The sequence below is a fragment of the Porites lutea genome, chromosome 9, assembly GCF_958299795.1.
Source record: "Porites lutea chromosome 9, jaPorLute2.1, whole genome shotgun sequence".
In the NCBI taxonomy this organism is placed as follows: Eukaryota; Metazoa; Cnidaria; class Anthozoa; order Scleractinia; family Poritidae; genus Porites; species Porites lutea.
This window is the reverse complement of record NC_133209.1, coordinates 27,084,477-27,156,565: the sequence shown is the minus strand read 5'-3', so window position 1 is coordinate 27,156,565 and position 72,089 is coordinate 27,084,477. Positions and strand designations below refer to the sequence as shown.

Below are 72,089 nucleotides of genomic sequence, written 5' to 3'. Positions count from 1 at the left end.
TAAAAATCGCTTTATACCAGGCCAACTTAGTGGCCACAAAGCGAAGCGAGGGGAACTAATGAAAACTTAACGTTATAGTGAATCATGTAACCTGCGAAGTCAAGTGTGGAAAGCAAGCATTTTAAATGTGTTGACCGTGAAACAACCGGGTTAATGATGTCAGCCGTCATACACATACGTTTGCGTTATTCATTCGCAAGCGTGCTAGCCTACACGCCCACCAAGCTGAAAAGTTGTTAGGGGGATTACTAAAACGGTGAATTCATCTTATACCCATGCCAAGTTCTGACAAAAAGGATTGATCCAAAATCGCCCCATAATATTTCGTGCCCTGTGAATGTTTTCGATTCGCCATGATGGATGAAACTTTCAAGGACTCCTTAAGCCAGGCTGTCTGTATACACAATTAACTTTGTCTGTCGACTCTAACTGTTTTACAATTATTCGGAAGGGACGGGCGCTAAGACGGAAAGCGGGAAAATTGCCTGCTTTTTGTTGAGAGTATATTCACGGTATGAAATTGATAAAATGAATAGCCATCTCCCAAAACCGACTACAAATGATAAAATCTGAAGCGAAACTCTGTAACAGTGCGCGTACAGCAAAGCACCGTTGATTTGTGCATAGTAATGATCTCTTTAGAAGATTACTATTACTGGAGGGCCGCGGTCTAACCTGGAAGCAAAGGTTAAGGAGGCGGAATTGGCAGTTTAGAAAGTCGCTCTTGTGTCATATGACCCACTGTTGCTTGCAGGGGGCCGAAAAAGCCAGTGGTGGTAAATAAAAAATGTAAATCTGTTTTTAGAATGCGAGGAATGTAAGGTCTCTGAGGTCCAAGAACTAACTATAGGGACCTTACGATCCGACAACGGCGACGTCCATTAACAGGTCGCTGAAAAAAAGACCTCGCATGCTTTCAAACCATTTCGAGATTACTCAAGTCGACCAGTTAAAAGAAGGGAATTTATGTTGGAGCTGAAGAGAGGGGCCGCGCCCGAGATAGAAGAATTTATCGACTTGCCGTTCCCGTTCTCAAAAAAAAACTTAAAAATTTGGTCATTTCAAGTCGTAGTCGTGCAGGGACGACAAAGAAACGTACAAAAAATCGTGATGCACGTGCAGAGTTGTTGTTTTGCTAAATATATCCCTATTGCCTTTTGACGTTGCCGTTACAGTCACCGTCGTAGTTTCGTAAGGTTCCTAATATGTCCGCGTAGGCGCCATCGTCTCTTTCCATCTCCTGATAGACAATTCCATTAGAGAACAAGACTGGCAGCGAAAAGTGTTTACAGTGGAAACTCGATATAAGGAAGGGCCAAGAGAATGTCTTGGTTATATCCATTTAGTAATATGCAACTAGTGGTCTATTATCAATGCTGCGTTCTGATTGGTTGAGCTACTACTAGGCTATATGTTATAGCCCACTAGTAGCGAAAAGCGCAATCTTTTTGGCGGCAGAAAAGGATTAAAGTGTAGCTTTAAGAAGCTAAATTTTTTTTATTCTCGATATTTTTGACCAACTAGTTGGATTTTACTAAAACAATTATTCCTCTCGCCTTCACGGCCTCTGAGTCAATAGCCCATTCGGCCTTCGGCCTCATGGGCCATTGACTCAGAGCCCATTCGGGCTCGAGGAATTATTGTTAAACATTTTACTGATTTCATTATGACGTGGGTGAATATCGTTTGTCTACTGCACGAGGGCTTCGTTATAAAGGAGTCTGTTGAGTCGAGGTTCAGTACATGAACTGCCTCTTCATTCCTGTAGCAGAAACTAAAAACGATGAAATGGTCGAAAATTTTCTCTTCTCACTTTTCAAAGACTTGGGAAGTCACAGGGCGTCATCAAATGAATGGCAACGGGTCGCGTACAATTTCTAACAACTGGCTAAAAACCTTCCTCTGCAGAGTTTTCCAGTTTTGAACACTGCTCTACAACCTCTACGACTCCAGCGCTCACAAAACAAACTCAACTTATGAAAGGTTTTAACAAAAGTCGAGAGTTACGAGACGATCTTGTCCATTTTTTATCGTTGTGTTTCCTAGGAGGCGCTGGGACAGCGTTAGTCAGCCGTCTCCACAGTCAACGGTTCGAAAGGACGTAAATGATCGACTGTCAAGACCAACGGAGCGCAAGGCATCATGGTGTATCTTGTCGCCGCCATATTGGAAAACGAGAAGACCCTGGCGACGAGGTTGAATCTAAACGAGCGTGCATCGCGAGCTTCTCTGGTTTTCGGATCGTCACTTATAATAATAATAATAATAATAATAATAATAATAATAATAATAATAATAATAATAATAATAATAATAATAATAATAAATAGATAAATTACAGAAATAATGACCTTTTTTCAGGTAGAAAGACACGTATAAGATTCCCTAATGACCTTATAGATTGGGGTCATACAATACAATAAAGAGGATACTTAAGAAAATAACGTGGGATTAGAACGCTGTTTATTACTTTTGTGTTTTACATGTCGTTACTCTAGTAGCCTTAAATTGGTATTTTCTTTCCTTTCTAAATTAATTTTCTCAATGCATCATTCATTCATCAGTGCGAAACGGTATGTTTCAACCTGCAGGAAAAAAAATTATTATCATTATTATTACTATTACTATTATTATCTACATACAAAAATGTCTGCAATCTGATTGGTGAAAACTTGTCAAATTATCCCAAATATAGTGCAAAAAACGTGAAATTGAGTGCAGAAAGTTGAAATTAGTTCAAAAAAGGTGATGATTGACAGGTAGGCGAAACTACAAATCGGCTATCTGTAGAAAAAATGGCGGACCAATTTGAAGACAGTAACAGCAACCTAATTGAAAGTGAAAGGAAAATGTAAAAAACAAAAACACTCAAAATAGGTATGGCTAAAAGATTGAAGATATTAGGCAGAACAAAAGGGCCACGACCAAAAATTGAAAGCTATGAACCGGAGGCGCTCAACAAAATTCTCGAGGATTTTTTTGGAACAGTGCGTAAAAAAGACGGCCAAGACTACGGGTGTTACAGTCTTCGCATCATGGTCACTTCAATTGACTTATACCTAAAAGAGCAAGGTTATCATTTTCCAGGAAACTGATCAATTGGTTGACAATTTTAGTCTAGACTAGGGAAACCAGGAATTGCCACTCAAAAATATAAAAAAGTCAAAAGCTGTATCTGAAGTCGTTAAGGATCTTGGAATTTACATTACTTCGAACCTGTCATGGAGTATGTAAGCCAACAAATGTGCAAATAAGGCAAACAGTGTGCTTGGATTCATAAGACGAGCGGTGGTTCCTAAAAATCCTGAGTGTTTTCGAAACTTCATAAGAGTCTGGTACGTCCGATACTCCAGTACTGCTCTCCAGGTTTGGTGTCCGCACCTCAAAAAAGGCTCACACACCTTGGAGAAAGTACAACGTAGAGCGGCATTCAAATGTGGCCTTGGACGAGACATGTCCTACGAAGGACGTCTAAAGTTCCTTAAATGGCCAAAACTTCAACAAAGAAGATCATTTTCGTCGCTTAGGCCATCCTCTTTTTTTTCTCCGTTTACCGTCGTTCGACCGACCCTAATTTTTGGCATTTTCGACGACGTAACGACGTAGTTACAACATTTTTCACTTGAAATAATTCTTTTAATCTGAAAAATGAGCATAGTAAAAGCATAGAGAAAAACAGGAACAAAAACATGAACATTTTCACAGTATATTGTACATTTTGTTAATCCAGATATGTGAATGTTAACCTTTAACGTCGTTCTGGGGTACCAGGGCCTACTATTCCGAGACTTCTTGTGACTTTTTTTACGTTTTTTTTTTTTTCAATCCGACCGACCGACCCAAAATCAGGAAACGTATTCGACGGTAAACGAAGAAAAAAGAGGGGATGGCCTTACCGATCGGTTATAAGACAATAAACAGACTTAATGGACTAGATCCCTCAGCATTTTTTACGTTTGCACATGATTTTCGATCCTTATGAGCTAATCACCGTTTCAATCCGTTTCAAACTTGAGTTTGCATCCGTAACTTTAAATAGTTTTTTAAAAAATTCTTTTTTTATACGCATAATCGATGAGTGGAATAATCTGCCAAAGGAATTTTTGCTGAGACGGAAAATTTGAACACTTTTAAGAACAGACTGAGATGTCCTCTTGCAACTTTTTCTAGTGAACACTAAGTTCTTCAAACCGTGTAATATATTATATATTGTATATTTAGTATTTTAAACAGTTGTAAATAATTTATGTTCTTAACTTATGTTATTATAAGGAGATAAACTAGAAAGGGATAACCGCCTTTAACTCCTTTTCACTTTTCCATGGATTTGTGAATAAACAGTTACTATTAATGTAAATAGTGCTTTGACTGAATAGCGTTTTAAGTGAAATTAATTGTAAATAGGATTTTATAGTTAGCTTTGTTATCAATAAAAGATTCTTATTGTTACTATTATTATTATTATTATTATTATTATTATTATTATTATTATTATTATTAAATCGGCCAGTTTAAATTTACGCAACTCAGCCTAAAAGCTACTCTAGGATAGTGGGGATTTGGGGAGTTTAGTCTAGTATGGGGTAACAAAATTCAGCTGAACTAGCTGTTGTTTTAGGCTAAGGGTTCCAGGGTCCCAGCGGCACATCCCCACCCAAAATTTCTTAAGTATCCCCTTCCCCTCGTCCCCGGGGTTAGAGTTGACTCGTCTGGGAGTAGTGGGTGACCCCTTTACCCGTGACAGGTTTTTCTCATATAAACGGGGCGTAAAGTTCGTTGTTACTAAGCGCCGGGGACCAAACCGGAAATTTAGTATTATAAAGAAAGAAAAAACGCTACGTACTTGACGGTTAACCAAATTGTACATTTACGAGGTCTTTCGTGCATTTCTGATCATCTCTACAAATACCGAAAGCTTCCAAAAAAGAAAAGAAATTAGTCTTAATGGTGTCCAAGGCGTTCGTAGCATTTCCGTCAAAGTAATAGCGAGGAAATTGGCCCATTTTCAGTCCGTGGTTAGGTGTTACCTCTGTAATTAAACAAAGTAAAAGTTTTTAAAACATTTAAAACTTCGTTTTATCCGGTTTGTTTTTTGGGTCAGAAAAACTTTAGACTCAATCAACCTGAATCAAGGATTAGCGGTTATTGCGCGTTTTAAACTTTTCCCGCCACTTTAGAAACGAGAACGGAACTGCGGCCAAGTTAACTTTTTGTAAGGGTTTCTGGGGACTGGGCTCTGTTACTTAGGACAGAGAAAAAATTGGCCAATAGCTGACCTGCGCGTCTTTAGTAGCGATCCCAGAAACACTTGAGGGCTGCATTTAGACTCCAGTTCCCTGCCCGTTTCTAAAGTGGCATGCTTGAACTTTTCTTTTCGTGACATTTTCAAACAAAAGCGACAAATTTTTCCCAGAAAGATGATTTCTGGTTTCTCGCTTATGAGTTAAGACAGCGCAATGAAAATGTCATCGCAAAATACGGGGGCTTGTTCTGTCGCGCTTTGTAAGAAAAAAGCTGTTGTTGTTGTTGTTGTTGTCGATGATTATACTTATTACTGGGTTTACTTGTCCTCCGAACATCCATTTCAAGTTTGTTACAAGTTTGCGACAAGTGTTATTACAAAGTGCGACAATTTTATTGCAAATTGCGACAGGTATTACAAATTGGAAACACTCAAAATTTGTTAAATGAATTGAACTGTTATCCCGCATGTTATAGCCTCTGTCGTGCTTTAGAAAGTCAACGCAGTATTTGCTCCTTCGAACAGTTGTTTTTTAAAAGATTCGTTCGGTGCACTTGAAAATAAAATTGATCGCGTTCCTCGGAAACTACCCTGAAAGCAGAGGCTACATTTTCGCAGTATATGAGCTGGCGTGCGAAAAAATAGCTAGTTTTTGCTCGCCAGCTCATACCGCGAAAATGTTGCCTCTGTTTGCAGGGTACTCGATCGGAAACGGTTTGAAGAGATGCATTTCTAGCGGTTTGAAAATTTAAAGCGTCCTCCTTGGAAAGTTTTTTTAATCGACAATAAGCTCAGTAGTTCTGTTATGCTTTGAGTTTAGTTGTCGAACCCGGCTTTGGCTTTTTCTCTGTAGTTGCCTAGACTGCAAAACAGTTGGGCTTTTTCCCCTCAAAATCGGATTAGCGTAGCTAAGAGTCTCACACGCGTACTTGAAGATAAGGACTGTTTTGCAGTCTAGTAGTTCCCATGTTGATGGAAATATTACCAGAGCAGCTGGGCCAAAGTAATCCTCCCCCTTGAGAACTGCCCTGCACGGTACTCCATTGTCCTCGTGTGCACAAATACAGCCATGCGGGATTTGAGACAAAGTCGAAGCCGCCTTTACACATCACAGCACATGCACCGTCACCAAATAAGTACAAACAGGCAAGGGCTCCGTTTTTGGGGGGAGGATAAATGGGGCAAGATTTCCCTGTTGAAGAAAAGTAGTAAATTCATGCATGGAAAACAGGATATAAATAGAAAATGATACACACTAATTTAGATGCTACAAGCGTTTATAAGTTATGTTGTAAGGACAAGTGAGCTCGTGTTCCTTATGAGGTTACAAAACGAGCGCTTCAGAAAGCTTGTTAGCGGAGGCTTAGAGCGCTTTCCATTTGTCAGAACTGGCCGGCCGGACCAGTCAGTTAGCAAATGATATCGGCTTTTTCCAAAGGTTTTTCATTCTTGCTGAAGCACCATCTCATTCGGGTATACCATTTAGGATTTGACTGATCTGGCTGGATGGATTAATAGTGAAATTCTCATTACGACGTGAAGTTTTTGCCGGTCAGTGCACTGACAAATGGAAAACGCCCTGAAATTAAGACTTAAACTGCAAGAAAGCACTCACGGCTCTAGATCTGTCCTTCTTTGAATAATCTTGTGAGCTTTTGAGAAAATAGGAGCATACCGACTGAGATGTCTCTATGAGACATTGGGTCCAACTTCTATTTTTGTCGTCAGTTAACTTCCACCCCCCTCCCCGCCACCCCAAACAGTAATCAGCTCTTGAAATAAACGGTAAACTACACATTAAAGACCATTAAATCAATAGTTTAGAAAAACTTGCCAATAACAGTAAAGAAGGTACCAAAGCCCTATTCAAAGCAAATTAGTGTTGAATATGTCTTTGGTTGTGAACCATTTCCAAACAGTTTCCGGAAAATCCGGTTAGAAAGTAAATAGAAGACGACTTTCCCGATAGTTCCAGTTGAAAAATTCCGGGAGCAACGGAATTTTTGAAAAGGTAGGAGGCTGGAAAGGTAGGGTGCACTTTGCCCATGTGTCGCATTCTCGACCCCAGTGCTTACGGGTTTGGGAATGCGCTCTCGATCTCTCTCCTCGACATGCACAGAAGAGCTCTGGGTCGAGATTGCAATGTGTCGCCCAACGCAAACTTTTCACTTACTCTTCAGAGTTATGCGAAAGCTACATGTGGCTACATTTCCAGACGAGTCTTCTGCCTTATAAATCGCTTCGTATAAACCAGGAGCAATAAAATAAGAACCACTTTGTAGGTTTGACGTGACAGATAGAGGAACACCAGAATTATCTGTAACCACGGGTCGCTCCCAATTTACACGAACTTTATAGTCGACGGTTTCAATTAAGATATCGCTTGGGCAATAAGTAAAAACTGGAGGCTCTGTATCTGAAATATGATTAACACAATAAAATGGTTGTCACTTTAAAACAAAGATTTCTTGTTATATAAAGATTTACACAGAACTTTAATTTAATACAGGAAATGACTCTTCATGAGGGCTCAACACATATCAAAAGCGTTGTAAAATTCATTTCTTAATTCATTAACCCTTTATTTTAGTCACAGTTCGCCCAGCTGCACCATGGTACTCCAATGAAATCAAGATTGAAAAGAGGAAAAGAAGACAGCTGGAAAGGCGCTGAAGAAAAGTCGACTACCACAAGATCGTTTAAGGTTCACTGAACAGTGTCGCTTAGTTAATCCCCCGGGGGGAGGACTCCTCATATGAAAGGGGTGGGGATGCTCGTTAGAAATTTTGAATTAAACCCCTAAAGGAGACCGATCTGGGCGTGGCCCAAGCTTTTTTTGACCCCTAAAAGAGACCATGTTAAAACTACACACAATACATATATTTTAATATTTTTGGGCGTGCAACCCTAAACGAGATCTTCACGGCTAAATATGATGGCGTTTTGCCCAGAACACCCTAAGTGAGACCAAAATCCGAAATTTACACCCCTAAGCGAGACGTCGAGCATCCCCACCACTTTCATTTACCGAACCCCCCCCCTCCCCGGGTTAATCCATGGACTTTTGTGGTCATCTAGAGCTACTGTAGTTATTATTCTCAAGTTGTCAATGAGTATCAATCGGACCAGCGAAACCTTTTTGGAATTGTTGACCAACAACCACTTTTACTTGTAGGAATTCCAACAGAAAATCGATTTCCGCTCTCGATGATTCCCATCAAGAACCCTCACATGCTCCTCAGCACCGCCTGCAAACCCACCTACTGTCAACACTCAACCACATCCTCCAACAAATCGGCCTACTACCACTCAAAATAAATCAGATACTTTCCCAGATAATGTCACCTTAAATCCCGCCAAATTTCTCTGTGACTCCAACGGCAAATGTCTGAATGAGAAGAAAATCTTTCCATCTAACCAAGAAATTAAATGCTTTAGGTGCCCAAGGATTGAAACTGCTAGAGCTCTCTTATTACGAGACATACGACTCCCCAAACGTAATTGTCATTCACACCGAAACTAATGACCTTGCAACCTCTTCTCCATTGAATGACTTCATTTATGATTTAACTACTTAGATTACTCAAGCCTCCACTAAGTTTCCTCACAGCAAATTAAAGTTATATACTCAACTCTTCTTCCTCGTGCAGATATTCCAGTTTACACGATCAACAACATAAATTAAGAACTGATTGCTTCATGTTCCAAGCTACCCAGTGTTTTCCTGGTTGGTCACGAGAATCTATTTGCCTATGGCCCAGACGTACTACATGATGATAGACGCATTAAAAAACGTCACATTGGCCTTTTTTCAACAAATCTCATAAATGCAGTCCTTGGGAAAATTAGACCGACGCGTGCCCTTCGTTCAAGAAATACATTTACGCCCACTCAGGGACCTCCATCATCCCCTATAATACACGTCATACAGCAACGCAGTACAGAACAACCAAGTTAGATTATTTTCCGGCAAACACCACCAGCCGAATATCAAGAGACGCGCTCACCATTTCTCCGTGAAAAAAGGGAGCAAGGACAAAGATACAATGACGCTATTCCAAATGAGTTAATATCCTTTTTAAGATTTATTAAATCATACCTTTAAAATACACCTAACTTTTTTTTTTTAAAGTTAAATTTTATACCAGGATGCGTTATGCTAGGCAGCTGTTTCTTTCATTGTGATGTCAACTAGCAATAAGACGTCAAATAATCTGTCCTTTCTTGCATGGAACATAAATGGGCTTTCTTCTTTATCTCTTTTATCACACGTTGCAAATTTTGTAGTCAAAGATCCTTTGCATTTGTCAGACCATAGCCCTATTACGAGTTACAATCACACCATATACTTGAAGAAGATATTTTAACGCGTTTACCGAAACAATTTCTGTGGGAAAACGACTCCGCTCATTTAAAGATGCTCTGAGGTCTCTCCGTATACAAGCACTAATACGCGATTATATTGCTGCCGAAACATTCAATGAAAGTACTGAGCTATCTCTCGAAAAGGTGGAAAACATTTTAATCACAACGGCTAAGTGTTGTTTAAAGATAAAAGCAGGTAAAACGCACAGGCGTATCAAATCATTATCAAACAAAAAATGGTTCGATAAAAAATGTTGTTTGAAAAGGCATGAATTATGCACTTATCAATGTAAAGCCTGCGGGGGGCGGGGGAGGGGAAGGCAGGGCATGGGGTGGGGATTTGACATTTTTCAATTTTTGCCGTCAAATTTCCTGCCCACGGGCAAATCATTCCAGTCAAATTCAACCAAATTTCCCCTCCCCGGGCTGCACATTGCTATCAAATATCCCAAGGCAGAACCCAAGAAAGGCACAATGAAAATATTTCCAAACAAAACTCTGCAATCTTTATTTATAAACGTTGCTGCATCACTAAAGATACCTGCATGTTCCTGTTACAGCTACAATTTTACGTTTTAACCATAATCCGTGTTACACTGCGTAGAATACAGAAACCTTTCAGGAGAAAGTCCACATTTTGTAAGTTTAAATATACCATTCTTAGTAAATTAAGGGTACAAAGAAAGTCAGTTTTACAAGCTTTATACAGTGCCGTAGCGAATAAGCCATACACTGATCAATTGTACTTACAAGAATTGACTATTTTCCAATTGCCCATAATACACTCTGTTTGCCCCCCAAATTTTGCATAACTTATTGTCTTAAAATGCTCTTGGGAAAATGCAATACTCCCAGGAGCATTTAAAAACAATGGTTTATGCAGAATTTGGGGGGCAAACAGAGTGTATTATGGGCAATTGGAAAATAGAGAATCGACTTTGTTCCTCTTTACTTCCGTTTACTTTGATACCACAGTATCTTAAGAGGTTCAATTTGATCAAAAATACGCTACAGACGAAATTTGAAGACAAAACAGTGAAATCCACTCAGCTTTCGCTTGTTCCCGTTGGCCTCCATGATTTCCAGATCTTTCCAGATCGTGCGGCGCATGCGTGAAGCGTGGAAGCGGGAAACATATGTTCGGTCTCAGTCTTTTTCGTCCGAGTCGGCAGTCAAATATCTCCACGTCGGGCGAAGAAAGATTCAAATATCCCCTTCCTTGGGAGAACAAGATCAGTCAAATGCCCTACCCCAGGGCCAACAAAGACAATCAAATCCCCAACCCATGCCCCCGCCGGCATCACATTGATACGTGCATTACGAAAACGAGCAAACAAGGAACATCGAGACCCTTTGAATACTACGATACGTGAGCAATATCATGATACCCTGGCGCAATATAGGAAATTACTTAATTCTTAAAACAATGACTATCACAATGCGAAGATTTCTGAGCTAGAAAAAACTGCAGATAATTCAGACGCGAAAACTTTCTGGCAATGCCTCAAATCGATAGACGACACTAGAAAAGGAGAGGATGTTCCATCAATCTTGGAAGAAAATTGTCTACAATATTTCCACAATCTTCATTCAAATGAACCTCTTTACTCAGCGCAGCAAAACATTTGCAATGAGCTACGACAAAATGAATGCCATGGTCAACACTCTCGTCCTTTAGATTTCATGATAACTGAAAGCGAAATACGTAAAGCTGCGAAAAAGTTAAAGAATAATAAATCACCATTTTCGGATAAAATTAGAAATGAAATGATAGAAGCTAGTATTGATACACTGATGCCCGTATATGAAAAATTATTTAATTCAATTCTTAACCAAGGGACCATGCCACAGACTTGGTGGTGTGGTGGTCTTATTACTCCCATTTATAAATCGGGCGGACGAAGTGGTCCGTCAAACTACTGGGGTATCTGTGTCTACAGCTGCCTGGGAAAACTATTTTGTTCTATCTTAAACCAACGACTTCTCGAGTATATCATTTCTTTGAATATACTCCACAAATCTTAAATTGGCTTTTTACCAAATATAACCGCACAGCAGACCACGTCTTCACTCTCCGAACCTGTATAGATAAACTATTAATACTTTCATAATCACAACGAAAAGATCTATGCTTGTTTTCAGTGTAGACTTCAAAAAAGCTTTTGACTCGGTCTGGCATGACGGGCTCCTGAATAAGCCGCTGCAAATTGATGTTGGTGGCTCTTTTTATAACTTAATTGAAAGCTTATATCACAACTCTTCCTGCTCAAAATTGCCCCAAAACAAACGCGTATCTTAAATCGCTACTTATTTCGGTAGTCGCATTATTGTCTTGTCGTATCAGTAGAGCCTTTTCAGATCGCTGGGTATGTCTTGTAGATAAATGATATTCATGAAGGCTCAACACACCTCACAAAGCGTTGTAAAATTCATTTCTTATTTCATTAACCCTTCATTCAAAGCCCCAATATCCGCATGAAAATTCTCTATACTGATCTCTTTACATTTCCTTGAAAAACGGGTAGAGAGAGTAACATTTTCTTTTGACGATGTATCGTTATTGTTAGGAGAAAATTGTTGTTGATCACTCTTGGGATTTAAAGGGTTACGTTTTGACCAATCAATGGACCGTTTTCGGGGTCACATGTACACATGTGATTTTGAATTAACTTTTGATACAAACACCTGTTCAGTTAATTAGTATTCATTAACGCATGATGGAGATCTAGATATACTCGTTGTTTTATTTCACAAGCACGATGAATATTAAATACTCGCGTCCGAACATAACTTCTTCCTTCACAAACTAAAGCGCTGCCGCACTACTCTGATGTACTGTAACGGCCCATAATAGTGTCCCACTCATATTTTTATCTTGTAGCTAAAGTTGAAATTTGTGTTGAAATGAACGCATTCCTTCTCACGATCACCTAGGCAGAGTAATATGTTGGGTTGGGATGGGTGATTAGATAGTCGCATTAGTGCCTGCTGGTCGTATCAGTAGAACCTGTTCATATCGATATCGCTGGGTATCTCTTGTGGATAAATGATATTATTTTAGCTGTTTCCACTCTGGCATAGTCCCAAAAGGACTTATACAACGATGGAAATAATTTACACTCTAAAGAAAATTTAATAAATCCTCGATTTTCCTATTAACAGTCTATATAATAGAAAAACATAAGACGTAAGCCGCATAAGAAACAAATTAAGCATTGACCGTAACAAGACGTAACCGGCAGCCAGCGCCCCATTCATGAGACCCTGTGATAACAGGAAAGCTAACTTAATAGTAAAGTCGATTACCTGTAATTGCAGCGGTAGTGAATTTTGTCAAAAAAACAGTAGCAATCAAACTTTGCAGAAACTTCATGTCAGCCAGTCCAACTACAACGAATACTCTTCAGTATATAAGCAACAAAAAGAATCACCTTTTACGTGCGCGCAAGCATACGAAAACTATCATTGTACACGTACTGATGTTAGATATTCATGAACTCTACAATAATTATTATTTTGTTAGCTGTTCTGGAGTTGATGATCGATCACTTTGTTGAACAAAGATCTTTATTCAGCTGCAGATGACAGTGGGTTTCAACTTTTCTCCCCGAGAATTTTCGCACATTTTAATAACACTTTTATCAGTCATCCTTGCACAGTTTGGTCTCTTGGTTAAACTGCGAACACTCTCTCCCCCGCCCCTCCCCCCAGTCTTTCCTCGGCCGTTTTACTAGAAATTTACATAATTTTACTTTTTCGCCCAGCGCGCGTAGTTCTGAGGAATGAAGAACGACTTCTCGCTGTCTAGTCTCTTGGTTTGATGCTGTAACATAGATACAGATACAGAGAAAACTTATCAACCAGTTCTCGTACGGAATTAAGGGCAGAGGGCGCTGAATAACCAGGGGCGGATCCATAGACCTGATAGACTGCGAGCAGTCTCTGATTTTTCTTTTGAGTCACAAAAGGTCGAGAGCAAGAGTGAGGTGCGAGCGGAAGGAGGGCTGAAGCCCGAGCGTAGAACATCTCATAATTTCTGAGGAAAGAAGGACGACCGCGCTCGCAGTTCTCCCCACCGCCCCCCCGTCAGGTCAATGGACGAAAAAGTGGATTTGCTCAAATTTGCTCCTTGCAAATTGCAAATATGTAAAAACTGAGGAGTAAATATATGGCAAAGATGGTAAACGTTTCATTTGCATACCAAAAACTTGGGGGTGCAAATAGCCAACCACTGGTTGCCCCGGCGAAATGACGCCTGACGAACTAGCGCAGGAATTCTGCATTGTTGACGTGTCACTACCCAGATTTGGGTAATGCCTATGACGTACCAATTACCATATGTATTAACCACTGAACGATCCTTTCGATAGCAACGTCTTTATTGCTTCAATCTTAACAGTTAATCAATATTTTGTCCCATAAGGAACATGAGGAACCACCTATTTGTGTCCTCCTTTACAAAATTAATCATGAATCACCATACTCAGTGTTTCAATCTATATTTATAGAGCTTTAGATTCGAGGACGCGGAAGACTACGGGGGCGAGATTTAACTTACAGGTTTTTTTCGCTTATGCTCAAAGAGTAAACAACCCAGAAAGCCTCATTTTACGTTTTTTTTCACCAAAAAAAGTTAGCACGGTTATTTATACTGAAGGAGGTTAAGCCCTCTCCCGATCACAAAATGATAAACCACGAACATTTGATAACTTGTTTCCGCCACTATGACACTTCCTCAAAAACCTGTAGTAGAATGACGACGGCTATCGTGTTTTCCGCCAAAATAGGGACTACTAAGATCCAACGACGCGACGTCAACGAGAACGTCGCTTAAAAAGTGAATTTACGTTCTTTCAGTCTTTATCGCAATTATTTCTACCCACTTACTTTGTCAAATGTAGGTGAACCCTCCTGGAACTGAAATCCTAGGGCCAATATCCAAGTTCAAAAAGAGAAATAAAATGTCGTCGTTGCTTGTTTATGTCCTCCATAAAACGCGAAATTGGGCATTTTCACGTCGAAGTCGTGCAAAAACGGGCAAAGAAATATACAAAAAAGCGTGATGCACGTGCAAAGTTGTTGTTTTGCTTATAAAAACCTATCGTTTTTTGACCTTCTCGTTGCCGTCCGCGTCTTTGGATCTTAAAGTCCCTAATGACGCGGGTTCACGCGCGGCGCCCACTACTTGGTACAACGGCGGCGACGGCTACGATTAAAGAGTGAATTCGCGCTTCTTCATGCCCAAACTCGGGGAGCAAGGGTGGCGCAGTGGTGAGAGCGCTCGCCTCCCACCAATGTGGCCCGGGTTCAACTCCCGGCGTCCACGCCATATGTGGGTTGAGTTTGCTGTTGGTTCTCTCTCTTCCCCCGAAAGGTTTTTCTCCGGGTACTCCGGTTTCCCTCTCTCCTCAAAAACTAACACTTCCAAATTCCAATTCGATCTGGAACGCACGGACACGTTTCAGTGAGTTCATATGAACTCCTATGTGCTTCGTGGGTAAACAAGCAATTTACAATTTTTTTTCCAATTTTTATCACGCTTATTCCATCTCGTTTACTTTGTCAAATGTTTTTGGCCTTGAATTCTAAAGGACTGTATCAAAGTTTAGGAAAAGAAAAACAAAGTTGTGGTCGTGTGTTCCCGTCATCCACAAAGCGTGAAATTAGCCACTTTCACGTTGTATCGTGTAACGACGGCAAAGAAATGTAAAAAAAAACGGTGATGCACGTGAAAAGCTGTTCTTTTCGGCTAATCTAAACGTATTGCTTTTTTGCCGTTCTCGTTGCCGTCGCCTCGTCGTTGCTTAAGATCCTTACTGAGAAAATTTCGTTCTCCCAGTGATGTAGCCGATCTCGTCTTAGAATCTGAATGTCTCTAATATAGACTTTCTCAAAGTCGTTCGCTTGGTTTTCTGGTCTGGTGTGGTAGGACCCGCTTTCGCTCGCTCGCGCTCCGCGCTCCTACGATTGCGCTTCGCGCTCACTGTCGCTAGCGTTCAAACGCTCCACTTGTGAGCAAGTCTAGTCTCTAATAGTACAACAACGAAAACATGATTTAAAAAACGCTTTATACCAGGCCAACTTAGTGGCCACAAAGCGAAGCGAGAGGAACTAATGAAAACTTAAAGTTATAGTGAATCATGTAACCTGCGAAGTCAAGTGTGGAAAGCAAGCATTTTAAATGTGTTGACCGTGAAACAACCGGGTTAATGATGTCAGCCGCCATACACATACGTTTGCGTTATTTATTCGCAAGCGTGCTAGCCTACACGCCCACCAAGCTGAAAAGTTGTTAGGGGATTACTAAAACGGTGAATTCAGCTTATACCCATGCCAAGTTCTGACAAAAAGATTGATCCTAAATCGCCCCATAATATTTCGTGCCCTGTTAATGTTTTCGATTCGCTATGATCGATGAAACCTTCAAGGACCCTTAAGCGAGGCTGTCTGTATACACAATTAACTTTGTCTGTCGACTCTAACTGTTTTACAATTATTCGGAAGGGACGGACGCTAAGACGGAAAGCGGGAAAATTGCCTGCTTTTTGTTGAGAGTATATTCACGGAATGAAATTGATAAAATGAATGGCCATCTCCCAAAACCGACTACAAATGATAAAATCTGAAGCGAAACTCTGTAACAGTGCGCGTATAGCAAAGCACCGTTGATTTGTGCATACTAATGATCTCTTTAGAAGATTACTATTACTGGAGGGCCGCGGTCTAACCTGGAAGAAAAAGTTAAGGAGGCGGAATTGGCAGATTGGCAGTTTAGAAAGTCGCTCTTGTGTCATATGACCCACTGTTGCTTGAAGGGGGCCGAAAAAGCTAGAAATGGTAAATAAAATATGTAAATCTGTTTTTAGAATGCGAGGAATGTAAGGTCTCTGAGGTCCAAGAATTAATTATAGGGACCTTACAATCCGACAACAGCGACGTCCATTAACAGGTCGCTGAAAAAAAGAATCCGCATGCTTTCAAACCATTTCGCGATTATCTCAAGTCGACCAGTTACTAAAAAGAAGGGAATTTATGTTAGAGCTGAAGAGAGGGGCCGCGCCCGAGTTCAGACAGAGATGGTAGAATTTATCGCCTTGCCGTTCGCGTTCTCAAAAAATAACTTAAAAATTTGGTCATTTCAAGTCGTAGTCGTGCAGGGACGACAAAGAAACGTACAAAAAATCGTGATGCGCGTGCAGAGTTGTTGTTTTGCTTAATATATCCCTATTGCCTTTTGACGTTACCGTTGCAGTCACCAGTCGTAGTTAATTTCGTAAGGTCCCTAATATGTCCGCGTAGGCGCCATCGTCTCTTTCGATCTCCTGCTAGACAATTCCTTTAGAGAACGAGACTGCCAGCGAAAAGTGTTTACTGTGGAAACTCGATATAAGGAAGGGCCAAGAGAATGTGTTGGTTATATCCATTTAGTAATATGAATATGCAACTAGTGGTCTATTAACAATGCTGCGTTCTGATTGGTTGAGCTACTACTAGGCTATATGTTATAGCCCACTAGTAGCGGAAAGCGCTGGCTTTTTGGCGGTAAAAAAGGATTAAAGTCTAGCTTTAAGAAGCTAAATTAGCTAATTTTTTTTTATTCTCGATATTTTTGACCAACTAGTTGGATTTTACTAAAACAACTCTTCCTGTCGCCCTCATGGCCTCTGAGCAATAATTGTTAAATATTTTACTGATTTTATTATAACGTGGGCGAATATCGTTTTTCTACTGTGCGAGGGCTTCGTTATAAAGGGGTCCGTTGAGTTGAGGTTCAGTACATGAACTGCCTCTTCATTCCTGTAGCAGGAACTAAAAACGGTGAAATGGTCGAAAATTTTCTCTTCTGACTTTTTTAAACACTTGGGAGGTCAAGGGCGTCATCAAATGAAAGGCAACGGGTCGCGTACAACTTTTAACAGCTGGCTAAAAAACCCTCCTCTGCAGAGTTTTCCAGTTTTGAACACTGCTCTACAACCTCTACGACGCTAGTGCTCACAAAAACAAAACTCAACTTATAAAAGGTGTTAACAAAAGTCGTACTGATGGGAGTTACGTGACGACCTTGTCCATTTTTTTATCGTAGTGTTTCCTAGGAGGCGCTGGGACAGCGTTAGTCATCCGTCTCTACAGTCAACGGCTCGAAAGGACGTAAATGATGGACTGTCAAGACCAACGGAGCGCAAGGCATCATGGTGTATCTTGTCGCCGCCATATTGGAAAACGAGAAGACCCTGGGGACGAGGTTGAATCTAAACGAGCGTGCATCGCGAGCTTCTCTGGTTTTCGGATCGTCACTTATAATAATAATAATAATAATAATAATAATAATAATAATAATAAAATTAATAAATAGATAAATTACAGAAATAATGACCTTTTTTCAGGTAGAAGGACACGTATAAGATTCCCTAATGACCTTATAGATTGGGGTCATATAATACAGTAATGAGGATACTTAAGAAAATAACGTGGGATTAGAACGCTGTTTATTTATTTTTGTGTTTTACATGTAGTTACTCTAGTAGCCTTAAATTGGTATTTTCTTTCCTTTCTAAATTAATTTTCTCAATGCATCATTCATTCATCAGTGCGCAACGGTATGTTTCAACCTGCAGGAAAAAAAAATTATTATTATTATTATTATTATTATTATTACTATTACTCTTATTATCTACATACAAAGATGTCTGCAATCTGATTGGTGAAAACTTGTCAAATTATCCCGAATATAGTTGAAAAAACGTGAAATTGAGTGCAGAAAGTTGAAATTAGTTCAAAAAAGGTGATGATTGACAGGTAGGCGAAGCTACAAATCGGCTGCCTGTAAAAAAAATGGCGGACCAATTTGAAGACAGTAACAGCAACTTAATTGAAAGTTTAAAGGAAAATGTAAAAAACAAAAACACTTAACAAAGCTTTAGCTAAAAGTTTGAAGATATTGGGCACAACAAAAGGGCCACGACCAAAAATTGAAAGCTTTGAACCGGAGGCGCTCATCAAAATCCTCGAGGATTGTTTTGGAACAGTGCGTAAAAAAGACGGCCAAGACTACGAGTGTGACAGTCTTTCATCATGGTCACTTCAATTAAATTATACCTAAAAGAGCAAGGTTATCATTTTCCAGGAAACTGATCAACTGGTTGACAATTTTAGTCTAGACTAGGGAAACCTGGAATTAACAGTCAAAAATATAAAAAAGTCAAAAGCTGTATCTGAAGTCCGACGGTTAAGGATCTTGGAATTTACATTACTTCGAACCTGTCATGGAGTATGAAAGCCAACAAATGCGCAAATAAGGCAAACAGTGTGCTTGGATTCGTAAGACGAGCGGTGGGTCCTAAAAATCCTGAGTGTTTTCGAAACTTTATAAGAATCTAATACTTCCGATACTTGAGTATTACTCTCCAGTTTGGTGTCCGCACCTCAAAAAAGGCTCAAACACCTTGGAGAAAGTACAACGTAGAGCGGCATCCAAATGTGCCCTTGGACGAGACATGTCCTACGAAGGACGTCTAAAGTTCCTTAAATGGCCAACACTTCAACAAAGAAGATCATTTTCGTCGCTTACCGATCGGTAATAAGACAATAAACAGACTTAATGGACTAGATCCCTCAGCAGTTTTTACGTTTGCACATGATTTTCGACCGTTAAGAGCTAATCACCGTTTTAAACTTAAGTTTGCATCCGCAACTTTAATAGTTTTTTAAAAAAATCTTTTTCTTATACGCATAATTGATGAGTGGAATAATCTGCCAAAGGAAATTGCTGAGACGGAAAATTTGAACACTTGTAAGAACAGACTGAGATGTCATCTTCCAAATTTTTCTAGTGAACACTAAGTTCTTCAAACCGTGTAATATATTATATATTGTATATTTAGTATTTTAAACAGTTGTAAATAATTTATGTTCTTAACTTATGTTATTATAAAGAGATAAACTAGAAAGGGATAACCTCCTTTATCTCCTTTTCACTTTTCCATGGATTTGTGAATAAACAGTTGCTATTATTATTATTATTATTATTATTATTATTATTATTATTATTATTATTAAATCAGCAAGTTTAAATTTACGCAACTTAGCGTAAAAGCTACTCTAGGATATTGGGGATTTGGGGAGTTTAGTCTAGTAGAGGATAGCAAAATTCAGCCGAACTAGCTGTTGTTTTAGGCTAAGGGTTCCAGGGTCCCAGCGGCACATCCCCACCCAAACATTTCTAAAGTACACCCCGCCCCGCCCCCGGGGTTAGAGTTGACTCGTCTGGGAGTAGTGGTTGACTCTTTTACCCGTGACAGGTTTTTCTCATATAAACGGGGCCTAAAGGAAATGTTGCACGAGACTATTCGCGACGACGATTTCTAGCGCAACACAGCGTTGCAATGCAAGTCACATCAATGTTGCAACAATGTTGCAACTCAGTGTTGGGCTAAAAATCGTCGTTGCGAATCGTCTCGTGTAACGTCACCTTAGTTGTTACTAATTGCCGGGGACCAAACAAATTAAGTATTAAAAAAAAGAAAAACTGCTACGTACTTGATGGTTTACCAACGTCTACATTTACGAGGTCTTTCGTGCATTTCTGAACATCTGTACAAAAACCGAAATCTCCCAACAACGAAATGAAGTTAGTCTTTATGGTGTCCAAGACGTTCGGAGCATTTCCGTCAAAGTAATATTGAGGAAATTGGTCCATTTTCAGTGTGTGGTTATGTGTCACCTCTGTAATTAAACAAAATAAGAGACTTTGATTCCTGTTTTTAAAACATTTAAAACTTCATTTTTTCCGGTTTGCTCTTTTGGTTAGTAAAACGTTAGACTCAATCAACCTGAATCAAGGATTAGCAGTTAGGGACTTGTCAGAAATTAGCAGGGGGGAAGGGGAGGTGGAGATTTTCAGTTAAGCGATGAAAATAAAATGACCCTCCCTAGGTAAGGGATCAAAATGTCCTGACCCTCCCCTGGAAAGCGTCCTAAAATTCTATGTCCCTCCCCTGATGTCCGAATTCTTATGCAGTGGTACAAGAAAAATAATAGAGTACTTTCAAAAAAGCCATCTTGTACTGTTTCACGAAAAAAAGTTAGACTTCTGAATGTTTTTTCAGTGGCCATGGAGATCACTTCAAGTGATGCTCCAAACAGGGGCAAGTCACAAAACAGCATGCTATAGAAATGGGTACATTAAAATCAAGTGGGAAAAGTTGCCCTTCTACACAAGGAAAATAATGATCAGTATGTCAGGAAATCAGAATTGTATGTCATTATTTTTTATATATGGTTTGTATTCTCGTGAAACATAATATTGAAGCATCCCTTCACGATCGTGGTGGCTTATTTTTTTGTGACCCTCCCTCTTTTCCTGTCATTTTTTTTGCATAACCCTCCCTTTTGGAGGGCTCAAAAAACTGTGATCCTTCCCCTTTTCCATCCCCTTCCCCCTGCTAATTTCTGACAAGTCCCTTTTTGCGTGTTTTAAACTTTTCCCGCCACTTTAGAAACGAGAAGGGAACTGCGGCCAAGTTAACTTTTGGAAAGGTTTCTGATGCTTGATCTTTTCTTTTCGTGACATTTCCGAACGAAAGCGATAAACTTGTCCCAGAAAGATAATTTTTGGTTGGTCGCTTATGAGTTACAGATTGATGTATTATTCGGCAAGGCAATGAAAATGTCATCGCGAAATACGGGGGTACCCAAGGGCGGAATGTCTCCAATTAAGTCAGAAGTTCCTCAAATGGTTTTCTTTAGGCTTTTAGAAGCATGTTTGTTAAATGTGGAGCTGCTCTTAAAACTATTTAACAGTTAGGATGTCTTAGAGAAACGTTGCTAGCTACCCTGATGGGTTTGGTCGAAAGTTAGAGGACATCCTTGTGGTATAGCCGTACTTTCCACGAAAATTCTATGGGACCATGGATAATAGAAAGTCTTTTTATTATCCATGATAGGACGTTTTGTCTTTATTCCGAAATTTTCAAGACCTTTTTTTATCAGTAATTGCAATATCTTAGTAAAAAAAATGTGAAAACCACAACCACTTGAAAATAAAATTGATCGCGTAGCTCGGAAACGGTTTGAAGAGATGCAGCGCCTTTTTTTTTTTTTCAAAATCGGTTTAGCGTAGCTATAAGAAGTACACGCGCAGAGCCTCCTGAGAATGAAAGGGCACAAGCTTCACCTCTCCCCAGTCTCACTCTCTGTTTTCAGCCTCCCTCCAGTCCTTTTGTTTGACTGCTCGCGCGTACTTGATACGCAAAAAAAACGGACTATTTTGTAGTCTAGTAGTTGCCATGTTGATGGAAGTCTTACCAAAGCAGCTGGGCCAAGGTAATCCTCCCTCTTGAGGACTGCGGAGCATGATCCATTGTCCTCGGCTGCACAAATACAGCAATGCAGGATCTGAGACAAAGTCGAAGCCGCCTTTACACATCACAGCACATGCAGGGTCATCACTTAAGGACAAACAGGCAAGGGCTCCGTTTGAAGGGGCAGGATAAATGGGGCAAGTTTGCCCTGTTAAAGGAAAGTAGTAAATTCATGGAAAACAGGATATAAATAGAAAATTATACACACTAATTTAGATGCAACAAGCGTTTATAAGTTATAATGAAATGATAAGTGAGCTCATGTTCCTTACGAGGTTACAAAACGAGCGCTTCAGACAGCTTGTTAGCGGAGGCCTAGGGCGCTTTCAATCAGAACTGGCCGGCCGGACCAGTCAGTTAGCAAATGAAATCGGCTTTTTCCAAAGAGTTTTCTCTCTTGCTGAAACACCACCTCATTCCATTCATTCTGTACCATGTAGGATTTGGCTGATCTGGCTGGATCGATTAATAGTGAAATTCTCATTACGCAGTGAAGGTGTTGCCGGTCAGTTCACTGACAAATGGAAAACGCCCTGAAATTAAGACTTAAACTGTAAGAAAACACTCTGGATCGGTCCTTGTTTGAATAATTCCGTGAGGTTTTGAGAAAACAGGAGCATACAACTGAAATGTCTATATGAGACATTGGGTCCAACCTCTATTTTTGTCGTCAGTTAACTTCCACCCCCCTCCCCGCCACCCCAACCAGTAATCAGCTCTTGAAATAAAGGGTAACTACACATTAAAGACCATTAAATCAATAGTTTAGAAAAACGTGCAAATAACAGTAAAGAAGGTACCAAAGCCCTATTCAAAACAAATTAGTGTTGAATTTGTTTTGGTTGTTAACCTTTTCCAATCGGTTAGAAAGTAAATAGAAGACTTTCCGGGTAGTTCCAGTTGAAAAATTCCGGGAGCAACGGAAGTTTTGAAAAGGTAGGAGGCTGGAAAGGTATAGGGTGTAATTTGCCCATGTGTCGCATTCTCGACCCCAGTGCTTACGGGTTTGGGAATGCGCTCTCGATATCTCTCCTCGACATGCACAGAAGAGCGCTGGGTCGAGATTGCCATGTGTCGCCCAACACAAACTTTTCACTTACTCTTCAGAGTTATGCCAAAGCTGCATGTGGCTACATTTCCAGACGAGTCTGCTGCCCTATAAATCACTTCGTATGAACCAGGAGCACTAAAATAAGAACCACTTTGTCGGTTTGGCGTGAGAGATGGAGGAACACCAGAATTGTCTGTAACCATGGGTCGCTCCCAATTTACACGAACTTGAAACTCGACGGTTTCAATTAAGATATCGCTTGGGCAATATGTAAAAACTGGAGGCTCTGTGTCTGAAATATGATTAACACAATTAAAATAGTTGACACTTTAAAAACAAAGATTTCGTGTCATGTTAAGATTTACACAGAACTTTAATACAGGAAATGAATCTTCATGAAGGCACAACACATCTCACAAAAGCGTTGTAAAAAATATCCACATAAAATTCTCTATACTGATCTCTTTACATTTCCTTGAAAAACTAGTAGAGAGAGTAACATTTTATTTTGACGATGTATCGATATTGTTAGGAGAAAGTTGATGTTGATCACTCTTGGGACTTAAACGGTTTAAGTTTTGACCAATCAATGGGCCGTTTTCGGGTCACATGAACACCTCCCCTATCTGGTTGATGGGTGATTTTGAATTAATTTTTGATACAGTTAATTCACTCGTATTCATTTGAATATTAAATACTCGCGTCCGAACATAACTTCTTCCTTCACAAACTAAAGCTCTGCCGCACTAATGTACTTTAAAGGCCCACAAAAAATCGCCCATTCATATTTTTATCTTGTACTTAAAGTTGAAATTGTGTCAAAATAAAAGCATTCCTTCTCACGATTACCTAGGCAGAGTACTATGTTGGGTGGGGATGGGTGATTAGATAGTCGCGTTAGTGCCTGGTCGTATCAGTAGAACATGTCCATATCGCTGGTTATGTTTTGCGGATAAATGATATTATTTTAGCTGTTTCCACCCTGGCATAGTCTCAAAAGGACCTATACAACAATGGAAATAATTTACACTCTAAAGAAAATTTAATAAATCTTCGATTTTCCTATAAACAGTATATATATATATATATATATATATATATATATTAGAAAACATAAGACGTAAGCCGAATAAGAAACAAATTAAGCATTGACCGTAACAAGACGTAACCGGCAGCCAGCGCCCCGCCGCATGAGACCCTGTGATAACAGAAAAGCTAACTTTTTCCTAATAGTAAAGTCGATTACCTGTAATTGCCGCGGTAGTGAAGTTTGTCAAGAAAACAGTAGCAATCAAAGTTTGCAGAAACTTCATGTCAGCGCGTTCCAACTACAACGAATACTCCTCAGTATATAAGCAAAAGAAGAATCACCTTTTACGAGCGCGCAGGCATACGAAAACTATCATTGTACACGTACTGATGTTAGACATTCATAAACTCTACAATAATTATTATTTTGTTAGCTGTTCTGGAGTTGATGATGGATCACTTTGTTGAACAAAGATCTTTGTTCAGCTGCAGATCACAGTGGCTTTTAATTTTTATGGCCCCGAGCTAGAATTTTCGCACATTTTAATAACAGTTTTATCAGTCATCCTTGCACAGCTTGGTTAAACTGCGAACAGTCTCTCCCCCGCCCCTCCCCCCAATCTCTCCTCGGCCGTTTTACCATTAATTTGCAAACTTTTACTTTTTCGCCCACGCACCGCGCGTAGCTCTGAGGAAAGAAGGACGACTTTTCGCTGTCTAGTCTCTTGGTTTGATGCTGTAACATAGATACAGATACAGATAGATACAGTTCAAAAAATGCAGAAATACGATGGCGACTTTGAATTCAGTTCCACATGTTAAAAAAATAAAAAAATAAGTTTTTCTAAACTCTGATCTCCAAGTAAATCCTTGCAATAGAAATTAAAATCGGTGAGAAAAGGAACCTTCTCTTACGGAATGGCGAATCCATTGCCCTGATAGACTGCGAGCAATCTCTTGTATTTCTTTTGAGTCACAGAAGGTCGAGAGAAAGAGTGAGGTGCGAACGGAACGAGGGCTGAAGCCCGAGCGTAGAACATCCCTCCTCCTTTTTTGCTATTAATTTGCATAATTTCACCTTTTCGTAGTACGAGCCTCGAGACAATAGTCAAGATATTTAGACTACAATTTCATTGTAAATGAGCGGTTCATATGGAAGGATCAGCCACAAGCGCACACTGAGAGATATAGCTTGCGTGGTTGGCGAGATTTGCGGGTGTGTAGCATATGTTGTATTTTTTTTTGACGGCAGAGCCTTCAGAAGGGGAGTAAGTCGCGGCTCGCGAAAATCCCTTGCAGCTTAAATGCCAAGAAAGTACCCTGCGCATAACAACTACGGCAGCTACGCAGGCTATGAGACTGAAATATGATGTACCATTTACCATATGTATTGAGCACTGAACGATCCTTTCGATAGCAATGTCTTTACTGGTTCAATCTTAACAGTTAATCAATATTTTGTCCCATAAAATGAGGAACCACCTGTTTGTGTCCTCCTTTACAAAATTAATCATGAATCACCATACTCAGTGTTTCAATCTATATTAATAGAGCTTGAGATTCGAGGACGAGGAAGACTACGAGGGCGAGATTTAACTTACAGATTTGTTTCGTTTACGCTCAAAGAATACACAAAGCAGAAAGCTTCATTTTACGTTTTTTCACCAAAAAAGGTTAGTACGGTTATTTACACTGAAGGAGGTTAAGCCCTCTTCCGATCGCAAAATGATAAAACCATGCACATTTAATAACTTGTTTCCGCCGCTATGACTTTTTCTCCAAAACCTGTAGCGGAATGACGACGGCTATCGTGTTTTCCGCCAAAATGACGCGGGTTCACGTGCGGCGCGCCCTACTTGGTACAACGGTGGCGAAGGCTACGATTAAAACGTGAATTCGCGCTGCTTCACGCCCAAACTTTAACAAGCTTATTCCATCTCGTTTACTTTGTCAAATGTTTTTGGCCTTGAATTCTAAAGGACTGTATCAAAGTTTAGGAAAAGAAAAACAAAGTTGTGGTCGTGTGTTCCCGTCCTCCACAAAACGCGAAAATAGCCACTTTCACGTTGTATCGTGCAACGACGGCAAAGAAATGTAAAAAAAAGAGTGATGCACGTGAAAAGCTGTTCTTTTCGGCTGATCTAAACGTATTGCTTTTTTGCCGTTCTCGTTGCCGTCACCTCGTCGTTGCTTAAGATCCTTACTGAGAAAATTTCGTTCTCCCAGTGAAGTAGCCGTCCTCGTCTTAGAATCTGAATGTCTCTAATATAGACTTTCTCAAAGTCGTTCGCTTGGTTTTCTGGTCTGGTGTGGTAGGACCCGCTTTCGCTCGCTCGCGCTCCGCGCTCGTACGATCGCGCTTCGCGCTCACTGTCGCGCTAGCGTTCAAACGCTCGACTTGTGAGCAAGTCTAGTCTCTAATAGTACAACAGCGAAAACATGATTTAAAAATCGCTTTATACCAGGCAAACTTAGTGGCCACAAAGCGAAGCGAGGGGAACTAATGAAAACTCAAAGTTATAGTGAATCATGTAACCCGCGAAGTCAAGTGTGGAAAGCAAGCATTTTAAATGTGTTGACCGTGAAACAACCGGGTTAATGATGTCAGCCGTCATACACATACGTTTGCGTTATTTATTCGCAAGCGTGCTAGCCTACACGCCCACCAAGCTGAAAAGTTGTTAGGGGATTACTAAAACGGTGAATTCAGCTTATACCCATGCCACGGAAAACGGGAAAATTGCCTGCTTTTTGTTGAGGGTATATTCACGGAATGAAATTGATAAAATGAATAGCCACCTCCCAAAACCGACTACAAATGATAAAATCTGAAGCGAAACTCTGTAACAGTGCGCGTATAGCAAAGCACCGTTGATTTGTGCATACTAATGATCTCTTTAGAAGATTACTGTTACTGGATGGCCGCGGTCTAACCTGGAAGAAAAAGTTAAGGAGGCGGAATTGGCAGTTTAGAAAGTCACTCTTGTATCATATGACCCACTGTTGCTTGAAGGGGGCCGAAAAAGCCAGTAATGGTAAATAAAATATGTAAATCTGGTTTAAGAATGCGAGGAATGTAAGGTCTCTGAGGTCCAAGAACTAATTATAGGGACCTTACGATCCGACAACGGCGACGTTCATTAACAGGTCGCTGAAAAAAAGAATCCGCATGCTTTCAAACCATTTCGCGATTATCTCAAGTCGACCAGTTAAAAGAAGGGAATTATGTTGGAGCTGAAGAGAGGGGCCGCGCCCGAGTTCAGATAGAGATAGTAGAATTTATCGCCTTGCCGTTCCCGTTGTCAAAAATAAACTTAAAAATTTGGTCATTTCAAGTCGCAGTCGTGCAGGGATGACAAAGAAACGTACAAAAAATCGTGATGCACGTGCAGGGTTGTTGTTTGCTAAATATATCCCTATTGCCTTTTGACGTTGCCGTTACAGTCACCGTCGTAGTTTCGTAAGGTTCCAAATATGTCCGCGTAGGCGCCATCGTCTCTTTCCATCTCCTGCTAGACAATTCCATTAGAGAACGAGACTGCCAGCGAAAAGTGTTTACTGTGGAAACTCGATATAAGGAAGGGCCAAGAGAATGTGTTGGTTATATCCATTTAGTAATATGCAACTAGTGGTCTATTATCAATGCTGCGTTCTGATTGGTTGAGCTACTACTAGGTTATATGTTATAGCCCACAAGTAGCGAAAAGCGCCGGCTTTTTGGCGGTAAAAAAGGATTGAAGTCTGGCTTTAAGAAGCTAAATTTTTTTTTATTCTCGATATTTTTGACCAACTAGTTGGATTTTACTAAAACAATTATTCCTCTCGTCCTCATGGCCTCTGAGTCAATAGCCCATTCGGCCTTCGGCCTCATGGGCTATTGACTCAGAGCCCATTCGGGCTCGAGCAATAATTGTTAAATATTTTACTGATTTCATTATGACGTGGGTGAATATCTTTTGTCTATACTGCGCGAGGGCTTCGTTAAAAAGGGGTCCGTTAAGTCGAGGTTCAGTACATGAACTGCCTCTTCATTCCTGTAGCAGAAACTGAAAACGGTGAAATGGTCGAAAATTAATAAATAGATAAATTACAGAAATAATGACCTTTTTTCAGGTAGAAAGACACGTATAAGATTCCCTAATGACCTTATAGATTGGGGTCATACAATACAATAAAGATGATACTTAAGAAAATAACGTGGGATTAGAACGCTGTTTATTACTTTTGTGTTTTACATGTCGTTACTCTAGTAGCCTTAAATTGGTATTTTCTTTCCTTTCTAAATTAATTTTCTCAATGCATCATTCATTCATCAGTGCGCAACGGTATGTTTCAACCTGCAGGAAAAAAAAATATTATTATATTTATTATTATTGTTATTATTATTGTTATTATCTACATACAAAAATGTCTGCAATCTGATTGGTGAAAACTTGTCAAATTATCCCAAATATAGTTGAAAAACGTGAAATTGAGTGCAGGAAGTTGAAATTAGTTCAAAAAAGGTGATGATTGACAGGTAGGCGAAGCTACAAATCGGCTATCTGTAGAAAAAATGGCGGACCAATTTAAAGACAGTAACAGCAACTTAATTGAAAGTGAAAGGAAAATGTAAAAAACAAAAACACTCAAACTAGGTATGGCTAAAAGATTGAAGATATTAGGCGGAACAAAAGGGCCACGACCAAAAATTGAAAGCTATGAACCGGAGGCGCTCAACCAAATTCTCGAGGATTTTTTTGGAACAGTGCGTAAAAAAGACAGCCAAGACTACGAGTGTGACAGTCTTTCATCATGGTCACTTCAATTAATTTATACCTAAAAGAGCAAGGTTATCATTTTCCAGGAAACTGATCAACTGGTTGACAATTTAAGTCTAGACTAGGGAAACCAGGAATTGCCACTCAAAAATATAAAAAAGTCAAAAGCTGTATCTAAAGTCGTTAAGGATCTTGGAATTTACATTACTTCGAACCTGTCATGGAGTATGCAAGCCAACAAATGCACAAATAAGGCAAACAGTGTGCTTGGATTCGTAAGACGAGCGGTGGGTCCTAAAAATCCTGAGTGTTTTCGAAACTTTATAAGAATCTAATACTTCCGATACTTGAGTATTGCTCTCCAGTTTGGTGTCCGCACCTCAAAAAAGGCTCAAACACCTTGGAGAAAGTACAACGTAGAGCGGTGTCCAAATGTGCCCATGGACGAGACATGTCCTACGAAGGACGTCTAAAGTTCCTTAAATGGCCAACACTTCAAACAAAGAAGATCATTTTCGTCGCTTACCGATCGGTAATAAGACAATAAACAGACTTAATGGACTAGATCCCTCAGCAGTTTTTACGTTTGCACATGATTTTCGACCGTTAAGAGCTAATCACCGTTTTAAACTTAAGTTTGCATCCGCAACTTTAATAGTTTTTTAAAAAATTCTTTTTTTATACGCATAATCGATGAGTGGAATAATCTGCCAAAGGAATTTTTGCTGAGAAGGGAAAATTTGAACACTTTTAAGAACAGACTGAGATGTCCTCTTGCAAATTTTTTTAGTGAACACTAAGTTCTTCAAACCGTGTAATATATTATATATTATATATTTAGTATTTTAAACAGTTGTAAATAATTTTTGTTCTTAATTCATGTTATTATAAAGAGATAAACTAGAAAGGGATAACCTCCTTTATCTCCTTTTCACTTTTCCACGGATTTGTCAATAAACAGTTGCTATTATTATTATTATTATTATTATTATTATTATTATTAAATCAGCAAGTTTAAATTTACGCAACTTAGCGTAAAAGCTACTCTAGGATATTGGGGATTTGGGGAGTTTAGTCTAGTAGAAGGTAGCAAAATTCAGCCGAACTAGCTGTTGTTTTAGGCTAAGGGTTCCAGGGTCCCAGCGGCACATCCCCACCCAAACATTTCTAAAGTACACCCCGCCCCGCCCCCGGGGTTAGAGTTGACTCGTCTGGGAGTAGTGGTTGACTCTTTTACCCGTGACAGGTTTTTCTCATATAAACGGGGCCTAAAGGAAATGTTACACGAGACTATTCGCGACGACGATTTCTAGCGCAACACAGCGTTGCAATGCAAGTCACATCAATGTTGCAACAATGTTGCAACTCAGTGTTGCGCTAAAAATCGTCGTTGCGAATCGTCTCGTGTAACGTCACCTTAGTTGTTACTAATTGCCGGGGACCAAACAAATTAAGTATTAAAAAAAAAAAAAAGTTCCAAAGTACTTGATGGTTTACCAACGTCTACATTTACGAGGTCTTTCGTGCATTTCTGAACATCTGTACAAAAACCGAAATCTCCCAACAACGAAATGAAGTTAGTCTTTATGGTGTCCAAGACGTTCGGAGCATTTCCGTCAAAGTAATATTGAGGAAATTGGTCCATTTTCAGTGTGTGGTTATGTGTCACCTCTGTAATTAAACAAAATAAGAGACTTTGATTCCTGTTTTTAAAACATTTAAAACTTCATTTTTTCCGGTTTGCTCTTTTGGTTAGTAAAACGTTAGACTCAATCAACCTGAATCAAGGATTAGCAGTTAGGGACTTGTCAGAAATTAGCAAGGGGGGAAGGGGAGGTGGAGATTTTCAGTTAAGCGATGAAAATAAAATGACCCTCCCTAGGTAAGGGATCAAAATGTCCTGACCCTCCCCTGGAAAGCGTCCTAAAATTCTATGTCCCTCCCCTGAGTCCGAATTCTTATGCAGTGGTACAAGAAAAATAATAGAGTACTTTCAAAAAAGCCATCTTGTACTGTTTCGCGAAAAAAAGTTAGACTTCTGAATGTTTTTTCAGTGGCCATGGAGATCACTTCAAGTGATGCTCCAAACAGGGGCAAGTCACAAAACAGCATGCTATAGAAATGGGTACATTAAAATCAAGTGGGAAAAGTTGCCCTTCTACACAAGGAAAATAATGATCAGTATGTCAGGAAATCAGAATTGTATGTCATTATTTTTTATATATATGGTTTGTATTCTCGTGAAACATAATATTGAAGCATCCCTTCACGATCGTGGTGGCTTATTTTTTTGTGACCCTCCCTCTTTTCCTGTCATTTTTTTTGCATAACCCTCCCTTTTGGAGGGCTCAAAAAACTGTGACCCTCCCCCTTTTCCATCCCCTTCCCCCTGCTAATTTCTGACAAGTCCCTTTTTGCGTGTTTTAAACTTTTCCCGCCACTTTAGAAACGAGAAGGGAACTGCGGCCAAGTTAACTTTTGGAAAGGTTTCTGATGCTTGATCTTTTCTTTTCGTGACATTTCCGAACGAAAGCGATAAACTTGTCCCAGAAAGATAATTTTTGGTTGGTCGCTTATGAGTTACAGATTGATGTATTATTCGGCAAGGCAATGAAAATGTCATCGCGAAATACGGGGGTACCCAAGGGCGGAATGTCTCCAATTAAGTCAGAAGTTCCTCAAATGGTTTTCTTTAGGCTTTTAGAAGCATGTTTGTTAAATGTGGAGCTGCTCTTAAAACTATTTAACAGTTAGGATGTCTTAGAGAAACGTTGCTAGCTACCCTGATGGGTTTGGTCGAAAGTTAGAGGACATCCTTGTGGTATAGCCGTACTTTCCACGAAAATTCTATGGGACCATGGATAATAGAAAGTCTTTTTATTATCCATGATAGGACGTTTTGTCTTTATTCCGAAATTTTCAAGACCTTTTTTTATCAGTAATTGCAATATCTTAGTAAAAAAAATGTGAAAACCACAACCACTTGAAAATAAAATTGATCGCGTAGCTCGGAAACGGTTTGAAGAGATGCAGTGCCTTTTTTTTTTCAAAATCGGTTTAGCGTAGCTATAAGAAGTACACGCGCAGAGCCTCCTGAGAATGAAAGGGCACAAGCTTCACCTCTCCCCAGTCTCACTCTCTGTTTTCAGCCTCCCTCCAGTCCTTTTGTTTGACTGCTCGCGCGTACTTGATACGCAAAAAAAACGGACTATTTTGTAGTCTAGTAGTTGCCATGTTGATGGAAGTCTTACCAAAGCAGCTGGGCCAAGGTAATCCTCCCCCTTGAGGACTGCGGAGCATGATCCATTGTCCTCGGCTGCACAAATACAGCAATGCAGGATCTGAGACAAAGTCGAAGCCGCCTTTACACATCACAGCACATGCCGGGTCATCACTTGAGTACAAACAGGCAAGGGCTCCGTTTGAAGGGGCAGGATAAATGGGGCAAGTTTGCCCTGTTGAAGGAAAGTAGTAAATTCATGGAAAACAGGATATAAATAGAAAATTATACACACTAATTTAGATGCAACAAGCGTTTATAAGTTATAATGAAATGATAAGTGAGCTCATGTTCCTTACGAGGTTACAAAACGAGCGCTTCAGACAGCTTGTTAGCGGAGGCCTAGGGCGCTTTCAATCAGAACTGGCCGGCCGGACCAGTCAGTTAGCAAATGAAATCGGCTTTTTCCAAAGAGTTTTCTCTCTTGCTGAAACACCACCTCATTCCATTCATTCTGTACCATGTAGGATTTGGCTGATCTGGCTGGATCGATTAATAGTGAAATTCTCATTACGCAGTGAAGGTGTTGCCGGTCAGTTCACTGACAAATGGAAAACGCCCTGAAATTAAGACTTAAACTGTAAGAAAACACTCTGGATCGGTCCTTGTTTGAATAATTCCGTGAGGTTTTGAGAAAACAGGAGCATACAACTGAAATGTCTATATGAGACATTGGGTCCAACCTCTATTTTTGTCGTCAGTTAACTTCCACCCCCCTCCCCGCCACCCCAACTAGTAATCAGCTCTTGAAATAAAGGGTAACAACACATTAAAGACCATTAAATCAATAGTTTAGAAAAACGTGCAAATAACAGTAAAGAAGGTACCAAAGCCCTATTCAAAACAAATTAGTGTTGAATTTGTTTTGGTTGTTAACCTTTTCCAATCGGTTAGAAAGTAAATAGAAGACTTTCCGGGTAGTTCCAGTTGAAAAATTCCGGGAGCAACGGAAGTTTTGAAAAGGTAGGAGGCTGGAAAGGTATAGGGTGTAATTTGCCCATGTGTCGCATTCTCGACCCCAGTGCTTACGGGTTTGGGAATGCGCTCTCGATATCTCTCCTCGACATGCACAGAAGAGCGCTGGGTCGAGATTGCCATGTGTCGCCCAACACAAACTTTTCACTTACTCTTCAGAGTTATGCCAAAGCTGCATGTGGCTACATTTCCAGACGAGTCTGCTGCCCTATAAATCACTTCGTATGAACCAGGAGCACTAAAATAAGAACCACTTTGTCGGTTTGGCGTGAGAGATGGAGGAACACCAGAATTGTCTGTAACCATGGGTCGCTCCCAATTTACACGAACTTGAAACTCGACGGTTTCAATTAAGATATCGCTTGGGCAATATGTAAAAACTGGAGGCTCTGTGTCTGAAATATGATTAACACAATTAAAATAGTTGACACTTTAAAAACAAAGATTTCGTGTCATGTTAAGATTTACACAGAACTTTAATACAGGAAATGAATCTTCATGAAGGCACAACACATCTCACAAAAGCGTTGTAAAAAATATCCACATAAAATTCTCTATACTGATCTCTTTACATTTCCTTGAAAAACTAGTAGAGAGAGTAACATTTTATTTTGACGATGTATCGATATTGTTAGGAGAAAGTTGATGTTGATCACTCTTGGGACTTAAACGGTTTAAGTTTTGACCAATCAATGGGCCGTTTTCGGGTCACATGAACACCTCCCCTATCTGGTTGATGGGTGATTTTGAATTAATTTTTGATACAGTTAATTCACTCGTATTCATTTGAATATTAAATACTCGCGTCCGAACATAACTTCTTCCTTCACAAACTAAAGCTCTGCCGCACTAATGTACTTTAAAGGCCCACAAAAAATCGCCCATTCATATTTTTATCTTGTACTTAAAGTTGAAATTGTGTCAAAATAAAAGCATTCCTTCTCACGATTACCTAGGCAGAGTACTATGTTGGGTGGGGATGGGTGATTAGATAGTCGCGTTAGTGCCTGGTCGTATCAGTAGAACATGTCCATATCGCTGGTTATGTTTTGCGGATAAATGATATTATTTTAGCTGTTTCCACCCTGGCATAGTCCCAAAAGGACCTATACAACAATGGAAATAATTTACACTCTAAAGAAAATTTAATAAATCTTCGATTTTCCTATAAACAGTATATATATATTTATATATTAGAAAACATAAGACGTAAGCCGAATAAGAAACAAATTAAGCATTGACCGTAACAAGACGTAACCGGCAGCCAGCGCCCCGCCGCATGAGACCCTGTGATAACAGAAAAGCTAACTTTTTCCTAATAGTACAATTACCTGTAATTGCCGCGGTAGTGAAGTTTGTCAAGAAAACAGTAGCAATCAAAGTTTGCAGAAACTTCATGTCAGCGCGTTCCAACTACAACGAATACTCCTCAGTATATAAGCAAAAGAAGAATCACCTTTTACGAGCGCGCAGGCATACGAAAACTATCATTGTACACGTACTGATGTTAGACATTCATAAACTCTACAATAATTATTATTTTGTTAGCTGTTCTGGAGTTGATGATGGGTCACTTTGTTGAACAAAGATCTTTGTTCAGCTGCAGATCACAGTGGCTTTTAATTTTTATGGCCCCGAGCTAGAATTTTCGCACATTTTAATAACAGTTTTATCAGTCATCCTTGCACAGCTTGGTTAAACTGCGAACAGTCTCTCCCCCGCCCCTCCCCCCAATCTCTCCTCGGCCGTTTTACCATTAATTTGCAAACTTTTACTTTTTCGCCCACGCACCGCGCGTAGCTCTGAGGAAAGAAGGACGACTTTTCGCTGTCTAGTCTCTTGGTTTGATGCTGTAACATAGATACAGATACAGATAGATACAGTTCAAAAAATGCAGAAATACGATGGCGACTTTGAATTCAGTTCCACATGTTAAAAAAAATAAAAAAATAAGTTTTTCTAAACTCTGATCTCCAAGTAAATCCTTGCAATAGAAATTAAAATCGGTGAGAAAAGGAACCTTCTCTTACGGAATGGCGAATCCATTGCCCTGATAGACTGCGAGCAATCTCTTGTATTTCTTTTGAGTCACAGAAGGTCGAGAGAAAGAGTGAGGTGCGAACGGAACGAGGGCTGAAGCCCGAGCGTAGAACATCCCTCCTCCTTTTTTGCTATTAATTTGCATAATTTCACCTTTTCGTAGTACGAGCCTCGAGACAATAGTCAAGATATTTAGACTACAATTTCATTGTAAATGAGCGGTTCATATGGAAGGATCAGCCACAAGCGCACACTGAGAGATATAGCTTGCGTGGTTGGCGAGATTTGCGGGTGTGTAGCATATGTTGTATTTTTTTTTGACGGCAGAGCCTTCAGAAGGGGAGTAAGTCGCGGCTCGCGAAAATCCCTTGCAGCTTAAATGCCAAGAAAGTACCCTGCGCATAACAACTACGGCAGCTACGCAGGCTATGAGACTGAAATATGATGTACCATTTACCATATGTATTGAGCACTGAACGATCCTTTCGATAGCAATGTCTTTACTGGTTCAATCTTAACAGTTAATCAATATTTTGTCCCATAAAATGAGGAACCACCTGTTTGTGTCCTCCTTTACAAAATTAATCATGAATCACCATACTCAGTGTTTCAATCTATATTAATAGAGCTTGAGATTCGAGGACGAGGAAGACTACGAGGGCGAGATTTAACTTACAGATTTGTTTCGTTTACGCTCAAAGAATACACAAAGCAGAAAGCTTCATTTTACGTTTTTTCACCAAAAAAGGTTAGTACGGTTATTTACACTGAAGGAGGTTAAGCCCTCTTCCGATCGCAAAATGATAAAACCATGCACATTTAATAACTTGTTTCCGCCGCTATGACTTTTTCTCCAAAACCTGTAGCGGAATGACGACGGCTATCGTGTTTTCCGCCAAAATGACGCGGGTTCACGTGCGGCGCGCCCTACTTGGTACAACGGTGGCGAAGGCTACGATTAAAACGTGAATTCGCGCTGCTTCACGCCCAAACTTTAACAAGCTTATTCCATCTCGTTTACTTTGTCAAATGTTTTTGGCCTTGAATTCTAAAGGACTGTATCAAAGTTTAGGAAAAGAAAAACAAAGTTGTGGTCGTGTGTTCCCGTCCTCCACAAAACGCGAAAATAGCCACTTTCACGTTGTATCGTGCAACGACGGCAAAGAAATGTAAAAAAAAGAGTGATGCACGTGAAAAGCTGTTCTTTTCGGCTGATCTAAACGTATTGCTTTTTTGCCGTTCTCGTTGCCGTCACCTCGTCGTTGCTTAAGATCCTTACTGAGAAAATTTCGTTCTCCCAGTGAAGTAGCCGTCCTCGTCTTAGAATCTGAATGTCTCTAATATAGACTTTCTCAAAGTCGTTCGCTTGGTTTTCTGGTCTGGTGTGGTAGGACCCGCTTTCGCTCGCTCGCGCTCCGCGCTCGTACGATCGCGCTTCGCGCTCACTGTCGCGCTAGCGTTCAAACGCTCGACTTGTGAGCAAGTCTAGTCTCTAATAGTACAACAGCGAAAACATGATTTAAAAATCGCTTTATACCAGGCAAACTTAGTGGCCACAAAGCGAAGCGAGGGGAACTAATGAAAACTCAAAGTTATAGTGAATCATGTAACCCGCGAAGTCAAGTGTGGAAAGCAAGCATTTTAAATGTGTTGACCGTGAAACAACCGGGTTAATGATGTCAGCCGTCATACACATACGTTTGCGTTATTTATTCGCAAGCGTGCTAGCCTACACGCCCACCAAGCTGAAAAGTTGTTAGGGGATTACTAAAACGGTGAATTCAGCTTATACCCATGCCACGGAAAACGGGAAAATTGCCTGCTTTTTGTTGAGGGTATATTCACGGAATGAAATTGATAAAATGAATAGCCACCTCCCAAAACCGACTACAAATGATAAAATCTGAAGCGAAACTCTGTAACAGTGCGCGTATAGCAAAGCACCGTTGATTTGTGCATACTAATGATCTCTTTAGAAGATTACTATTACTGGATGGCCGCGGTCTAACCTGGAAGCAAAGGTTAAGGAGGCGGAATTGGCAGTTTAGAAAGTCGCTCTTGTGTCATATGACCCACTGTTGCTTGCAGGGAGCCGAAAAAGCCAGTGGTGGTAAATAAAAAATGTAAATCTGTTTTTAGAATGCGAGGAATGTAAGGTCTCTGTGGTCCAAGAACTAATTATAGGGACCTTACGATCCGACAACGGCGACGTCCATTAACAGGTCCCTGAAAAAAAGACCTCGCATGCTTTCAAACCATTTCGAGATTATCTCAAGTCGACCAGTTAAAAGAAGGGAATTTATGTTGGAGCTGAAGAGAGGGGCCGCGCCCAAGCTCCGACAGAGATAGAAGAATTTATCGACTTGCCGTTCCCGTTCTCAAAAAAAAACTTAAAAATTTGGTCATTTCAAGTCGTAGTCGTGCAGGGACGACAAAGAAACGTACAAAAAATCGTGATCCACGTGCAGAGTTGTTGTTTTGCTAAATATATCCCTATTGCCTTTTGACGTTGCCGTTGCATTTCGTAAGGTTCCTAATATGTCCGCGTAAGCGCCATCGTCTCTTTCCATCTCCTGATAGACAATTCCATTAGAGAACGAGACTGCCAGCGAAAAGTGTTTACAGTGGAAACTCGATATAAGGAAGGGCCAAGAGAATGTCTTGGTTATATCCATTTAGTAATATGCAACTAGTGGTCTATTATCAATGCTGCGTTCTGATTGGTTGAGCTACTACTAGGCTATATGTTATAGCCCACTAGTAGCGAAAAGCGCAATCTTTTTGGCGGCAGAAAAGGATTAAAGTGTAGCTTTAAGAAGCTAAATTTTTTTTATTCTCGATATTTTTGACCAACTAGTTGGATTTTACTAAAACAATTATTCCTCTCGCCTTTACGGCCTCTGAGTCAATAGCCCATTCGGCCTTCGGCCTCATGGGCCATTGACTCAGAGCCCATTCGGGCTCGAGGAATTATTGTTAAACATTTTACTGATTTCATTATGACGTGGGTGAATATCTTTTGTCTATACTGCACGAGGGCTTCGTTATAAAGGAGTCCGTTGAGTCGAGGTTCAGTACATGAACTGCCTCTTCATTCCTGTAGCAGAAACTAAAAACGGTGAAATGGTCGAAAATTTTCTCTTCTCACTTTTCAAAGACTTGGGAAGTCACAGGGCGTCATCAAATGAATGGCAACGGGTCGCGTACAATTTCTAACAACTGGCTAAAAACCTTCCTCTGCAGAGTTTTCCAGTTTTGAACACTGCTCTACAACCTCTACGACTCCAGCGCTCACAAAACAAACTCAACTTATGAAAGGTTTTAACAAAAGTCGAGAGTTACGAGACGATCTTGTCCATTTTTTATCGTTGTGTTTCCTAGGAGGCGCTGGGACAGCGTTAGTCAGCCGTCTCCACAGTCAACGGTTCGAAAGGACGTAAATGATCGACTGTCAAGACCAATGGAGCGCAAGGCATCATGGTGTATCTTGTCGCCGCCATATTGGAAAACGAGAAGACCCTGGGGACGAGGTTGAATCTAAACGAGCGTGCATCGCGAGCTTCTCTGGTTTTCGGATCGTCACTTATAATAATAATAATAATAATAATAAATAGATAAATTACAGAAATAATGACCTTTATTCAGGTAGAAAGACACGTATAAGATTCCCTAATGACCTTATAGATTGGGGTCATACAATACAATAAAGAGGATACTTAAGAAAATAACGTGGGATTAGAACGCTGTTTATTACTTTTGTGTTTTACATGTCGTTACTCTAGTAGCCTTAAATTGGTATTTTCTTTCCTTTCTAAGTTAATTTTCTCAATGCATCATTCATTCATCAGTGCGCAACGGTATGTTTCAACCTGCAGGAAAAAAATTATTATTATTATTATTACTATTACTATTATTATCTACATACAAAAATGTCTGCAATCTGATTGGTGAAAACTTGTCAAATTATCCCAAATATAGTGCAAAAAACGTGAAATTGAGCGCAGAAAGTTGAAATTAGTTCAAAAAAGGTGATGATTGACAGGTAGGCGAAGCTACAAATCGGCTATCTGTGGAAAAAATGGCGGACCAATTTGAAGACAGTAACAGCAACCTAATTGAAAGTGAAAGGAAAATGTAAAAAACAAAAACACTCAAAATAGGTATGGCTAAAAGATTGAAGATATTAGGCAGAACAAAAGGGCTACGACCAAAAATTGAAAGCTACGAACCGGAGGCGCTCAACCAAATTCTCGAGGATTTTTTTGGAACAGTGCGTAAAAAAGACGGCCAAGACTACGGGTGTTACAGTCTTCGCATCATGGTCACTTCAATTGACTTATACCTAAAAGAGCAAGGTTATCATTTTCCAGGAAACTGATCAATTGGTTGACAATTTTAGTCTAGACTAGGGAAACCAGGAATTGCCACTCAAAAATATAAAAAAGTCAAAAGCTGTATCTGAAGTCGTTAAGGATCTTGGAATTTACATTACTTCGAACCTGTCATGGAGTATGCAAGCCAACAAATGTGCAAATAAGGCAAACAGTGTGCTTGGATTCATAAGACGAGGGGTGGTTCCTAAAAATCCTGAGTGTTTTCGAAACTTTATAAGAGTCTGGTACGTCCGATACTCCAGTACTGCTCTCCAGGTTTGGTGTCCGCACCTCAAAAAAGGCTCACACACCTTGGAGAAAGTACAACGTAGAGCGGCATTCAAATGTGGCCTTGGAAACATTGGGCCAGACATGTCCTACAAAGAACGTCCAAAGTTCCTTAAATGGCCAACACTTTAACAAAGAAGATCATTTTCGTCGCTTAGGCCATCCTCTTTGTTTTCTCCGTTTACCGTCGTTCGACCGACCCTAATTTTTGGCATTTTCGACAACGTAATGACGTAGTTACAACATTTTTCACTTGAAATAATTCTTTTAATCTGAAAAATGAGCATAGTAACAGCATAGAGAAAAACAGGAACAAAAACATGAACATTTTTCACAGTATATTGTACATTTTGTTAATCCAGATATGTGAATGTTAACCTTTAACGTCGTTCTGGGGTACCATGGCCTACTATTCCGAGACTTCTTGTGACTTTTTTTACGTTTTTTTTTCAATCCGACCGACCGACCCAATATCAGGAAACGCATTCGACAGTAAACGAAGAAAAAAGAGGGGATGGCCTTACCGATCGGTTATAAGACAATAAACAGACTTAATGGACTAGATCCCTCAGCATTTTTTACGTTTGCACATGATTTTCGATCCTTATGAGCTAATCACCGTTTCAATCCGTTTCAAACTTGAGTTTGCATCCGTAACTTTAAATAGTTTTTTAAAAAATTCTTTTTTTATACGCATAATCGATGAGTGGAATAATCTGCCAAAGGAATTTTTGCTGAGATGGAAACTTTGAACACTTTTAAGAACAGACTGAGATGTCCTCTTGCAACTTTTTCTAGTGAACACTAAGTTCTTCAAACCGTGTAATATATTATATATTTTGTATATTTAGTATTTTAAACAGTTGCAAATAACTAAAGTTTTAATTTATGTTATTATAAGGAGATAAACTAGAAAGGGATAACCGCCTTTAACTCCTTTTCACTTTTCCATGGATTTGTGAATAAACAGTTACTATTAATGCAAATAGTGCTTTGACTGAACAGTGTTTTAAGTGAAATTAATTGTAAATAGGATTTTATAGTTAGCTTTGTTATCAATAAAAGATTCTTATTGTTACTATTATTATTATTATTATTACTATTATTATTATTATTATTATTATTATTATTAAATCGGCAAGTTTAAATTTACGCAACTCGGCCTAAAAGCTACTCTAGGATAGAGGGGATTTGGGGAGTTTAGTCTAGTATGGGGTAACAAAATTCAGCTAAACTAGCTGTTGTTTTAGGCTAAGGGTTCCAGGGTCCCAGCGGCACATCCCCACCCAAAATTTCTTAAGTATCCCCTTCCCCTCGTCCCCGGAGTTAGAGTTGACTCGTCTGGGAGTAGTGGGTGACCCCTTTACCCGTGACAGGTTTTTCTCATATAAACGGGGCGTAAAGTTCGTTGTTACTAAACGCCGGGGACCAAACCGGAAATTTAGTATTATAAAGAAAGAAAAAACGCTACGTACTTGACGGTTAACCAAATTGTACATTTACGAGGTCTTTCTTGCATTTCTGATCATCTCTACAAGTACCGAAAACTCCCAACGAAGAAATGAAGTTAGTCTTTATGGTGTCCAAGGCGTTCGGAGCATTTCCGTCAAAGTAATAGTTAGGCAAATGGCCCATTTTCAGTTTGTGGTTAGGTGTTACCTCTGTAATTAAACAAATAAAAGACTTTCATTAATGTTTTTAAAACATTTAAAACTTCGTTTTATCCGGTTTGTTTTTTGGGTCAGAAAAACTTTAGACTCAATCAACCCGAATCAAGGATTAGCGGTTATTGCGCGTTTTAAACTTTTCCCGCCACTTTAGAAACGAGAACGGAACTGCGGCCAAGTTAACTTTTGCAAGGGTTTCTGGGGCTGTTACTTGGGACATGGAAAACACTGGTCACAGTTAATTGAGGTGACTGGTTATGAAGCCCGGCAAACATCAAAGGAGCAAACAAAGATGCCAAGATTTATGTTAGAAGGTCCACGACCCTGCACAATCTTTTGTTTTGCGTTCATACGTTATGCATGAATTACGTAACCAGCACGTTTCTATTGGTTAGTTCCTCAGTACGGAGTAAACAACTATTGTGTTTTGTGCAGGATCAAGGCCAAAAAAGAGAACCAAAGCATACAACAAAGAACTTTGTCGGGTTTCATAACCATTCCCTCTATTAACTATGCACTGGTCAATAGCTGACCTGCGCGTCCCTAGTAACGACACCCCAGAAACCGTTGCGGGCGCATTTAGACTCAAGTTCCCTGCCCGTTTCTAAAATGGCATGCTTGAACTTTTCTTTTCGTGACATTTTCAAACAAAAGCGATAAATTTTTCCCAGAAAGATAATTTCTGGTTTCTCGCTTATGAGTTAAGGCAAGGCAATGAAAATGTTATCGCAAAATACGGGGGCTTGTTCTGTCGCACTTTGTAAGGAAAAAGCTGTTGTTGTTGTTGTCGATGATTATACTTATTATTGGGTTTACTTGTCCTCCGAACATCCATTTCAAGTTTGTTACAAGTTTGCGACAAGTGTTATTACAAAGTGCGATGGCCGTTTATTACAAAGTGTCACAGCTTGTTTATTACAATGTGCGACAAGTGTTATTACAAAGTGCGACAATTTTATTGCAAATTGCGACAGGTATTACAAGGTGCGACAGAATATCTTCCAAGGGCTGAACCTTTTTTTAAACAATAATTGCAATATCTTGGTAAAAAAATGTGAGAATACAATCTCCGAAAAGCGTAGGCAAATTGATAGAAACACTTCAAATTTCTTAGATGAATTGAACTGTTATCCCGCATGTTATAGTCTCTCTCGTGCTTTAGAAATTCAACGCAATATTTGTTCCTTCGAACAGTTGTTTTTTAAAAAAATTCGTTCCGTGCACTTGAAAATAAAATTGATCGCGTTCCTCGGAAGCTACCCTGCGAGCAGAGGCTACATTTTCGCGGTATACGAGCTGGCGTGCGAAAATGTAGCCTCTGTTTGCAGTGTACTCGGAAACGGTTTGAAGAGATGCATTTCTAGCGTTTTAAAAAATTTAAAGCGTCCTCCTTGGAAAGTTTTTTAATCGACAATAAGCTCAGTAGTTCTGTTATGCTTTGACTGAGTTAGGTATCGAACTCGGCTTTTGCTTTTTCTCTGTAGTTGCCTACACCGCAAAACAGTTGGGCTTTTTTCCCTCAAAATCGGATTAGCGTAGCTAAGAGTCTCACACGCGTACGTACTTGAATACGAAAAGATAAGGACTGTTTTAAAGTCTAGTAGTTCCCATGTTGATGAAAATCTTACCAGAGCAGCTGGGCCAAGGTAATCCAGTGGTAAATGGTAAGGTTCTCCATTGTCCTTGGCTGCAAAAATACAGCCATGCGGGATTTGAGACAAAGTCGAAGCCGCCTTTACACATCACAGCACATGCAGGGTCACCTTGGAAGTCCAAACAGGCAAGGGCTCCGTTTTTAGGGGGAGGATAAATGGGGCAAGATTTCTCTGTTAACGAAAAGTAGTAAATTCATGGAAAACAGGATATAAATAGAAAATCATACACACTAATTTAGATGCAACAAGCTTTTATAAGTTATGTTGAAATGATAAGTGAGCTCATGTTCCTTATGAGGTTACAAAACGTGCGCTTCAGACAGCTTGTTAGCGGAGACCTAGAGCGCTTTCCATTTGTCAGAATAGAACTAGCCGGCCGGAGCAGTCAGTTAGCAAATGAAATCGGCTTTTTCCAAAGTTTTTTCCCGCTTGCTAGCGCTGAAGCACCATCTCATTCGGGTATACCATTTAGGATTTGACTGATCTGGCTGAATAGTTTTGATTAAAAGTGAAATTCTCATTACGACGGGAAGGGTCTGCCCGGTCAGTTCACTGACAAATGGAAAACGCCCTGAAATTAAGACTTAAACTGCAAGAAAGCACTCACGGCTCTGGATCTGTCCTTCTTTGAATAATCCTGTGAGCTTTTGAAAAAATAGGAGCCCGGCATACAACTGAGATGTCTATATGAGACATTGGGACTAACCTCTATTTTTGTCATCAGTTAACTGTTAATTCCACCCCCCTCCCCGCCACCCCAACCAGTAATCAGCTCCTGAAATTAATCTGAGGGCAACTACACGTTAAAGACCATTAAATCAATAGTTTAGAAAAACTTGCAAATAACAGAAAAGAAGGTGCCAAAGCCCTGTTCAAAGCAAATTAGTGTTGAATATGTCTTTGGTTGTTAACCATTTCCAAACAGTTTTTGGAAAATCCGGTTGAAAAGTAAATAGAACACGACTTTCCGGGTAGTTCCAGTTGAAAAATTCCGGGAGCAACGGAATTTTTGAAAAGGTAGTCCTGTTTTCCCGGTGGGAATGTTCCAAAAGAAATTCCATTTCTTCAAAACTTAGGCTGTATTCATTTTTTGAAGGGAAAAGACCGGGGATGGTAAAAATTTCTGAAGGCAGGAAGGGGGGATGCCAATTCTTTTAGATGCCATTGAAAGAGAAAGTATTTGTAACGTTACTGATAAACCGCTACACAAGTGAAGTTCCTTATTGTCTAGTTCAATGAAGGATGTTTTTGTTATTAACGACTAAAACTGTAATGTCCTTTACTTTGTGCAGTCAACCAGCGCTATCTACATTATTATACATTATTTTTCCACGTCACGGATTGTTTTTAATCTCATAATCATCATCATCACTGTCGTCATACTGCCCACAATTTACTTTCCTCATTAAAACTGGGACGGGGAGGGTTGTGAATTTTTCTCAGTTTAGTAAAGAAGGGGGGAGGGGGTGGGGGGGTATCAAAAACATTCTGTATTAAGTAGGGGGATATGAAAATATTTCGCCTCTTTAAAAAATATCCACCTCGCTTCCCCCCCCACCCCTCCCCTCCCCCCACTTCACGGCCGTTTTTCGGCAAATTCGGGGACAAAATCTACCAGTCCTACATTTTGCTCACTACTTGCCCAAACCGTGGACCGACGGGTTTGCCTATGTAAATGGCAGACACGGCTGGTAATTTTTTTGTCAAAAAAAGTCTCCGGACTCGCGATCTCACTAATTTTGGCGTTAAGCTTCATGACCCTGTTTGTCCCCTCCTTTCGAAAGCCTGGTCGGCGAGCAAGCATAATGTACATGATCGTAAGGACAAGAATTTCAGTTTCACTCTTTTAAAACTAATCACATCTGAGATTTTCTCAATAAAAAAGAAAGAAACAAAATAAAACGGTACGGGCATTCATGTAAAGTCAACTCTCTTTAAGACGCAGGACACCTTTAGGACCGGCACTAAGTGTCCGGGGGGTACTCCCTCATATAAGCCATATAGGTATAGGCCGCCCCAGGGGTAGGGTTTGTGCGCCGTTTTGGTCTAAAAACGGGTATACACTTTGCCCATTTTGGTCTGGAATCGGGTATCGTTTTCGAGGCGTGTATGAACGTATCTGAAATCGGGTCAGGATTTAAAGAACTGGGCGGCACACCCCTAACGAGAATTCCCGGGAATAACGCCCCCCGGGTACTAAGTATTCGTCTTAGAGAGATGTCCGTCTTATAGAGAGTTAACTAAAGGGAGTAAAGAAAGGTAGCTGCTACCCAGACGTCTCTCTCTCTATGAAAATGTGCGCCCAAAGGAAGGTGGGAAGGAGACAACGTGCGACACGCGCTTTGCCTGCCGTCTGTACTCTTCCCATGGCTCCTTGCGGTTCATCGTCAGTCATTCGCGTTTCGCGCTCACCTCTACCATGCGAAAAACGAAGCGCCTAAGGAGGAGGCTGGAAAGGTAGGGTGTACTTTGCCCATATGTCGCATTCTCGACCCCAGTGCTTACGGGTTTGGGAATGCTCTCTCGATCTCTCTCCTCGACATGCGTAGAAGAGCTCTAGGTCAAGATTGCCATATGTCGCCCAACACAAACTTTTTACTTACTCTTCAGAGTTATGCGAAAGCTACATGTGGCTACATTTCCAGACGAGTCTCTTGCCGTATAAATCACTTCGTATGAACCAGGAGCACTAAAAGGAGAACCACTCTGTCGGTTTGACTCGAGAGTAGGAGCACCAGTATTGTCTGTAACCATGGGTCCCTGCCAATTTACACGAACCTTAGACTGGACGGTTTCAATTAAGATATCGGGTGGGCAATTAATGAAAACTGGAGGCTCCGTATCTGAAATATGATTAACAAAATTAAAATAGTTATCACTTTAAAAACGAAGATTTTGTGTCATGTTAAGAGTTACACAGAACTTTAATACAGAAGATGAATCTTCATGAAGGCTCAACACATCTCACAAAAGCGTTGTAAAATTCATTTATTAATTTATTAACCCTTTATTCAAAGCCCCAATATCCACATACAAATTCTCTATATTGATCTCTTTACTTTTCCTTGAAAAACTAGTAGAGAGAGTAACATTTTCTTTTGACGATGCATCGATATTGTTAGGAGAAAAATTGATGTTGATCACTCTTTCTCTTGGGACTTGGGACTCTTTGGGGAGTAGTAGGGCTTCAGCAAAGATAAGCCTTGCGATGGATTAGGTGGATTAGGTGCCGATGGATTAGGTGGATTAGGTGCCTAGTCAATGACGTCACCCATTGTTATAACCTACATACTAATTTGGATTAGGTTTACTAATGAGCGTCACTCTACTACAATAGGAACAATAGGCTTGCCTAGACTTGCTCGGGCTCTTTTAACCCTGATTGGATAGTAAACAATCTATTATGTGTTCAACATAAAAGCGCGCTTTCCCTTCAGTATTTCATTCTCGCAATCGCGTTACTAAGGAAAAAGTCTTACTTTCACCAATATTTTTTAAAACATTGCTCCAAAGATGCAAGTCGAATCGAGCTGTAAACTTGTCTGACTATTACAGAACTGTGTTCTCCCATCTATCTCGAGGACATGAAAAACTATTGAAGTCTCAACGTTTCACGCACGGTTAATCAGTTAATTATGCGAGTTCGCAAGCCCAAAGTTGAATACAAATTAGCTCTACAGGAAAGACCCAAGGGAGAGAATCTTGACGTATTATTATAAAACAAATAACTTAACAAGGATCAATTAAAACACGCGTCTCATAATTGCTAGCAATAAAATCTGACACGAGATACCGTTTAAAACAAAAAGAGTCAAATACACAGCGATTTGAAAGAAATCTATTAAAACAGTCAAAGAAAGCAAGTCATGTTTTACTTACCCCTCTCCCTTTTCAATTTTATTTCCCTCCTTAATTTTTCTTTTTTGCCTTCTCCACAATTTTATCATTTTCCCTCCTCCACAATTTTTATTATTTTCCCTCCTCAATGTTTTTTATTCCCCTCCTTCACCTCCACTTCCTCATTTATTCTATATATTTTTCCATCTTCAAATACATCGACCTCCTAGCGACCCTACATCGACCCTACATCGATCCCACATCGACCCCACATCGACCCTACATCGACCCCACATCGACCCCACATCGACCCCACATCGACCCTACATCGACCCTACATCGACCCCACATCGACCCTGCATCGACCCTACATCGACCCCACATCGACCCCACATCGACCCTACACTCAACTTTTTTTTAACACTGCTTCGTAAATAGTGAAGCTATATACCACCACCGCCACATTTCTATTGTTTTTCCACCACCACCACCACCGCCACCACATTTCAATTCTTTTCCCACCACCACCACCACATTTCTATTGTTTTCCCTCCACCACCACCACCACCGCCACCACATTTCTATTGTTTTTCTTTCCACCACCACCACCACCGCCACCGTCACCACATTTCTATTGTTTTCCCTCCCCCACCACCACATTTGAATTGTTTTCCCTCCACCACGACCACCACAACCACCGCCACCACATTTCTATTGTTTTCCCTCCACCACCACCACCGCCACCACATTATTATTGTTTTCCCTCCTCCTCCTCTTCCTCCTCCTCCAACTCCTCCATATTTCTATTGTTTTCCCTCGAAAGGCCAAAGAGGCCAAAATCAGACCTAAAAGGCCTAAAGGCCAAACTTGGAGGGAAAACAATAGAAATGTGGAGGAGTTGGAGGAGGAGGAAGAGGAGGAGGAGGGAAAACAATAATAATGTGGTGGCAATAATAAAGTAGTACAGGGCGCACCGGTTACTCCGGTTTTTTGGGGGGGAATCTCATTAAGGTGGGGGGGAATAAATTAACGTCGCTGACGTCATAACCTTTTGTCCTGATCTCATGAATAAAATGCGCAGGAATCTCATTAAGATAAGATCGTGTGCTATTTTAAGTTGGTTTAGGTTTTCTAGTTACTTTAAGGTCGATAAACGTCTTCGTTTTCTATTGGTTAGTTAGAAAATAAGAAAAGTTTTCATTGGTTAAATCATAGTGCCTGAGGAGTAAAGTCAAACTTGTCTCTGACTTAAAATCACTGAGACGTAACGTAACTATGCAAGTCCTATTTCCTGCTGCTGCGATTGTCCTGGTTCCGGTTCACTGATTTTTGGCAGGCAAATCGTGCATATTAATGAGGGCAAAAGCCAACTAGCTCTTTTTTACACTGCAAACAATGTTTTACTCACTCCTCTCCTTTTCATTTTTTTACTTTCCTCCTCCTCCACAATTTTATTGTTTTCGTTCCTCATTTTTTTTATTCCCTCCTCCAAAATTTCACAATTTTTATTATTTTCCCTCCTCAATCTTAATTTCCCTCCTTCTCCACAATTTCATTATTTTCCCTCCTCCACCTCCTCCTCCTCATTTCTATTGTTTTCCCTCGAAAAGGCCAAAAGGCTATTATCAGGCCTATAAGGCCAAACTCAAATGTACCCCTCCTGTACCCCTCCTGTACCCCTCCTGTACCCTTCCTGTACCCCTACTGTACCCCTCCTGTACCCTTCCTGTACCCTTCCTGTACCCCTCCTGTACCCCTCCTGTACCCCTCCTGTACCCCTACTGTACCCCTCCTGTACCCCTCCTGTACCCTTCCTGTACCCCTACTGTACCCTTCCTGTACCCCTACTGTACCCCTCCTGTACCCCTCCTGTACCCCTACTGTACCCTTCCTGTACCCCTCCTGTACCCCTCCTGTACCCTTCCTGTACCCTTCCTGTACCCCTACTATACCCCTCCTGTACCCTTCCTGTACCCCTGAATTCTCTTAAGTACTCCCCACCATTGTAAAATAACTATATATTAAGGTGATTCCATAGTAAAAGAACCTAACATAGATTTTAGCTAAAACTTGGTACACTGATGTAACAAGTCAAGAAGGTGATAAAAAAGTAATAAAAAGTGGGGGTCACCGTGCTCGTTTTGACGTCACAATGCTGACAAATACGGCTATTTAGGACCCTTTTGCAAAAACCGCGGGCAGCGTAAAACTAGACAAAAAGGAGAGATTTTTTCGATGATGCATGTGACATCACACAGAATTTGACTTTATTGTATTGTTTATCCACTTACGTACCAGAAAAATGCCTTTTAATCCCCTTGCTTTTACTTTACGCTCCAAAGTAGAATTAAATTGGACGCGCGCTTTTCGACCCGTGATGGCTCAATCCGTACAATTTAGGAAAATTGCCAAAAAACTGAACATAGATTTGTGCCAATTTTTTTCTCATCGAAAGGAAGCACTGTCCTTATTAAAATTATAAAATAAAAAATGGGGGTCACCGTACTCGTTTTTGCGGTAGAGTTGCAGAAAGTGCTCACCAAACGCATTTTCTCCGATTTTTGAGAGAGGACTGGGGCGAGTTTCAAAATAGAATGTATGTGAAAGGGGGAAGAAAGTATTCAAAAACCCGTTTTTACAGAATTTACATCGAGATATCACATTTAGGACACAATGTGATAAAGAAAGTGTTTAAATGAAAATCAAAGTGAGTAAGCACAAGTTAAACATCCGCTATCGAGGTTCTCCGAGGGGAGGTCGACTTCAGCAACACGCGTACTGCTTACGTTATGCACATTCCCAACACATTGAGTCTCACCTCGGCAAGAAACAACAGCAAGCAAAAATTCCAATAGCGTTTCTTTTCAGTCAACTCCATTTTAATAATATTACTTTACATGCTCTTTTTTACGGCGGCCATCTTGTTATGCGCAGTAAGAGATGCGCAGTGCAAAACTAGGGAATCACCTTAAATGATTCTGTTTACTGTGAGTCATTTTTCATAAGCAGTCATGCCTCGAACGTTTCCTCGAATTTGTCCGCTATGTGGCAAACCTGGTGTGTCCAACTTGAGTTCTCATCTTGAAATTGTCCATGACTTAACCGGGCTAAGACGAACACGACTCTTAAAAGAGGCTAAGGTTTCTTGGGAATCAAAAAGAGAATATATTTCTACAAGCGTCGACTTACCTCGTTGTTCATCTAGTTCCACGAGAAAAATATGTGAACCAAGCAAAAGAAGAAGACCAGTAAACGAAACGCCGAAAACTTCTTCTACTGCGAAGAAGGTAAAGCTTTCCCATGATGTTTCCTTGGCAACCGAGCCTTATCCAGATTTTATGTTTCGCCATAAGTTCTCACTCCTTGTGGTTGGACCAAGTCAATCAGGGAAAACAGTTTTCGTAGAACAGATTCTAACGAGAGATCGTATTGTCTACGAAACCAACAAGCCCCGTCGCATTTTATGGTATTACAGTCAGTGGCAAGATAGATACGAAGCTTTGAAATCAGCCATCGGAAAGGACATCAAATTTTTTCGTGGCCTTCCCACATTTCAAGAAGATCTGCGAGAAATTGACCCAAAATACAACAACGTTATCATCTTTGATGATCTAATGGCAGAAGCGATCGAAAGCCCCATCGTTTCTCGGTTGTTTACCCAAGGTCGCCATAGAAATGCCAGCGTCATACTGCTCCTTCAGAATATGTTCCCCAAGGGAAAATTTAACACCGATATCAGTCGGAATGCACAGTACATGGCTCTTTTCCGAAGTCCTAGCGATCGGAAACAAATCGGAATTGTTGCTGAGCGTATGTTTGATAAGAATCGCCAACGATTCATGACAGCTTATTATCATGAAACAGAGAAGCCTTACGGTTACATCTTTGTAGATAATAAACCGGACACGGCGGCAAATAAGCAGGTGTTGAGCGACATCTTTGGCTCTTGTCGAGTTTACCCAAGTATCAACAAAACCTTAAAACCAGAGGGAGAGGTGGAATCGATCCCCCCAAAGGATCTTATTGTGCCCCCGAAATATGCTGAAGCTAAATCATCTACGCGTAAACCGAAACCGTTTGATCTGGATTGGTGTGGGATGACGTGGCCCGCCTTGCAGAATTATTTACATGGAGCGCCCTATCTCAAAGCTATTCCAGAAGGGTTTGGCCTTTGCGAGATGTACACGAGCACTCGAAATGCTGTTAACCCTTATACCCCCACAGTCATGTTTGCATCTGAAAATTACTGGCCCGTCAAAATAAAACATTATTCCAACGGCAAAAGAAAGTGGATTTATATACACGAAGACGAACCAAGTGTCCAAGCATTTGTTCAAGAAACGAAAGCAATCGAAAGAGCTAGAGGGAGAGGCACTTTCTAGGCTTTGAACATTTGCTCACCATATTGTAATCCTTTTTCTAAAGTTGTTGAGTTACTACAATAAATGTATTTTTGCTTTGTAAGATTTGAAGAAATAAAAGCTTTTAAGATGTTCACCCAAGCGCATTCACGCTATTGTTTTATTTTCGTTTGTTGTGAATAATTCGCTTCAGTGGTTCTCCTCAACCTTGCTTTTGTAGAAGTTGAAGTAAGAAAGAACTTTATGAGGAAATAGGTTTCTGTAAAGCCATTGAAGCGGAAGACACCCAAGAGAGCGACAACGACACTGAAAACGACAGTCAGGAAATAGAAAGTAGTAGCCCTGAAACGTCCACCACCTTTCACTCTAAAAGTCCCTGTGAACATTGCGAAAACTCTAATGTGTACTCCACATTGATCATGAAATGTCCTAAATGCTTTTGGCACGATAACTACAAGATTTGTCCTATATGCGATCACCAGATCCCCGAGGAGAGAAAATACATCAAAGAGGGCTTTCTTCGGTGTCACGATTGTGGATTAATTACACACAAAAACGCCAAGACGTTGGAAACCAATTTTTATTCACCTTCTAAAGAGGAGAACGAAGAGGAGGTCTAATTTCCATTCCTTCCAAATCGCTGTGTATTTGACTCTTTTTGTCATTGTTTTTTAATAAAGTTTTTTTTGAAACGGTATCTCTCTTGTGTTTTTTATTGCTAGTAATTATGAGTCGCGTGTTTTAATTGATCCTTGTTAAGTTATTTGTTTTATAATAATACGTCAAGATTCTCTCCCTTGGGTCTTTCCTGTAGAGCTAATTTGTATTCAACTTTGGGCTTGCGAACTCGCATAATTAACTGATTAACCGTGCGTGAAACGTTGAGACTTCAATAGTTTTTCATGTCCTCGAGATAGATGGGAGAAAACAGTTCTGTAATAGTCAGACAAGTTTACAGCTCGATTCGACTTGCATCTTTGGAGCAATGTTTTAAAAAATATTGGTGATAGTAAGACTTTTTCCTTAGGAACGCGATTGCGAGAATGAAATACTGAAGGGAAAGCGCGCTTTTATGTTGAACACATAATAGATTGTTTACTATCCAATCAGGGTTAAAAGAGCCCGAGCAAGTCTAGGCAAGCCTATTGTTCCTATTGTAGTAGAGTGACGCTCATTAGTAAACCTAATCCAAATTAGTATGTAGGTTATAACAATGGGTGACGTCATTGACTAGGCACCTAATCCACCTAATCCATCGGCACCTAATCCACCTAATCCATCGCAAGGCTTATCTTTGCTGAAGCCCTACTACTTTGGGGGTTTACGTTTTCACCAATCAATGGGCTGTTTTCGGGTCACATGTACACCTCTGGTTGATGGGTGATTTTGAATTAATTTTTGATACAGTTAATTCACTCGCATTCATTAACGCATGATGAAGATCTATACTCGCTGTTTTATTTCACCAGCACGATGAATATTAAATACAGTGGAACCTCGATTTAACGAACCTCTATATAACGAACTCCTTGGTTTAACAAAAGATTTTCATCAGCCCGGGCAAAATTATAGTAAAATGTATGGAACAGAATCTCTTTATAAGGAACCTCGATTTAACGAATATTTTAGTTGTTTCCCCCAAAATTCGTTAAATCGAGCTTTTCGATATAACGCCCTCGATATAACGAACACATTTCCCCAGTCAATTGGCACTTCGTTAAACCGAGGTTCCACTGTACTCGCGTCCGAACGTAACTTCTTCCTTCACAAACTAAAGCTCTGCCACACTAATGTACTGTAAAGGCCCACAAAAAAATGCCCATTCATATTTTTATGTTGTACTTAAAGTTGAAATTGTGTTAAAATATACGCATTCCTTCTCACGATCACCTAAGCAGAGTACTATGTTAAGTGGGGATGGGTGATTAGATAGTCGCATTAGTGCCTGGTCGTGTCAGTAGAACCTCTTCAAATCGTTGGGTATGTCTTGTGGATAAAGGATATTATTTTAGCTGTTTCCACCCTGGCATAGTCCCAAAAGGACCTATACAACAATGGAAATAATTTACACTCTAAGAAAATTTAAAAAAACTTCGATTTTCCTATTAACAGTATATATAATAAAAAAAACATGAGACGTAAGCCGCATATAAGAAACAAATTAAGCATTGACCGTAACAAGACGTAACCTGCAGCCAGCGCCCCATTCATGACCCTGTGATAACAGAAAAGCTAACTTTTTCCTAATAGGAAAGTCGATTACCTGTAATTGCCGCGGTAGTGAATTTTGTCAAGAAAACAGTAGCAATCAAACTTTGCAGAAACTTCATGTCAGCGCGTTCCAACTACAACGAATACTCCTCAGTATATAGGCAAAAAAAAAGAATCACCTATTACTTGCGCGCAGATATACGAAAACTATGATTGCACACGTACTGATGATAGATATTCATGAACTCTACAATAATTATTGTTTTGTTAGCTGTTCTGGAGTTGATGATGGATCACTTTGTTGAACAAAGATCTTTATTCAGCTGCAGATCACAGTGGGTTTCAACTTTTCTACCCGAGAATTTTCGCACATTTGAATAACTGTTTTATCAGTCATCCTTGCACAGTTTGGTCTCTTGGTTAAACTGCGAACACTCTCTCCCCCGCCCCTGCCCCCAGTCTTTCTTCGGCCGTTTTACTTTTAACTTACATAATTTTACTTTTTCGCCCAGCGCGCGTAGCTCTGAGGAATGAAGGACGACTTCTCGCTGTCTAGTCTCTTGGTTTGATGCTGTAACATAGATACAGACACGGATAAATACAATTCAAACAATGCAGAAATACGATCGCGACTTTGAATTCAGTTCCACATGTTAAACAAATAAAAAAATAAGTTTTTCTAAGCTTTGATCTCCAAGTAAATGCTTGCAATAGAAATTAAAATCGGTGAGAAAAGCAACCAGTTCTCTTTCGGAATTAAGGGCAGAGGGCGCTGAATAACCAGGGGCGGACCCATAGACCTGATAGACTGCGAGCAGTCTCTTATTTTTCTTTTGAGTCACAGAAAGTCTAGAGCAAGAGTTAGGTGCGAGCGGAACGAGGACTGAAGCCCGAGCGTAGAAAATCTCTCCTCCTTTTTACTATTAATTTGCATAATCTCTGAGGAAAGAAGGACGACCGCGCTCGCAGTCGGCGAGCAAGCTCTCCCTGGGACGGTACCTCCAGCTCTCCCCACCGCCCCCCGGTCAGGTCACTGGACGAAAAAGTGGATTTGCTCAACTTTGCTCCTTGCAAATTGCAAATATGTAAAAACTGAGGAGTATATATATGGCAAAGATAGTAAAAGTGCCATTTGCATACCAAAAACTAGGGGGTGCAAATAGCCAACCACTGGTTGCCCCGGCGAAATGACGCCTGACGAACTAGCGCAGAAATTCTGCATTGTTGACGTGTCACTACCCAGATTTGGGTAATGCTTATGATGTACCAATTACCATATGTATTAACCACTGAACGATCATCTCGATAGCAATGTCTTTATTTTTTCAATCTTAACAGTTAATCAATATTTTGTCCCATAAAATGAGGAACCACCTGTTTGTGTCCTCTTTTACAAATTCATCATGAATCACCATACTCAGTGTTTCAATCTATATTTATAGAGCTTTAGATTCGAGAACGAGGAAGACTACGGGGGCGAGATTTAACTTACAGTTTTTTTTTTGCTTATGCTCAAAAAGTAAACAACCCAGAAAGCTTCATCTTCGTTTTTTACACCTAAAAAGTTAGTACGGTTATTTATACTGAAGGAGGTTAAGCCCTCTCCCGATCGCAAAATGATAAAACCACGAACATTTGATAACTTGTTTCCGCCGCTTTGACACTTTCTCAAAAACCTGTACTAGAATGACCACGTCTATCGCGTTTTCCGCCAAAACGACGCGGGTTCACGCGTGGCACGCACTACTTGGCACAACGGCGGCGACGGTTACGATTAAAAAGTGAATTCACGCTTCTTCACGCCCAAACTTTATCACGCTTATTCCATCTCGTTTACTTCGTGCAAATGTTTTTGGCCTTGAATTCTAAAGGAGTCTGTTGAAATCCTATATATGGTGTAACCGCTGTATCAAAGTTTAGGAAAAGAAAAACAAAGTTGTCTTGTGTTCCCGTCCTCGACAAAAACGTGAATTTAGGCACTTTCACGTTGTATCGGGCAACGACGGCAAAGAAATATACACAAAAGCGTGATGCACGTGCGAAGTTGTTTTCTAATCTGAACCCATTGCTTTTTTGCCGTTCTCGTTGTCGTCGCCTTGTCGTTGCTTAAGCTCTCTATTGAGAAAGTTACCTTCTCCCAGTGATGTAGCCGTCCTCGTCTTAGAATCTGAAGGTCTCTGATAGTACCAGGCCAACTTAGAGGCCACAAAGCGAAGCGAGGGGAACTAATGAAAACTCAAAGTTATAGTGAATCATGTAACCTGCGAAGTCAAGTGTGGAAAGCAAGCATTTTAAATGTGTTGACCGTGAAACAACCGTGTTAATGAGCCGTCATACACGGTTTAGGTGATTGAGCTCTGAGAATAAAAAGACCTTTTCAACTCTAATGGCCTGGTTGAATGTATAACAATATCGTCGAAACCACACCTATCTATGATTAATCTCGTGGTCGCTATCCACTTGGTCTAACTGGGTTCTGAATGTCAAGTCCTAGGAATAAGTGACTGAGAAAACTCTTTGGCCTTTTAAGTATGTGTACCCAGTGCCAGAAGATCTGTTTGAGAGTTGGTGACTTATTCTAAGTTGAGACAAGTGGTTAGTTCTATACACGGGTTTGAAAAAACCGGATGCAGGTAAATTGGAGAGGTTTCTCACTCTCAATTCAGCAGTAACAAACATTGTACCTCATATTTCAAAAACTAAAAATATGTTGCTGACATCAACAGCGGGAAACGCGTATTTAGCTTGAAAGGTGCTTGAATTTGTCTTGCTATATTCGGTCTAATTCAGTCCCGGTGGATTGTGGTTTTGAGAGCGAAATAAGAGTTTGTCTTTTAAATAATAACTTATAAGGAAATTCTTACTGGCGCTATTTTTAACAAATAACTTAAAACGTGACTGTCCAGCTTAAGAGAATTAACTCTACCTCCACCGTCGTTTCGAACTAAAAATTCTAAAACCTAAGCACCGTCTAATGTCTGATAAAACCCAACAGGATGTTAAAAACAAACTTTTCTAATAACAAAGTCTAGTATCTTCTGGCGCAATCGGTGGAACAGAAAATCTTGTTCTTCCTTGGATGACGAAGAAACTGCCTTCCAATCAGTGATGTCTTGCACATTGCGCACTTGAAGCACTCGTCTCGCGCATGCCAGAACTCTCCCTCGTATTCGATCCTCTGAGCGTCTGCGCCAATGACGTTACGGCATTCTGAGCATTTCTTAGCGTACAGGCGATTGTAGCACTCCATGCAGTGTGGATGCCCGTCACGTGCAACGTACAGTAGCCCACCCAGATCCCGATCACACTCGTAACAACAGAAGTGCTTGCGATGCCAGTTACGGTCTTCGGCCTGAGTGTATTCCCGGCTAAAGATCAACTGCAACAAAAATAGGTTGTCTGTAATTTACTGAAGAATTTGTTGGGATTTTTTGGGGGGCTTTAGCCTGTATGGCAGGACATAAGAATTATGGGTACCAGAAATTGCTGCGCGTGAAAGAGGAAGACACGAGCGGGGAAAGACGAAGCTCTCCCTGACCTTGACTGGTCGGTGTTCGTGTTTGCTAGCAAGTACTGCCCCGTTCACACCAACGCTTAAAAATGTTTAAAACCTGTTTCGTTAAACATGGTATAAATTATTTTGATTCCTTTGTAACAGCTACCTAAAGGTTTTGGTCGACTACAAATTTGGCAAAAATGAAGGCACAAGTCCAAATTTTACTTGAAAACCTGGTTTACAGTCGACTCTCTCTTAACGGACACCTCTGTAAGACGGACTTAACTTAACTTTCACTTTAACTTTATTATTCCATCGCTCAGATAGTACAAACTCAGTAAAGCCAAAGCCGGGGGCTTATACGGCCTGTGGTCAGAATGACAGAAATTATTTTTTATAGAAATGAAAACTGTAGGCTAAACTACAAAACTAAAACAGGATACAAAACTGAAATTAAAAAAGTTTACATGCATGCAGTCCTATAACAGTCCTATAACTAGTGACAAATAAACTAACAATAAGCTATGAGAATCCTACGCTAGTTCAATTTAGGCTTAAAAAGTGAAGTTTTAGTTTCTTTTTGAAGTTAGTAGTGGTAAGGCTGTCACGGACAGTCAAGGGGATATCGTTCCTGGAACTGTTTGTAAAGAGAATTTTTCCTTTTACAAGAAGTGAAGAGACCATTTGAGAACCAGGGTTTTGAAGAGCGGTGAGGTTTAGAACATGCGGGTTGAAGAGGAAATGACATACTGTATGCCGAAGTAAGAAGACTAGAGAATGTGTCATAAGATTCATTTACAGAATTAATGGAATAGACTGAAGACCAGTCAACACCTTCCAGTTTAAACCTGAATGCTGACATAGTTGTTGAGTTAATAAGACGTACAAATCTCTTTTGGCGTGGTAGCTCAACAATCATTTTCAAGTGGGTAACTTGAAAAACTGGGAGTTGATCAGATAAGTCAGTGTAAAGAATGCCGCTATTCATGTTAAGTTCCAGATTGTTTGTAAATATGGACACCTCTGTAAAACGGACACGTCTTAGAGTTGGTCCCTTCCTTTCTTCACTCCTTTTATTTGACTCTCTACAAGACGGACACCTCTCTAAGACGGACACATAGTGCCGGTCCCAAAGGTGTCCGTCTTAGAGAGAGTTGACTGTAGATATAAAACGTGTTCCTGGTGCAAAGCTTATGCTTTGCTACCGCAAATGGGGCAGGTTGATTGTTGACGCTTTGACCGTGAATAGGGCTTTGGAGCTGTCAGTAAATCACGTTGAAAGTTTAGGATGTTTCTTGGTGCCGCAGGCGAGAAAATACAAATATATGGTTGGTGTGGTGATGTGGAGTTTGGTGTCTTTTCAATCATTTGTATTACAGCTGTACGTCATTTGGTGATCGCAACCGTCCGCAACACGACCAAGAAACAACAAAGTCTATCAAACAGTAACATAGACATAAGATTTTCTCACCTCATCACAAGCAGCACAGCGCGGCTTGAACATCTCAGCGTAGTGTCTGCCGCAGTAGATGCCTCCATCCTTGTAGAAGTAAATCAGGTCCACCAAGAGATTGTTACAAATCTGGCACACAAAGCAGCCTGGGTGCCAACATCTACTCTCTCCGGCACGAGAAGCAAAAACAGCAATCTCTCCAAGGCCGATGTTTTGACGACAACGAACACAAACCTATGAGGAAAAAACACCATACACTTTCAGATAGTAACCACAGTGTGGCAACAGTTCTGTTTTTTTTTTTCCAGACGAGTTATCTTTTAATAAATGTGTACTTGTTGGAAAGTGTGACGGTACTGATGTGATGCATTGGGGCGCCATGAAGCTGCAAGAACGAGTTATATAATTAGCTACAGTGTAAGTAATTAAACTACACCCCTAGCCCTATAAACAACAGGTGCTTTTAAAGGACAATGAAAGTAAAGGTTTTTCAGAGCTTCATGGCTGCAGGATAAATAAAATATGAAGCTTTCTTAAAATTTCCCATTTTTGTTTTATGCATGCTTAAGTGTAACAAAAATGTAACATTAAACAAAATACATTATTAAGCAGTAGTGTTTTTAGGAGCCGGTGTCGCTCGGATGTAATCTATAAATGAACCCCTGCTCTTTGCTCTGGGCCCCAATGGAAGTTGCTGCAAGTGCGCTTTGAATTTCCCTTCAACCTGAATGGCAAATTGACAATGGCTTTTTTAACAGGCCAGTCATGGTACATACTCAAATCCTGGTACACAGGTGGGGACCCAGGACAAGGATTCCGGTCCTGGCTTGCAGATGGACTTAACCAGACGTTTAGTTTCGTTTGTGGGGCAAGCAGTCTTTAGTCTTTCAAGAAACTTGCAGAGTGAATCAGTGCTACAATGATTATAGTAATACATGTACATACCCATTTAGAGACAGGGTTGGTTTTCTCTCTCACATCTCCTACACCCAGAGCATTTTGGTTCCTGTCATCACAGAACTGCCTCATGCTGTCTCTTTCAGCGTCAGTTAAATTGTCGCAGTAGTTCTCATCATGGTCATGGATTGGTAACTGATACATCATTTGCTTGCGGCGATACTTAGCACCATCACTTCCAACTTTAGGTTTAACCTCAGGGGGTAGCGACTCCATGTACTTCATTAGCTGTGAATAAATCACAAAAAAATGATTAACTACTTTTTAGAAACAAGAGGCAGGAAGTTTTTTTTGAGGAATGCAACACTCTTTAAGCTGGAATTTCTTAGAAGTTGTGAATAAAAATAGTACTGGAATGGTCAAAGATTTTGAGCATAATCAACTGTTATCACATTGGTACAGTGGCCATGAATATTTGCCTAACTGATGGCCCTCACTGGAAACCAAAAATCAAATAATAATATTCTAAACATTTTCTAGGGGGCACGCCCCTAGACCCCCCCAGACACTCAGGCCCTTTGGGCCTTTCGTTACATGGCTGTTGGCCATGTTTCAGGATGCTACAACTGGAATCTTTCAAGTCATGCCTGCTCAAACTTGTGCCTGCTTCAAAACTTAATAGAAAGGCTTTATCAAAAAATAATTTATTTAGTAAGACAAATCTTGGATACCTACCACACCCTGCTGCAGTCCGGGGGGAGTCCATGCAAACTGCCTGGCATACTCAGACCGCTGAGTATTATTTGCTTCTTCCAATTTACGGAAGTAGTCCCTAATGTGTCCCACAGGGGAATCTTTGGAGAACAGACTGTGTACCACCAGTTTGTGGGCCTCTTCTTCTGCACTCTTGATATCATGTTCCTCTGGTTTACACTTGCAAGTTTTGCAGATTTTCCTGAGAAAGAGGAGAAACACTGAGTACAGTATGTTATCTCTCACCTTGCGAACACCCCACTATAACAGACACCCTGATGATACGGACAGTAGCTAAGTCCCCGGCAAAAACAAATTACAGATGTTTGACTGAAATAAACTCCCGCTATTACGGACTCTCGCTAAAGAGGACACTAACTTGAGGTCCCTACAGTGTCTACTATATTGTATAAAGGGAATTCACTGTAATTCTCTTTGCTAGATAAAAAGCCATATCTCTACCAGGTTTCATGGCAAAACAGCCAAAAAGTCTCCTTAAACATTATTATCTGACAGTCAGGTCATGATTTGTCCAAAGAGTGGATAGTAGAGTTGCCAACTGGATAAAAACTCATGAAATAAGCCTTAGACCTGGCCAAAATTGTTCAAGGTGGAAAGCACTATCCACTGGGTAAATCTCTATCCAGAGGATAACACATTATTATTTTCCCTAATACCTATCCACTGAATAGTGATTTATCTGGTGGATAGCAGGTAGGGTTTTCATCAAGAATCCAAGTAGCTGGAGATATGTGTAATGTTACAGGAGAAGATTTTGAAAGAGGCTCCCTGTCTGAATTAAAAGTAGTCATAAGCTACTAACTGAATGTTAGTCGGAGAATTGTGCGTAGTAAACAGAGAATTCTCTGATCTCCGATGGCTAATGAACGCCCTAAGTAGGGCTTGAAAAAAGTCGCGTCCGGCAGTCCGGTACAAGTAGATTTTCTTGCTGGGCACCCACTGGGTAAGTAAGCTTTAAAAGTTACTTAAGGGTAAGAGCAAGTCATCCTATGGCAAATAATTAAAGACGAGCAAGGAGCAGCCTCGGCAAGCAATATGTGAGAGCTGCTTGCAAAAAGGACAGGCTTGAATACAAGTTTTTTTCTTGAGCCCTGGGATAGTGAATATTTGAACAACCAGGAGCAGGCCTTCTGGAAGGGAGAAAGGATATAGAGGATATTAAATGGCTGAGCAGGGATACGAAATTTCTCTTCAAGTGTTGAAAAATATTTCTTCAACACGAGAAGAGAAATGTCGTATCTCCAAGCGGCCATGTGATGTTCTATTTATTACATAAACAACAATGAAATACCAAACCGTTTCACTTTAATAGCTTTTTGTTGTGAAAGGCATGATTTATTATGTAGCCATAGCAACAGTGATCTTTTGACGTATGAAGATAATTTGTTACTTTCACAAAAAAGAAATTGTGTTTTCGTGCGAAAGCTCACATGGTATTTCATTGGTGTTTTTATAATAAAATAGTTTATTACAATCAATACAGATAAACCAAAGAAACTGCAAGAAACTCAAACCCGACAGCAATGAGAAGCATATTAAAGCCCCACCTTCCCCTCCCATTTAATTCACTTCCCTTTTAAGTATGCAGACAGCCTCATTGGAGAGTAACATTACCTCCAGAAGTGCAAATCTAATCCACCTTCACATCTCACAGGTCCACATTTCAGACAAGGTGCTCCAGCATTTCTCTCATGACCTAAGGTAAACTAACAAATTCAAATACTATATTAAAATATAAATATGTGCATTTCAGTTTCAGCCAACTCTGAAGGTACAAAATTAAAACTTCCTGCAAATAAACTTTTGGCGGGAAGGTCCTGATGAACATACATTTTTAAAAATATGAACAGCAAATAGAGTACCCCTGTTTGTTATGTATGGTAAAATATCATCAAGACACTTGAACTGTAATAATACAACTTTACATGTTTTTGCACAACACGTTCTGATGGTACATCCACCATTATGGGTTGTGCACAAGAATAATAATAATTTATTGCAAGTTTTGATCCAAATAAATTTTACTGGTTATCTGGCAATAAAGCAAAGAGTTTCTAAAGGCTAGTCATGAAGAATTATGAATCAAAAACCATAATAAATTTGGTCATTTTACACACACCAGTTAAGGCTGCTGCTTAACAGTCGTTCGGTTGCCAGAGACACCTACGATTTGCCCACAGGCGACCAAAATAGTTCAAACAAGGAGCCAGAATGGGCAGCTAAAACTTATGATTCTCAGGCTAACTCCCCGTAAACACACAACAAAATTCCCTGCTCACTCTGCACTTTTAAATGAAAAACGAAAACGTTTAGTTGTCAGCTGAGGTACATGTAAAAAAATATTTCCGCTGATAAAAGGTTAACAAACAAGCACTTGTTTTGAAATCCAACCACAGTGCAGTTGACGTTTCTCGTCCGAAAATGGTGTCAAATGATCGAATTTAATTCTTAGAAATGCCTTCGATATTAACATCATGACTTTTTTCCCAGCATTAAAAACATTAGGTCACTATTGCATGTAGTAAAAACTGACAAAAAGTGGTGACGAGCAGACAAGCACGAGAGGTTTCAAATTATATGTGTCATACGGTTAAGTCCGTATAGCTAATTTAACTTTTTCAAGTTCTAGTGTTTTCAAACGTTTTCTATCTTGCTATGAACACGAACGGTACACACAAAGGTTTTTTTTCTCATTTATAAAGCGTTATCTATGCCTCACTATTCTTTGCTGTACGTTTTGTTGTAACTTTTGAAAGGCTCGCTAAAGCATTTCAGTTTTTGAAAATGATTTACGGCAGCTATTCAAGATCATATTTCACTCTCTTTTTAATTTACGCCATCGCACCCGACACACGTAAATACATACCTGTTGGTTGGTGCTTTCACTGTACATGAAAAATAAATCGTTTCTCAAAATCCTTTCAGTTGGTGAAAATAGAAAATGTTGGTTTCTTGAAAAGCGAGATTTGATTTTTGCCTTTCAACACTCGATTGGTTCAAGTCTTCTGTTTTTGTCTCGTCACGCAATGCTCCCTTATAGCATTGTGTGACTAGACAAAAAGGGCTGTGAGGGAGACTTGGGTTTTGAGAAGCGTGAATCAAGTTTTAAGGATCTGGTCATGACTGTCAACTTAAGATACAGAAACTATCGATAGGGTCATTTTGGTGAACTAATTAAAACTACCAAGTTAGCTTTAGACACCCTGGTTCCACTGTTCTTGAAATACAATGAAGGAAAAAAACCTCTGGCACAGAAAAAAGGAAATTGGCCATTGAATGTTAGCTGACCCTTTACTATGCAACTATTTGTGCCCTTGAGTTGCGTAAATTATAAATTTGAAGTTTATCGATCAACCAATTAGTGTACCAGTTGTTGCACGTTTAATAAAGTTACTTATTTTGTTTGAACAGACTCCTAGAAATGTCGATCGGGCTCCAAACTTATTATTTTAGGAGCTCGAAGGCTCCAAAAAAATTTTCTTAGGCAGAAACCTTGCCAGTGGATAAACTTGTAACTTTCAAGAGAAATTTACAGGCAAGATATTGTTTTTTTGTAAAAAAAAAAAATGCGTATCTTTTGACTTTGGTTTTTAGCAGACAAGGAATAAGAAGAAATTTGAAAAAGACAGAAACATTATTACACTGGAAATAGAGTGGAAAGTGTTCATGTAAGATCTGCAGTTGACATGTTGGATGAAACAGATTTAAATGGTCAGTACGGCAATTCAGAAAAATAATTTTGACTTTACTGTCATTTTAAATACGTAAGTGAGCATTCGTTAATTTAATCTTAGAAATCAACTCAAAAATTTTCCCTTTTTCACTCCTGCAAACTTAATCCTTATTAACAATGCTTTTTCCACAGGTTGGAAAACTAGTTTGTAAATGTTTTCATACTTTCTGAAGCAATTAAGACTCTGCATAAACCTTCTGAGTTCATGTACTTTGGGAACCATTGACAGGGTACTTGGATGAATTGAAATAATTTTGTCATCACTCATTGCTTGAACTGTCAAAATTGTTGAATATATTTTTAGTTCTCTAACCTGAACATGAAATTTGTTTTCCATGAGTGTTAACGTTCAAAGCAATATCGGCTCTGAATACATTTATGGTGGCTAACTCTATTTATCTTAAAATCAGTGTTGGCAAAACCAAATTTACACTGCCACTCTCACAAAATGGACATAATATAATGATATAATTATAACCTAATGTACATTCAAATCTTAGAATGAAACTGACTACCACTCCAGTGTTTTCAAAATCAGCCGTCGGCCGTCGCATCTGACGGCAACTTTTTGATTTGCGACGCCTACTTTCCCTTAGGTAAATTATATGACAAATAAAACTTTTGATAAAGAGTGGTAAGTGTTCACAAAGCTGTTGCGAGCAAGCAAACTTGAAATTTTTCTGGGGAATTTTGCCAAAACATCTTGAGTCTGCTTTTAAAATACGTTCTCTGCGTCATACGTTGAGTAAACGTTGAGGACGAGTCGAAGACTGGGTCTCAGTTACAGGGAACATTGTAGTTAGCGGTTTCCGAAGCTCTCTATATAAAACGCCACATTTCGTCTCCAAGAACACGGCAAAATGGCAGAAAAGCGACAGCGTGGTTTATGGGAGATGTGGTCGCTGACAGTGACAAACAAGAAAAAGAAAAAGGATGCTGCAGGTAATAATGTGGTTAAAGCGTACCCTAACATTGTGGTTAATAAAGTTACTAAAAGCATCAAAATTTATCAGTATTTTCGATATCTAAAATTTGCTAGTTCTGCGTCTCAAAATGCGGGAAAATGCACCTCCAAGAGTCTAGAAATTTAAAATTTCCTGGGGGGGCATGCCCCCAGACCCCCCTAGAGAGTAAGGCCCTCCGGGCCTTGCAACTCCTACTCAAATAAACGCAACTCCTACTTCAAAAACTGTTGAAAACCCTGCACTCTAAGAAACAAAGCAATTGGTGAAAATAATATTACCTTTTTGGCTATGTGTACGGTGTTCGCTTACAAACCAAAGTTCGAGTGAATCAGGATACTTTTTGCATGATTATGAATTAACGCTCCAACCAATTCTTATGAAATTACAACACTAGTATAATTGCAATGTTTACTAAACTTTAGTGGCATTTATAGAGGTAGGAATGGCATAATTCCAAAATTATAACGCGAATTCACTTGTGTGTTGACCCCTCAAGCGTTACATTAACGGCGCTGAAATGTAAAATGTTGTGCACCGAGCAACTTACAGCCAAACTTTGTCCGGTTTTTTACTCAGTCCGACTTGCACATAAAACAAACACTTGTTTCCCATTTTTTCCAGCAGATTACGAAAATTTTAGACATGTTCTTAGCATGAAAAATGATGACTTACCGTTGTCCAACATGGCGAACACAGAAACGAATGTTTGCTACAAAATCCTTCGTGCAGGATATTGTTTACTCGTTGTCACGCAAGAAAATGTCTTTTCAAGATGCACAATGACCAAAGAACATTTTTCTATAAGCCATTTACCTAATTTTTTTCTCACCGCACAAAACGAGTGTATTTTACTCTGTCTGAATGGCATGTCCAAGGCGGCCATCCCGAGAAGTAATACGGTGCACTTTTTCGGTGCACTAGTGCACCAAAGTGCACTTTTTCGGTGCACTGGTGCACCAAAGTGCACTGTCATTAGTATTTCGGTGCACTAGTGCACCGAATACTAAATAGCAAGTGCACTAGTGCACCGAAACAGTGCACTTCGGTTCACCATTTCGTACAACACATTTTCGACTTGTTTACTAGAAATACGTAAATCGCAGGACCTCGCGAAGGACTTCGGGGAAATGGCAAGATAAGACAATAGAGAAGAAAATTTATAAAATAAAATAATCTAAAAATCTTAAGCTATATAAAGAAACATAACAAAACTACAATAACTAAAAAGAAAACTAAACGAAAAGAAATAGAAAAAAAAAGGCAAAGAAGCGAAGAGAAAAAGTTGATTTCGGCGGATTCGAACTCGGTACCTTCGGCGCGCCGGGACTGCTTTTGTTACCACTAGGCCACGTGGAACACACTATCGCAATGGTGGAAAATATATTGTTAAACCCTTTCCCCTACAACTTCCGCCAGCGCTACCTGTATAAAGTTGATCGAGCCGTATTAAACATGAATTCAAAGATATTTTTCAGAAGAATTACTGGTGTTTGAACAGTGAAATCCCAACGGAAGCCCAACTTTAAAGCCGATACGGTATAAACTCGACTGCGAGCAAAACGTGTTTGTTTTAGTTTGATGTCTGCTGTGCGAACCCAGATAACTTTCCACGACATTCTTCAGCTGCGTGAAGGTAAGACATTCACGCAATCGAATTGACTCAAAATTTTCGATAGGAACCTTTCTCACAATCGACGGATCTTCAGAAATCCTGTTCCACTTTTTGCAAACAAGAGAGATGGTTCTTCGAATGAGATGAAACGAAATAAAACTAAAAATGCGTAAAATCACGTCTTTGGGAAGCTGATCAGAGCTGATTAAACAACATCGTCCAAAAGTTAAAAACAAAACACGATGTGACTAGCGTTCTAGAGACTGACAATCAGTGCACCGAACTCGGTGCACTAGTGCACCGAATTCAGTGCACTTGGTGCACCGAGTTCGGTGCACTTTTGCACTAAATTCGGTGCACTAGTGCACTGAATTCGGTGCACTAGTGCACCGAATTCGGTGCACCAGTGCACCGAATTCGGTGCAGTGCACAGTGCACCGAAACGGTGCACTTGGCCTATGTAACGCTTTTGGGAAGCAACACCGTACACATAGCCTTTTATTTTGAAATACGGAAAGCTAGAGTTGCATGTACATGGATAATAAAGCTTGATGATTTGGTTTGGCATAAAATTTGCGCTTCTTTCGTGTTAGTTTGTTTGGTCATACTGTGATTCATCATCAATCATACCCCCCAAGGAGCAAAAACTTTGTTAACGTGACTAAATATATAGACTTGCTCATCGTAAATACCTGACAATGTCAGGGAATGACACCACAATAAAATCAAACAGTTTTGCATACAAATAACGCTCACAACCCAAGTCCATTTAGTAAATTCAAATGACCGAAGCATCACTGAATCTGACGACTAACATAAAATAATAAAAAAGCTTGTGCTAACCGCGCACTGTTATCTAACCAGGCAGATATATGATGGTCAGATCGACTGAAAATCGTCAATGAAACATTCTCAAAATTAAGCAATGTTATCGCTATTCGAATTTATAAGATAGAATCCGTTAGATGTCAATATTCCATTGCGAAGCATCGAATATAGGCAAATTGCTACTCAAGAGCTATGCGTTCACATAGATGCAGATCGAAGTGTGAGGTCGTGTCACATGCTAGATCTTCGTCGTTTAGCACGATGACATACTTCCAGGATTATGAAAGGTAAATCCAACGATAAAACTCGTCTCCTCTCTATAATTTCAACGTATTGCTAAGCCATGTTAAATTGCAACAACAATTCGCGCGACTGACCTTTTTAGGGAGGTGAAAATTGACAGCCTCTTCAGAACTTCCATACATTCTCTCGACAGATCGGAAAACTCTGTCCTGGATATCCTTCTTGAGTTTCTCAGGTCAAAAGTTCGATAGAAAAGTGACTAACGATAAAATTACGTTTCCTATTATTAGAGCAAATGCCTTCCAACTTCCCTCCCAAAGACGTCAACGGATGTGATTCGTCTTGGAAACTCGCGAAGAATGCTGGGTCACGCAAGTGATCTAGGGAGGGGAGACAGGGGCAAATTTGCAGCCAAACATGGTTGACTTCAGGGATATGTAAAGTGTATATGCAAATCAAGTTTTGAAAACTGAAATAAAAATAAAAAAAATAAAAAATAAAAAACAAAGGTCGAAGTGAGAAACGTTATGTTGAGTTCTACAGCAGTAAAAAGTGAGTTGGTGGAATAAAATTGTAATTTTTAGTTGCTCTGCAAAGCAGTCCCCTTTCTTCGGTTTATAAAAGGTGAACAGCTGAATTAATCGCTGATTGGGTAAACAACAATCGGAAAAGGGTGATCAATGTCCCGTTCTAAGGACTGCGTTCCGGAAACCATTTTACTTCTTTATGCATCGCGATCTACTCGTTTGAAAAGTCAGTTAAGTCCAGAAATCAGCGTAAGCGGAATGATTTATTTCTGTTTATTACAGGACCATTTTAATCAGTGCCTTTTCCTACCGATTTAATGATTCAAGGTTATTATTTTTTTGCGGAGGTTGTAAAACCGCTAAATTGACGGTGCCATGAATAGCCCACTATCTTGGTCCAGCTGAAGTCGTACTAGGTCCTTTTAATAAAGCAAACAAAAGATGGAGCGGGAGCACATAGCTCTTGTAAAGGTTGATTAAATTAAACCTATTTCAAATCATTTTAAACCTTTGAACACCGAGCATTCTGTTGGGTGGAAAGTAAGCTTGTTTGGCCATCATTCAACAACCATACCGAAGACTTCAAGCTCGCTCAAAAAGATATCGAAAGATAGCTCATACTGAAAAATTATGACCGCAACGAAAACAATCGACGGACAATAAGCTTTTGGCATAAGATTATAATATCTTTCACGATTTTTGACATGACTTATAGACAGACACAAAGTAAAAAAATTACGTACGCTTAGCAGTGAAATTGTCAGCTTATGTAAGCTTGGGTTATCTTAGAACATTAGATACTTAGGAATAAGGATGAATTTCTTACCTTCTCGCGGGGCATGGCACTCTTCTAAGTTTCAAACCGTGATTTCTTTCTCCAAACAGATACGATCGTTTTGAAGGCCTCCTGGAGTAAGAAATAAATCTTTAACAATTTGACCTCAAACCGGTTCCAGAAATATTACTTACCATCTGTAAGACAGACAGCGTCATGGCTGTCGACAGATCTGTCATGCGTCTGTGATCACGTGACACGTACAAGACGTCGAAAAAAAAGTAAAGAGAAAATTCTTACATTTCAGAGCCATTTTCCCATCCTTGATGGTGAAGTATGGGTGTTCATTTTTTGTCTATTTTGTCCAAGATTATGGGCAATGTTGTCTTTGTTGGTCTCAGATTAAATTAGCTTAGAATTAGATTGTATAGTTGATTTTATAACCGCAATACTCTCTTATAGCAATGTCTGCAAGGTCCTCTTTTATGGTTTCCGAGTGCCCATATTATAGAGGTTCGGATCTTAGTCGGATCTAGCCGACTGACCACCGGCCATAAAGAGCTATTTAATTAGGGATTCAGTGTATCTTAGGTTCAATATTTATTCAATTCCTTCAAATGTTTTAGAATCTTTTTATTACTGAATCATCGTACAGAAGAATATACAAAAACGAACTGAAAATAAAAATTTAACCAAGGATAAAATTGAAACTGATTCTTTGATTCAACCAACCCTCTCTTTAATATCTGTCCACAACATGTTAAAAATCTAATTTCAATTGAATGTTTCAAATTTTTGTTTATTTCTTGTCATTCAGCCTCGTTACAGGCTTGATTAAATCATCCGGTTGTTAAATGCTTATTACTTAGGGAGAAATTCATTTCAATATAGGACAACGGCATGCAATATACTTTTGATGGATTAACTGATTAAACATACCAATGACGAATTGCTCCTAAGAGGGAAATTTATACCAATGACGAATTGCTCCTAAGAGGGAAATTTATAATTATTATTTTGAACTAAACTACAAAAAAAATTATTCAGTTTTCCTGGAGCGTTTTAAACTTAATTGATAATTGACTTCAGACAATTCACGTCAGTGCTTGGTCACATAGATGTGCACAAAATACCGTGGTCTTGGTAAGTCCTCGCGTTCAGCCGCGCAAGTGAATTTGTCAGACTTTAAATAGAAAAATCAAACGTAAGCTTCTCTACTAATTTTGTAACGAATTTGCCTGTGTTTTCTCTCTTTTTAATTCCTTTTAACACTGCAATTTTCTTTGAATGTTTCGTTGCAGCTACAAGATCAGACCATGGACGGCACCCCAAAACAAGATCAATCCATCGGCTGCAAATTAAACTGCAAACCCGCTTGTCGATCACTCAATCATTCTCGTTTAGAGAAAGAGTTTAATCTTAAAGGTTTTACTGATAAGCAAAGATACTGATGTCAAAGATAAATTCGGATCAAGGATAAAAGTATTTTACCTTTTCGTCCTATTAGACTAGTAGATCTTTCCTTGGAATGAGTGCCGGAGACAAATGACTAACTTTGTTGATTATTCGTAAAAATTTGCTGCTTACTAGAGTGTCGGAGTTAGTCTCTGACACTACTGCCAGTCTTGTTTTTACAGAAGGCAATGAATTGATATCTGGCGCGCCGTGACTATAAAACTGCCAAAAAAACCCTATGTTGGGATTAACTGAATGTAACATTAAATTAGACCTTCAGCTGACTCTTAATTGATGTAAAATGAACGCTGTTTTGGAGTGTTTCTTTTTTCCTTTGATAATAACAATTACTAAGGTAAATCGTTCTAGGCTGTTCCTTTCGCCAACATGCAGTCTCGGTTAATTTACGTATTTATTTGTAAAATTGTGAAAGGTTTGAACCCAGGAGTCATTTCAAAAGTAGGTTGAGTTTGATCGTCCGGGTGAACGTAGTCCTGAATAGAACTGTTGTTGTTGACAGTGACTGACGTTTCGACAACCTGTGCGGTAGTCATCTTCAGAGTCAAAGTGAGTTGTATCACGTCAACTCACTTTTACTATTTTCGATATTAAAAAGATATTCAAATTCCAGAGAAGTAGCCGCAAGCTCTCTTTCCTTTTCCGGTCCCGCCACCAGAGCGCCCCGGAGAGCTTGCTCGCAGGCCTATAGAGTACTAAAGTGATGACGTCATAAAAATTAAATTTCTGAAATTATGGGATTTGTCAGGATATTCTGAAAGAACAATGTCCAAGAGGCCTACTTGCCAAAAATGAGCATTTCGCGGCAAATTGTCTCTGAGATCGTAGCCCAGTTATACTCAGAAAACTCCATACAAACCCTTCTAATTTTTTTTTGGGTCGACCCAAAAAAAATTTAGAAGGGTTTGTATGGAGTTTTGTAAGCATAACTGGGCTACGATCTCAGGGACAAATTGCCCCCAAATGCTCATTTTTGGCAAGTAGGCCTCTTGGACATTGTTCTTTCAGAATATCCTGACAAATCCCATAATTTCAGAAATTTCATTTTTATGACGTCACACTTTAGTACTCTATTGGCGCTTTTATTGTGATCCAAAAATTTTGCTACCATGGTAACGTGACGTCACTCTTCTCCTTTCTATAGTCGCGCGAGATTTGAGCGAAATCAGTTCCAAACCCTTTTGGAATGATTTTGCTCTTAATTCTATCCGTCAAGGAGTGATTTCAGGAGGTGATATAGGCTGAAAGTAGTATTCAGTTGATCCTAAAATCCATAAAATCAAAAGAAATGTCTACGCATAACTCCACATTCAGACTTTTGTAAACTCCTGCTACAGTGGAACCTCGACATAACGAAGGATTGGCAAAATTTGCTCGCTATAACGAGGCTTCGTTATATCGAGGTCCTTTTTCATATATTTTGCTATTAGCCTATTACTGGGGTACTAAAGAAATTCGTTCCTTATACTGAGGACTTCGTTATAAAGAGGTTTGTTATGTTGAGGCTCCAGTGTAACTTCTTGTGACAAAGCTAGTTGACCATTTAGTTCCAGGTTTCATCAAGTCCCAAATTTTTATGTCGTCCGTTTAGCTGCATATATAGGTTATTCTTAGTAGGAAGAATAAAGGCTTTATTTTTTAACTGAAATCGAAAACGCCTATGAGCTACTTTACCTGTAACATTTTCTACAATTTTACGCGCTTTGTGGAAACACGTTCATGTCCACTTGCGCCTGCGATCATGCCGTACCCATATATAAACCTCTCTTAAAAAAAAAAAAAGAGAAGCCCCATCGCGAGTTACTAAATATGGTGATAAA

At 39.9% G+C, this 72,089-nt stretch overlaps 2 protein-coding genes and 2 long non-coding RNA genes across 6 annotated transcripts in view; all 4 read right to left on the bottom strand.

The window, feature by feature from the left end:
• The window catches only part of LOC140947484 (uncharacterized), a 16,714-nt gene extending 10,357 nt beyond the window's left edge, over positions 1–6,357 (bottom strand). The window contains exons 1-2 of the long non-coding RNA XR_012166974.1: positions 6,228–6,357; positions 4,844–5,029 (exon numbers count right to left, since the gene is read on the bottom strand). This is a non-coding gene — a long non-coding RNA (uncharacterized lncRNA). The remainder of the gene's footprint in view (positions 1–4,843; positions 5,030–6,227) is intronic.
• A 21,887-nt stretch (positions 6,358–28,244) lies between these two features.
• On the bottom strand, positions 28,245–30,469 carry LOC140947487 (uncharacterized). The gene is made up of 2 exons (XR_012166976.1): positions 30,292–30,469; positions 28,245–28,383 (listed from the first exon to the last, which is right to left on the bottom strand). It is a non-coding gene; the product is annotated as an uncharacterized lncRNA (long non-coding RNA).
• An 8,362-nt stretch (positions 30,470–38,831) lies between these two features.
• Positions 38,832–53,920, bottom strand: LOC140947473 (sushi, von Willebrand factor type A, EGF and pentraxin domain-containing protein 1-like). Its single transcript, XM_073396586.1, has 5 exons — positions 53,546–53,920; positions 45,688–45,927; positions 43,058–43,255; positions 41,238–41,423; positions 38,832–38,970 (listed from the first exon to the last, which is right to left on the bottom strand). The coding sequence occupies exons 1-4, from the start codon at positions 53,610–53,612 to the stop codon at positions 41,245–41,247; spliced, it is 684 nt and encodes a 227-aa protein (XP_073252687.1). The 5' UTR covers positions 53,613–53,920; the 3' UTR covers positions 38,832–38,970; positions 41,238–41,244.
• An 875-nt stretch (positions 53,921–54,795) lies between these two features.
• LOC140947464 (testin-like) lies at positions 54,796–68,914 on the bottom strand. Of its 3 annotated transcripts, none has more exons than XM_073396574.1 (6): positions 68,848–68,914; positions 61,728–61,819; positions 60,075–60,294; positions 59,388–59,627; positions 58,461–58,676; positions 54,796–56,872 (listed from the first exon to the last, which is right to left on the bottom strand). In XM_073396574.1, the coding sequence occupies exons 1-6, from the start codon at positions 68,860–68,862 to the stop codon at positions 56,522–56,524; spliced, it is 1,134 nt and encodes a 377-aa protein (XP_073252675.1). In that variant the 5' UTR covers positions 68,863–68,914; the 3' UTR covers positions 54,796–56,521. The 3 variants fall into 3 exon arrangements, with proteins under 3 accessions (XP_073252675.1, XP_073252674.1, XP_073252676.1); XM_073396573.1 differs by lacking the exon at positions 68,848–68,914 and adding an exon at positions 67,629–67,832; XM_073396575.1 differs by lacking the exons at positions 61,728–61,819; positions 68,848–68,914 and adding an exon at positions 67,629–67,832.
• Between the last annotated feature and the right edge of the window lie 3,175 nt (positions 68,915–72,089).

Bases quoted from the DNA above. Each gene is read 5' to 3' on its own strand.
- LOC140947473 (XM_073396586.1), bottom strand. From the start codon at position 53,612: ATGAAGTTTCTGCAAAGTTTGATTGCTACTGTTTTCTTGACAAAATTC. The intron at 45,928-53,545 runs GTAATCGACTTT...ATCATATTTCAG, and splicing joins CACTACCGCGGCAATTACAG to ATACGGAGCCTCCAGTTTTC. The intron at 43,256-45,687 runs GTAAGTAAAAAG...TTTCGTTAACAG, and splicing joins CTTTCGCATAACTCTGAAGA to AGAAATCTTGCCCCATTTAT.
- LOC140947464 (XM_073396573.1), bottom strand. From the start codon at position 67,676: ATGTATGGAAGTTCTGAAGAGGCTGTCAATTTTCACCTCCCTAAAAAG. The intron at 61,820-67,628 runs GTCAGTCGCGCG...TGAATTTGTTAG, and splicing joins ATTTTCACCTCCCTAAAAAG to TTTACCTTAGGTCATGAGAG. The intron at 60,295-61,727 runs GTAATGTTACTC...CCTCTTTCTCAG, and splicing joins TTAGATTTGCACTTCTGGAG to GAAAATCTGCAAAACTTGCA.